Raw genomic sequence first — 70151 nt, forward strand, 5'->3', positions numbered from 1 at the left:
TCACTCAGAGGGCAGTCAGTCAGTCAGTGTGGGACTTTAAGCCCCGTACAACTTTAGGCATTGTAGTACTTTAACAATTGTAGGACTTTAGACCTCGTACCGGTTTAGGACTCGTATGATTTTAGGCCTCGTATGACTTAAGGCCTCGTATGACTTTAGGCCTTGCAGGACCTCAGGCCTTTGAAGAACTTTGTAGTACAAGTTATTTTATGCCACTCGGCATTATAATATGCGGCCTAGTGTCATAATTACACATCTAGAGCCTAATAAAGTAGTTTACACTCGATGTCATAAATAACTACTTAATCGACGTAAAACATCACTCTAAGCGAAAAATTGTTCAACGTTGTGCCTCAAAAATGCACCAATTTTTTTACAAGCTAGTACATAAACTTCGAAACGTACCTCCGCTCATATTTTACATGTTACATGTTTTAAAGACTGTAGAACAAATTTCTGCTGAGAACTATTTCTGCGTCGAAATGGTTGAAATATATAGAACGTGTTTGTGGTTATTTGTACTAAAGAGCGAATACTCTCTGTCTTGCAGTATTTACGTTCACATGGGTGTGAACTCTTTTGATTCGTACAAAGTACCGAGCTGTAATGTTTACCCTTGCCTTTGTAACATTTGGAACATTTGAATCTTGGAAATAGTTTTCTTTCGATTTAAAAACCGAATAAACAGAAAGTCTTTTAGGTCACATTTTAAAAGTATTTCTATGCAACTCTGTGACGGAACTGAACTGTTACACGCAGGTTTAGAATGTAAAAAAAATCTTTTTCGCACTAGTGTACTAATAGAGACTCTCAGATATTCAGACCGGAGTAGTACTAACGATAGAATATTGCATTTGATATAATGTGGGAGTTTCGTCGAAATAATACAACTGCAGCAAACCACTGTGGGGGGCCACTATTCACACCCTGAAAAGACTGATGTGAATGAAAATTTCTGCGGACAACTAAAAACCATGTTGACAATGCACATCTAGTGCAATAATATATCTTCATACAATTCTAGTTGCATAAATAACTGTTGTCGCGGCGGCGGTTGTTGCGGCGTCGTCGCACGGGTCTCAGTCATTTCCCGCTTATTTGTCATCCCACCCGAATAATCAAATCATTTTATTAGAATACACTCGCTGCTTCTTCTCACGTTGATGTGAGCTTTGGAAGCTTTGTTGTGTTTATCATAACATCTCTTTACTGCGTTTGCATAGGTTTGTTTTGTTGTTTATTTGTTGAGAGATGGATCAACAACGACACATCACGATAAAGGTAATGTATATCCTGCAGAACGGAAAAGATATTGCCTCATGCGTCAATAAAATCAGCTACATCGGAAATTGTCTTTGTAATTTTCAATTGCTTTGTTCTTGAGATCCATAAGCTCAGCCAATCGTACCTTCTACATTTAATTAAAATGCATTTTTTGCTGAAATTATGTTCAGCAAGTACTTGGAATTATTAAAATTCATTGTGCAGAGAATCTTTTGTTAATTAAACGATTTTTGAAAAATAGCCGAAGGCAGCGAGAAATATTGAAAGATGAAAAATGTTGGGTATATTCATAGTCCGATTGAAACAAGAAAAGGTATAAAAAACAATATAAAAAAACGCTTTATTTACCTCCCTCCCCCTACAAATTACTTCGACGTCGACGTGTATCTTCCGCAGAATCAAATATTCGTGCAACATTCTTAAGGCCATGTCGAACCCGTTTCGTCAAATATGAATCAACGTGACCCACAATCGTAACGAAATGCATTAACCGTTGCATGGACTTACTCAAACGTTCTGCGCGTTCCGCTTCAGTTTCGTGTGGAAATAAATCGCCAATTTTTTTCGGCCGAATCGGACTGGGCCGAACAATGTTGGAAGCGAACGATCCCTCATCACCGACAGCACGTTTTTTATTTTTGGATTTGGTTAAAGACAACGGTAACACTTCGGTTGTTTCAATGCTTTGGAGGCTTGTTTTCCCAGTTAATTCGAATGAGATGTCGTCAAGTTTTGGAGCAACATTTTTGTGTTTATTGTGGGTGTTCAGGATGGCAGTCTTTACCGGAAACTGTGGTGGTTTCACTTCAATTACGATAGGTGCTTCGGTGGAAGTCTTCTTTTTGGGTCGCACCACCGGAGTCACTATTTTTGGAACAGATGTCATTTCCATGCCTAATTGGTCGGGTGTGGATTGTGGCACTGTTTCTTCTATTAACACTGTTCGATTCTTTAATATTTTTAACACGACCGTTGGAGTGCCGTTTTCTGCGGAAACTTCTGTGGATGTAATTGGTAGAAGTTCTACATCCTCCAAACCTATTCGATGTGTACTTGCATTTGTATCGGTAGGATCTTCGACTGAATCAGGCAGCATATCTTCCAGTTCCGGTGTCAGAGTTGGAATTAAATTCTGTGATGTTGTTGGATTGGATAGGAGTTCTTCGGCATCAGCGTATGTTGAATCAGTAACAATAGCTTCTGTTGTGATAGGCAATCTCGTGTGACTGGACTTACTCTCTGGGATAGTTTCCATCGATTTTGTTTCTAAATCAACCGGACGAGGATTAATCACTCCTTCGCTTTTATTGGGATCAGGAACGTTACCGACTTTAGGTATTTCTATCAACTCAAATGGACTTTTCTTTTCCATCGAAATCGTGTTTAGTTGCTGTTTATGCGGTTTTGCAATAACCTGAATGTTATTGAAATCGTGATCCAGCACATTTTGAGTAGTTTTCGTAAAGTCAATACTTCCATCATCTTCTAACGAAAAAACTTCCACATTTATGTTTCCATTGCCATTACCATTTTGAATCAATTCCCGACCGTAAATACCATCGCTACCATTCTCTTTTATTGGAGCATTGCCACTTTTATCGATTGTATCAATGACATATTTTATATTATTACGTTGGTCTTGCCTTGATAGCTTTTCCAAGACATTATGCGGTGCCATGACAATTTTCACCAGTGAATTTTCAATAATTGGTTTTTTGGAGACAATTTTGTACGCTTTCATGCTTTGCAGATTGTTGTTTGTTTGGATGTGATTATTCATTGCCGGATTAATGGTTTTCTTCAATAAGAACGTTTCGTACTGCGGTGGTGGTGTTGGTTGTGGTTGGGTGGTCGCTAATTGGAAATTATGGTTCGTTAAAATCGGCTTAATTCTTTTAAATTAATTAATTGAATGATTGATCGCTTGATATAAGACTTACGAAATGTATTGATGTTGTCCTCGAAGCTAATGTCGTCGATGTCCAAATTAGCTGAAAATTTATTTTACATAAATTTGCTCAACTGAAGAAGATGTAATGACAGATAAATCGTACTTTAGATTAGTGGAATTTTAGACCGTTTTAATTAGACATTTAAATTGCGCAATTCTTTAAGATGAAGAAAAATCCTTGAGAACGTGAAGACATTGAATTTAAAAATTGCTTTCGGTGCTCTCGTTAATTTGAAAAATCGTACTCTTACAGACAATTTATTTACACTATTTGAAATTGTTCATAAGAAGCCTAATCGTAGGTACAGCATCAAGTACCTACATCGCTTCCATTAATCCTTATCCTAATACCAAACATCTTAAAGGATTTGGTTTGGTATTGTTGTATTGCTGGCTGAGGTTGATGGAAACTATGTGAAGTCTTCAAAGCGAGTAAAAACGACAGTCTTTGTTTTACGTTGCCGACGTTTCGACCTGTATCCAGGTTATCTTCAGAGCCTTTATTTTGGTCAAAGAAGACAATGAACTTTAGACACATGGAAGTATTTTGTTTACAAAATAAAGGCCCTGAAGATCACCTGTATAAAGGTCGAAACGTCGGCAACGTAAAACAAAGATTTTCGTTTTTACTGGCTTTGAATTCCTCAGCGATACTAGACTTTACATAATTGTGCAAACGAACCCTGGATTAACTTAAGGACAGATTACGATTTCTTATATACCAATGTAAACATCTTGCGATAGTAATCACCTTAACCTGACCTTAAGAGCAATCTACATATGGCTAAATTGCTGCCTACATTTGGGCGCAAAGTTATTACTATTTTGATGAAAATGATGGACCCGCATCTTTTTCTGAAAAGGTACAAACATCGTTTGGTGTTAAAATGTGTTAGCTATAAGTAAAAAATTGAAATGGTAATGGAGATGTAACTAGATCAGAGAAAACTCGATATTTCACGAAAATTTTCACATATTTTCACATATCTCCATTACAATTTCAATTTTTTACTTATAGCTAACAGATTTTAACTCCAACCGATGTTCGTACTTTTTCAGAAAAGGCTGCGAGACCAAAATAATCATCAAAACAATAACAATTTTGCGCCCAAATGTAGGCAACAATTTACGCATGTGTAGACTGCTCTTAAGAAACTTTTGTTGTAGACTCCTAGAGTTGCAAGTGTTATCAATTCTAGTAATTATCACACCAGTTTTCATGTTAAGATTCCGACGAGGGAGCTGAAGGAAAGAACTAAAAATGGCATTTTAGTTTTTGTTTTATCTCGAGTATATCTACGAATTTGGTTACGATTTCCATAAATGTTATACCATTTATGCGGTTCTGACTACTGTGACCGGATATATGAGGAAGTAATGTTGAGTGTAGGAAAATAGAAAAGGTTTCGCATGAAATTTCACAACTTTTGGTAGGAGTTTGGGATTTTTTCACTTTTTCAAAAAGTGTCAAGATATGTGAACTGATTTAAACATTCGATAGCTTGTTGGAATGGTATTGACGAGCTCTGAAAACTGGGCCAAAAAAATGCATGTCGCATTAACTAGGATAGCCCTACTGAATATCTCAGCCGTTACATTACGAAGAAAGTCTAAATTCATGTCACATTAAGACCTTTAAACCGAATGGAGAATGCAATTGAAAAATAAATATTTTGTTGGAGGGTCTGGCTTGTTTTATAAGTCGAACATTCGAACTATTGACTTGTCGGTCAGACCTTCATTCGACTTTGGTCCTTGTAAGGCTCAAGGGCAAAAATTGTAGAGATTTTGTAGTCCTTCGACCAGAAAACGCGTCATTACCGTCTTGCTCAAAACCGATTTTCGCATTTTCTGATCACAAACAACAAAGTACAGTACTGTCTTGTTGGAACATTTTTTGTTGAAGCGTGTGGGTTGGATGCATTCCACGCCTCCGGTTCGAAATACAACCTCACCAAACCCCTCAACAAAATAGGTCGGTATACACTAATGTTACAAATTACTTACCAATTTGAACTGCTGTTGCACCATCAATTTCCATTTTAAAGTCGTCGTTGTCAATAGCGAAAGGATCATCACTATCCAATTCGTAAGCGTTTCTCGACTGCAAAACAAACTGAAACGGAGATTATTGAATCGTTAAGCACACAATTCGAAAAAAAAAAATTGAAACAAAAAAATTCTGTTGAAATAGTAACCATAAAAAACATTGTTAAAACTATCGTGGTAATGGCAATTATGAACGCTAATGTGGGAATAAGTCGATAAAATGTTTTCGATTTCATCGGTTGCAATTTGTAATGAGCCATTTTTGGTCAATTTATTTGGAAAACGTGAGTGCAAATTCGAATCACACACAAAAAGAAAATTATTTCCGATAAAACCGAAAATTCACTGTATATACCAACTAACCAAAATTAATGTGGTTAAATGAATCAATTCCATTTTCGATATCGTGCCTGTGAAGCTGAGAGTATAATACTGAAATGTTTGCATTTAATTACACTGGTTCGTTGCATTTCCCCAATGTTGTTTTCGTAAATAAAATGCAATTGTGCTGAGTTTCATCTTTTTTATAGCGTTGCTGAAATTCGATTCTTTCGTGTTTTGGTTCCAGAGTTGAAATAACAAAAAATTTGTAGTTTTGTAAAGTTTTGGCTACAGTATTTGTGTTTAGCGAAGCTGGTTTGCCCTCTTGTTATTGTTGATGTTTAGTTAGAAAAACGTTTGCAGAAAATCTGTTTGGTTCAGTTACGATATTGTATGAAAATCGCGATGAAAGATGTTTGTGTTGAAAAATTCAAACAAATTTAATATTCTTCAAACTTTTTTTTTGTTTTTGTTATTGCTATGCTGAATAAACTTCTTAGTTTTTGTATTAAAGTTTAATTGAAGACCTAGAGCATTTCCTAGAACTGTTAAATGTGTTGCGGGGTTTTAAAACGGAAACTAAAAACTTTTTCAGAAGAAGAATGTACTTTTTTTGCCTAGGGCAGGATACAGTAAGACGAAATATATATTACACACCTGTCACGAAGAAGTCGAGGCTTGCCGAGACTGATAGTGACAAGTGTGTAATCTATTTTATCACATAAGCGAAAACGAGACAACAACATCGAACTAAAGTGTAATTTTTGAATTATTCTTCTAGTTAAGTAATTTTGACATCCGAACACCGCGCGAATATGATAAAAAATTTTGCATGCTATCAATGCGTCGAGAGCAGTATTTTTCGTAATTCAAGTACTTCTTTCAACGTCCTCAGCGTGTAACAGCCATTCAGCCGACTTTTCATTTTTATTCCGGGTTAAATAATGGATTTTACATGCTGAGTATGTCGAAAAGTATGGTGCGTGTAGGATGTAAAATCCATGTTACGTAACTCGGCATAAAAATGAAAGTCACGTTTTTCTGCGAGTGACGGATAAACTTGAAAATTCTCTGTCAAGAGCAGACCCAATATGGTAATATGCAGGCTGTGCTCTTTGCCAGTCGACTGTCCCTTTTCAATTTTTTATTGTTTAGACTTTAGAGCACAGCACTGCTTTATCCTAGCCAAATTTGGAGGCTTTAGTTATGAGAGCTACCGCTTTGGATTGTATGTTTCTGCAACTGCGCTGCAAAAACTGAACTGTTTCATGCGCGATTTGGGTGGCGATCGAAGGGTCTTTTTTTCTCTGGTTTTCTATGTTTTACTTTTCACCACTAGTGGTGAAATGGATTTACTTTTCACCACTCCTTCTGAATATCTGACCAAATTTCGAACCACCGACACCAAAACCCAATGCTTATTGAGCAACGCACCTCTAACCATTCGGCTATTGAGATATATAATCGCAGTGAACCAATTTTTGAAGCGTACATAAATGCAGTCTACAGAAAACGTTGTATGCAACACGTTGAGAAAGTGGTAGTTTTTGTCACACGATGTGGTTAAATCACATCTAGTGAAAAAAAAAACTAACCACTTTTCGCAACTAGTTGCATAAATAACTATTTCACTCATACAATGGAAAACAAGTCATCTGTCTTGACAAAAGAAACGCAAAACCTACTGTGATTTCATCAGCCTCCGAATATTTTCTATGTCCATGCTAGGAGGAGTGCTTTGTTTTGAACAATTTTTCACTTAATCGCCAGGTGCGCCTTGAGCCCTGGTCAGCATCTAAAAATCCTTCAAATCAAAAAAAGTCGTCAGAAAACTAAAAAACGCTCACAAAACCCTTAGAAAATCATTGGAAACCTCAAATGCTTTTTGAAAATTTACAGAACTTTGCCACTCGTTTTCGTGTGTTTATTGACCTCGGCTCCGCCTCAGATTAACTAACTTCACACGACCACTAGATTTTTGTATTTTTTATAAATTTTTGTCTAAATGACCATACATTTGTGTATAGTGAGATTCAGCACGTTCAGCACTTAGGGTTACATTTTTTATGATTTCTATTGTAAATCTGATTCAAGAGAAATACATTTAAATACGAGTGCATGCGATTCTTTCACAGTACGCGTGTGAACATTTCAAACACGATTCAAACATTGAAATATATTGCAAGGATAGGTAACTTTCGCTATCAAACAATTGTTGCGGTTTCATTTTCCTGAAAATGATACAATTTTTTGCTGATATTTTTAAATATTTTCGCAGGTGTATTATTTACCTGTTTACCATCGCAGCCAAAAATTCACTACATAAATCTATTACATGTCAAATTTTCCGCATTATATCAAAATTTTAACGAATATAAATTACCATAAAATTTGACGAGCCTTCAATTGAAAATGCAAAAGAGCTTAAATTGTAACTAAAATTGGCAATGGTATTATATATGGCTTGTTATTACACAATAATGTGGATTTGTTTTTAAAGGGAATTTAAAATAAAAAAAAAATTGAAAGCGAATAACGTTTTTAAGTACATTTTTTCGTGGTGGTGTTGCGTGGGAATATTGGAAAATAATAATTTTTCTTTTCTCATTATTCTTTATGCAAATCTTTTGAGGTTGTTGGACATAATTTATGCCAACGGACGAAAAATTTCAATAATTTTCGCTTTTGTCAATATTACTTAGGATATTGGTATTATCGAAAATAATTAGGTATAGAGATGTTTGTAGCAAGAAAATTGCAAATCGACAAATATTTTAATTAGAATGTTACATCGGATTCTTGTTGATAAGTAAGTGTCCTCATTTGAAAATAAAACAATGAAGTGACAGAGCAAAGCACCTAGCAGGGTAATAGAAAAACATAGCTAACGCCGACCCGTACGAAACACCTATTCGTATAAAAAGCCTTTAATGTGAAACTCTTTATTTCTCTTACTTCATAGTCTTCTCTAGTGAAAAGATATTCGCCCATTAAAATCACTTACGTTATCCACTCTTTGCCTTGTTATCATCAACAAATAAATTGCCGGAGGCAATATAGACAGCCCCGTACGAAGTCAACTTTCATAAATTACTATTTTAACAGCTATATACCGCTATATTTACCTATATTTTCCTATAAATAAACATTTCACAGATGAATTTGCTATTATATAGCTCTATATGCCTGTATATAGCTCAATATAGCTGTATATAGGTATATATAGATGTCCATATATAGAATGCCCGAAACACCCCACACACATAACCAATTACTTCTATGTTAACAGAAACTCTCTATGTACCATTTTTCCCAAGATATATCACTTTTAATAAAATCCAATATGGCCGCCGACAGCCATTTTGTTAGGAGACAGAAAATAGTACCGACGCTTTACATTCGTTAATACCTTTCAAACAAAAAAAATTCATGAAATTCGGTCAAAGTTTACTCGAGATATTGACAAAATACTTCACGTTCACTGTACGGCCGAGTAGCCGGATAAGAGCTCACTCCAAGAGACCTAGCTCACGCTCAGGTGAACCTAATTTCATAAACTTTTTTTCCCTGATTGGTACGGTCAATACCTATCTATTAAAGCGAAATTAGTCAAAATCGGTTCAAATTTAACCGACCTACAAGCAAAAACGGCTTGCTGCCCTGGGCCTGGTTCACACCAAGGGGTCTAACTCACGAGTCGGTCATCCGATTTCTATAAACTTTTTTTTGTCGATCGGTATTGTAAATACCTTTTATTTGACGTATCACTTACAAGTTTAACGTTTAAATGTCCGGAGATATCTTCGAAAAACCGTAAAGCACTTATTGGGCCACAGCTCGGGAGGGGTCGATCCAAAATCACTCATCTTCGAACTTAGCCTGTCTTTTGACATTACCAAACGGGGAAAAAAAAGAATTTTCAAACTCGGATGCGTTTTACTCAAGTTATCGTGCAGACGGACAGACGGACAGATGGACATTTTTTTTCACTGATTTGGCATCTCTAGACAACCACAATAGGTTTCCCCTTACTCAGGGAGTCCAATTCGACGTGTTACAAACGTTATCGTAAACCCATAAGACCCCAGTACTTCGTACGGGTCTAGAAATAAAGTAGTACTTTAATCGAAGTATGCGAATATTTCCATACCTTTTTTTTCTTAATGTCATTGCAAAATTACCATTAAGGCTGCAAATGGTATTATTGGTATCAAAATACTACTATATTTGACGTGTAAAAACCTCTACTACCCCGCTAGGTGCTTTGGACAGAGCCATTTATAAGCTTTTGATCGTCAGACTAGGAGGAATACATATTGACTTCTTTAATTCAAATGAACTAGCTGGTCGCAATGCTTACACCCATTTATGATTCATTCCGAAGAATAATCGATTATGAAAAGCCCTTGATATAATCAATCGATTAAAAAACACTTTATCTGCCTATAACAATACCGCCTCTCACGATTTCTTTTATTGGGTCATAGACAAGCAACTGCAACTTTACCCATCGACACATAGGTCAATTGTCAATGTTACAAAGTCGAACGCAAATTTCATAGTATTTTACTATACGTGCGAGAGAGTATTGGTGTGAATGTAATGGCGATAAATAACAAGGAATAAACATCACATAAAGGGGCTTGTCGTTTGCACCAACACACTATCGCGTGTATAGTAATAGTATATTACTATACAAGGGAAGGAATTTGACATTTCGCATCCAGATGAGTAAAAGTGTCCGAGGGCTTTAGCCCGAGGTACTTTTACTCAACGTGATACGAATTCGAATATCAAATTATTACGTTTTCCTTTACGAAGGAGGGAAAGTCCATTTTCCCTCCCTAGTAAAGGAAAGTATCATACAGACAGCTACATGAAGTATATAACTCGAAAAGTACTAGTTCTCGGGCAAGCACTCGTGTACGTAAATGTTTCGTTATACACTTCATGTAGCTTTAACATACTATTGCATAACAAGGGATAGGGATAGAGAGGTGACCTCTCCTCAGAGGTCAATAAATACACGAAAACGAGACTTATCCTGAGATGTGTAATGAATTTCACATGGTAAGGGCGTCGAAAGAAGTACTTAAGAAAATGGAACCATTAAAGTAGAAATACGTGTTGTTCAGTACATCGACAATTTACGTTCTCAACGTGTATCAAATCGGAATATTTTAACTTTGTTAACTTTGTTGCATAAATTTATTGAACGTTTAGATAGGACAGATAAAATTATAAGACGGAAATCAATAGTTTCTATAGAAACTGTGTTGTACAGTGCTATGTGCAAAGCTTTGTATAATACAAGTACACTTAACTTGTAAATTGATAGATGTTTTCGAGTACTTGCCGTAAAACTTTGGTTGTTGCATAGTCTTCTATCTAATTAATTTCTTTCAATTCAATTACAACCTATACCACCTTTACGGTTTTACAGTTACTCGCGTCAACGCATGATCAATGTAAAATTGCAACAGTTGCAGTTTCAGGAAAATTTATTGTTTAAATACAAATGAATTTCATTCGGAGGACTCGTTTAGATGTAAGTTTCACGACTTTTAACAGATGATGTTCGTTGCATAGGTGAATAAGACAGTAAAGTTTCGATATCTCTGTAAGGATCTTTACGTTTTCTATTTTCTATGACATCATGTTAAAAATATCGAATGTCCTATTTGAAGTGCGTTGATGACATGCTTATTAGATCGAAATGGGTTCAAAGTCATGCACAATTTTCCACTTCAACACATAATCTAATTTTTATTTTCCATAAAATGCTAAATTCTCTCAATCTTCGAACAACATGAAGCAGCAATTTTTCTTAAAACAAATCCAGATAAAAATGCAGCTGAAAACTTTAGCGATGCAATTTATCAAAAGCTCTCTTTGTCAATGCAGACTTTGCATTTGCATAATACTATGCTCGTTTCATCATCATCGAACACTGATGATATTTTGCCTAGATATTTTGCTGTGTTTTCGTAAATATCGGATTATATTTCAATTCATTGTTATCTTCTTTGGATTCAAGATTCTTTTGTTGGTGAAGTTCACAAGTACTGCTTTCTCATCGTTGAGTTTTATCCGGCATTTCTTCGTCCAATTTTCGACTTAGTCACTGGATCTTTGGATCGTAGGTTCTTCGTCGGTGGCGAGAACTGTATTCACCAGACGTCTCAATAAAATTTTTGGAAAGAAGTGCATAATCTTATATTATCATGCTCGCTCCAAGTTGTGCCATCGCATTTATTTATCAGGTAAATTTTACCTAGAAGGATAAATCGATAATTTGATTTGAAAAGTAAATCCATAAAAATTTACGAAAACGCTCAAAAAACCATTAGAAAATCATTGAAAAACCTCAAATTCTTTTTTGAAAATTTACAAAACTCTACCCATCGTTTTCGTGTGTTCACTGACCTCCACTAGATTAACTAACGTCACACTACCTCTAACTTTTTATCAATTGTTGTGTAAATGACCATTCTTCTATTACATGTCAAATTTGCCGCATTATATCAAAATTTTAACGAATATAAATTACCATAAAATTTCAATAATTTTCGTTTTCGTCAATATTACTTAGGATATTGGGATTATCGAAAGTAACTAGGTTTCATACGTTTCATACAAAAAAATCACCACGCCATACAAATTCAATTTTGGTGAATTTGTTTGTATGGAAAAGGTGTGTTCCCGCGTATCTAATAAAATAGTGATCTGCGTGACCTCCGCAAAGTATACAGCCTTGAATCATTATCGGATAATGGCCTGTCAAAAAATGGCGACCATTGTGAATGCATAGGAACGAATGAAATTTCTATTATTTTGTAATTATCACTGCAATAATGGAGTTAAACCAATATTTTGTTATGGAAATTCGGTGATCCAATACCCTCTCTAGCAACCTTACTACATTTATTAAGGTGGTAAAAATGCAACGTAGCCTTTGCATTTTACATCTAAAATTAGAAATTAGTCAACAGTTTGTGACTCAATAAGGAATAAGGTGGTATTTTGACAGCGTCAAAACGGAGTTTGTTTGCTAGAGAGGGTATTGGTAGATCGGATTCTAAGTAGCAAATGACATTGAGCTGCAATTTTTAGATCCGAGATAAACGAAGCTATATCCGATATTAGTGGGTAAAAATTATTCACTTTTACGAGTCGGTATACACAATAAACATCTGCAACTGGAAATCTATCAATTTCATTGAGAATATATTTATTCCTTGGACATTCCAATTTGACATCTTTTGATGACAGAGTGGAAGGGAAGAACTTTCATTTAGTTTTCGGCACACCCACTCAAGTAGTAAATTATTTTCTAATTGAAATTTTATCAATAAGAGGTACAATGATAATGAATCAGAAACGAGCGATAGGTAGTTTAAATCGACGAACACTCTAATTTCATGCGAAATTGCATTTTTACCAAGTTCCCACAGCTTCCAGTGTAATTTCAAGATCACTGACTTTTATGGGCAACGACCTATATTGCTAATCGTCCAAAATCCAGTTACAGTGGAAGTGTGACGCAAGTCCCTTGATCCACTTGCAAATGATCTGATATCGGTGACGCTTACACCTTCGACACACAAACAGAAATGATAGGTCCAAATATCTGTTTCCTAATTCTTCGATTTGTGTCGTTATAAAATTTGTGAATCAGAGGATCGCAATCTACGAATGACCTATGATCCACATAGTTGTCTGCGTGACCGCTAAAGGTTGGACATTCACATCATTTGTGTGATAAATTTATATTTATTTATTTATCGTATGGTGTGAACAACAGACAAAATCTTTGAAAACATTAAAATTGAAACCGACGTGAAAAACACAACATATGAATCCATCGCAATTACTAACGTAACAATTTATCATCGAATCCAACCACACCATGTCCGGGATGTCCGTTAGGAGTTCAGCAACTATGATGAGTTAAATGATCGTAGAAGCAATCGACAAACGTCAAATTTATGGTAAAATTTCGATTCGCTGGAAAATAAAACTGCATTCTATCAACCCGGGATGTCCATTCGGAGTTCAGCAGCAAATGATGAGTGCGTTGTACCATCCAATCGAAACAAGTGACCATATGCATGCCAAATTTCGTTCGTCGTGACGTATTGTTGCAGTTTCAAGCCCTAAGGCAAAATTTTGCTCCACTGGTTGTGGATTTCTGTTGTTTTGCCGGGATGTCCTTTCGGGAATTCGGCAACCAGATGATGTTATTGACTTAGGCTATGCCTAAACGATGGGCTCTTGGAGCTAACATCTCCCATCCTTTGAATACATTTTCCGTAGAAGTTTTTGGACTGTCAATTTGTTTGCATTTTGTTGGTTGAGGTTATGTTTCTCTGTCCAGATTTCGATCGCGATGAAATTGGCGAATTCGGCACCGCAGTATGAAACTCCATTGAATCGAGAAACTCGTAGCACTAATTTATACTTTACAGCAAAATTGTGCACTTAAAACCGAATTTTACATACGATTTTAAGTAGTTTTATACAGCAACAAAAAACTATGACAGCCGGACTTTAACGTAAACGTCATGATAAATTTATATGAGGGATTCTTTTGAAAAACGGCGTACTGAAATCGGGCGTGTTTTCTAGTGGAACTTTTTATATGTGCCTAGAAAGGACTTCGACCCGAGAACCCAAATCCACTTTCAAAAAAATTCTTCGAAGCTTTTGTTACTGGTGAAAGTTGATCAAAAACCGAAAACTTGCACTTTTCTTACCAAAATTTCTCCGGATACACGAGCCGTACAGGGTCGTGTGGGGTGTCATTAGAAAGGTAATCACATGTACTATTGAGCCGAATAGAGACTTATTGGGTTTAAAATTCATCGACACTGAAACATGTGCAGTTGAAGTTTTCAACCGAAAACTTGCACTTTTCTTACCAATATTTCTACAGTTACACGAGCCGTACATGGTGGTGTGGGGTATCATTTGAAAGGTAATTTTATGTGCTTTTGGGCCAAATAGGGTCTTATGGGGGTTTGAAAGCATCTACGATGAAATATGAGAAGTTGAAATGTTTAGGTGCCCATATTTCATCGCATATGCATCCAAACCCCATTTGGCCTAAAATCACATAAAATTACCTTTCAAATGATACCTCACACCACCATGTACGGCTCGTGTAACTAGAGAAATATTGGTAAGAAAAGTGCAAGATTTCTGTTGAAAACTTCAACTGCACATATTTCAGTGTGGATTAATTTTAAAACCAATGAGTCTCTATTTGGCTCAACAGTATATGTGATTATCTTTCTAATGACACCCCACACGACCATGTACGGCTCGTGTACCCGGAGAAATTTTGGTAAGAAAAGTGCAAGTTTTCGGTTTTTGATCACCTTTCACCAGTCACAAAAGCTTCGAAGAATTTTTTTGAGAGTGGTTTTGGCTTCTAGGGTCGAAGTCCTTTCTAGGCACATATAAAAAAGTCCACTGGAAAATGCGTCCGATTTCGGTAGGCTGTTTTTCAAAAGAATCCCTCACATATGAATAGTAATTACACCTCCCATTATCTATCGTATTTTGTAATGTCTTTTTAAACGGATTAAATGACACTCGATGTGATCGCAATACGGAATATAAAATTGCAGTTAATTTTGCCAGGTTCTCATTTAATTGGCCAATTATAATTTATTTGACTGCTCAATGTTTGGAGCTACCATAAATTTCCTGTTACAAACCAAATTTTACGTTAGTTTGTTAACAGTTTGCTTTGGAGTTAGTGGGAAAACTTCGCCAAAAAAGTAGTCATGAAGAAGCTTATACTGTACACACTTGTTATTATGGCACTCAGACATGTCTCTGCAAATAAAGTAAGTCATAGCACCGCTCCTAGCATTAACATAAAACATATTTTGAGGTTGATGAAATGACAGTAGGCCTTTTGTAAAGATAATTACTTTTTTTCGTTGTATGAGTAAAAACATTTATAATACAAACAACCTTAAGCGGCAGCTGCTACCACTACTACCGTAATTTGCATAATAAACATAGTGAAAATTTTAAGCAAATTCGTTTGTTTAAATTTTTCACTAAGTTTCTTGTGCAAATTACGGTAGACTAAAACCTTCAAATTTGACGCTTGTTAATTCAGTTAAAGCTTTGAAATCAATATTCCAGGTTCCATGTCTCGTGAATCTGTCTAATCATTAATTCATTGTATTATTCGACTAATTTATTTGTAGTCCCTCATGTCAATAGTTCTTCAAAGATGTACCAGCTACTGCAATCCGGAATACTGTAAAGTATTGACAGTATGCCGTCCATTAAATCGAACATCGAAACTTGCTTCTATCGACATTTATTTGCATCCCGGTGTAACATTGAAAGCTCCAATTTATGTAGGTGTTCATCAAAATGCATCCCACTGTTAATATTCCAAAAAGACATACTATAGATAGGGATCACTGCATTCAAAAAATTTACAACAGTTTATCGGCCGCACATGATAAAATTGAAGACAGAACTCTGCGAACAACTTTCGTTTAGAACTCATCCTATTTTCGGTTTAACAAAACTCAGTTCGGAATTTGGTAATATGTTGGAACCATGTCCAATAAGCGTATGTGTGCTTTCATACATTTTTCTTTTCTTTTTCTTTTTTTTTTGTTTCTAATGCGCACATGATTTAATTCAGGGACACCGTTACACGAAACAACGAATAACGAATAGCAATGACCATGACTCTACGCAACTTCGGCTTGTTCCAGCTGGGGAATGGAGATTAGATACAACTGTAACGCTGAAAAGAAATGGTTCCGAAGTTGTTCTAGTATCTTTGTCAGATTATTATGAAATTAAAGCATTAACAGCTGAAGAGTTTTAGCTGATGACCTTTTAAAGTTCAAGACATAAACGATTTTTTTTACTTCACATTTCTGAGAGTGTAATACTGTCGCCATTTTCATACAAAATAGTTTTCTATTTGGCAGCTGTCGACTGTGAGCAGTTTTGCTTGAAGTGCGTGGCGTGGGCTAATTTGGCACACGGTACTAAAACAACGCACTTACTACATACGTAAAAGGTGAAGTCGCACACGATTTTTCGATACCCAAAATGTTGTAAAAGGAGTTATTAAGTCGATGACATGGCTAAAAAGCATTTACAGCAATAAACTTGCGTGTGCGAAATCACCTTTTACGTAGTTTAAAAGTGCGTTCTTTTGGCACCGTGTGCCAGATTCCCCGATACCGTTCATAAACCAAGTCCGCATTTTTCGTTGGCTTCTTTTAGATAATCCCACCCTCAAACTGTACCCCCTTACTGGAATGACAAATTAAAAAAAAAAATCGGACGTCATCTATGAACAATCACTTTCCTTTTTCCACGAAAAAAAGGTTCGTGTCGGTGCTCGGTGTAGGTATCAAAATATCAAACAAGCAATTTGCACAGACGAAATCACTGTAAAAACAGCATTGTCCCTTTTATAACCGGAACTGCTTTATATTGAATTGAACAATCCTTTTTTACATGCATGCAATATAGTCTATGGAGACTGACATTTTTAGCGAACATCACCGGAGGCTAGATTTGAATATTTAATTGAAATTTCAAACAATAGGAAAATAGGTCATCGATTTGTATTGTGTGCAATTGCATTGACATATTTTATTATTATAGATGCCTTTAAGTTTTCTCAGACATTTTCCTGGATTTTCACTGATTTTCTTGAAGAGTCTTCCTTATTCAAAATTATTTATTTGTAAATGCCTGTTAGCTTAGCCTAATCGGGTCTTATAAGCAAAATTGTTGAAGTAATAGATTTTGTATTTTAAGTTTTAGAATACACATAGCGAAGAAGTAGATAATAGACTCAATAATTCCCTTGACTGAAAGTCAGGGTCTTACACCAGAAAATACCGAAAAATGTGGGTAACAAAAAGGTTCACTGTGATTGATGTTTTCAAATACGTGGAATTAAAATCCCGAGGCTAAGTTCGAAGATGGGCTATGTAGGACTAAGGATCTAGAAGGTATCCGAGAAAAACGGGATTTATACTGTTGATCATAGCCTCAATTAAAAAAGATTACTTTGATGAAATTTGATTTTCTTTGGTAACCCACGTAAATCATAAAAGTTTGTTTTCGACATGCATGAAACTAGTAGGAAGAATAATTTCATCATTCGATGCCCATCTTCTAACGTGTAAACATCTCTTGCTAACAACTTGATAGTTGACTATCAAATTTGATAGTTGACTAACAACTTGATAGTTGACTATCAAATCTGATAGTTGACCAACAACTTGATAGTTGACTATCAAATTTGATAGTTGACTAACAACTTGATAGTTGACTATCAAATCTGATAGTTGACTAACAACTTGATAGTTGACTATCAAATTTGATAGTTGACTATCAAATTTGATAGTTGACTATCAAATCTGATAGTTGACTAACAACTTGATAGTTGACTATCAAATTTGATAGATGACTAATAACTTGATAGTTGACTATCAAATTTGATAGTTGTATCAAATTTGATAGTTGACTATCAAGTTGTTTGTCATTTATCAAGTAGGCAGTTTTTTACTCCCTTTACAACCACGTCTTACGCCAGCAAAATGCCTGTTATCAAATTAGCACACTTTTATTAAAAAGTGTAAGAAATTTTAATACAAAAGTTAAATTTTTGCAGGAGATAAAAGATGAAGAAATGAAGAAATATAAGATGAATTATTTCAACTAATTTTTGAAGTTTTTTTTAAATACATGGAATTAAATGAATCAAAGAGAATATTGTAAAAATTTTACGAGTGTGAAGTTTGCGGCCAGAGCGAAGCGAGGGCCGTAATTCACACGAGTCGTGACATTTTATTCACGATTGAAGGTTTTGTGAATGGGAAATCGAGGGATTATTTTTCCTCGGTCTACCAATAAATTTCTCCTTTTACAAATATTTTTAATCCCTTTACCATTATAGAGTGGTACCAATTTACCGAAAATATTGGTAAACTGAGTTATTTTTAACGATGAACCAAAAACTAATTAAGTTCATTTATTACCATGTCACCAAGTGAAGGTATATTAAGTACCGGGGAACTTCCTTTTTTACGCAAAAGTGTAAGAGAAGAACATCTATCGCATCGTTCCACATTCACAAAACAAGCTTCGCATCTACTCTGATGTAACAAAAAGGCAATCAAACAGAATAATAGACAGCTCATACGAGTGGGAAGTTTACGGCCAGAGCGAAGCGAGGGTCGTAATCTACACGAGTCATATTTTATTTATGATTTGTGGTTGATTGAAAATCTTGAAAATTGAAAATTGAGAGCACAAAAAGTGGTCAAAAATAATTCCACCTTACCCTCGAGGGTTTCCAAGAAAAAAAATTTGACAAATTTAACTGTCATTAATATAGTAAATATATTATGTATTAAATGTGACAAGTTTTCATGAATACGTCAAAAATACATTTAGAAAAGTGTCAGTCAAGGGACCTGACCCGCCCAAAAGGTGGGACCTAGTTGTGATGTGCTTGCCGTTTGTCATTTACATCGATTTACATTGTTGAGAAAACTTTCTAGTTGCCATTGACTTTTAATTTTTCTAACTAGAAAATAGAAACGAATCGCTTTTGGCTTTTTCTCATATTTTTAACGATTCTTTTTGTAAAATATCAAATTAATTACCTACACAGCCTGTGAAACCAACGTAAAACGTTCAACAATGTATACAAGAGGCCCATCCATTGCTAACATTTTTCAGGTAAATAGTTTTCTTGCGTTTCTTAAATTGAAAGTGCAAATTGAAACCTTGATTCGATTCGGGCTTACAGAAGGCTGTCCTGCTGAAGGACACAAAATGTAACAAAATTATTCAGCGACAATTATGTTCCGAATCGTTGATAAAATTCTCCAAAATCGATAAATTGATGCCAATGAAACGATACTACAGTGGAGGTAATCGATCGATGTTTTTTTTCGTTTAACTGATTTCATTTCGATTGGAATCCATGTCAATTTCTATAGCATCAAATAACCGCAATCCGAATCAGAAGAGCCGAAGTATACAGGGCGTCGGTTACATCAGAAAAGCTCTTCCGAAATATCCTAGAGAAATGGCCCAACAACCATTGTCAATGAACGAACAGATGGCACCGTCCTACATTCAACATAAAGGAGTGATCGCTTCTGATAATCTTGGTACGCCACTAAATGGACAGTATGTCAATGAAAATCCACTGAGCATCAGCGGGAAGATAACAATTGTCCTGGACAAAAACGAAATTTGCGGTTGCTCCGCTCCGAACGAAAATGTTCAGATTTTTGTTACTACTTCACCTGAAACAACGCAAACGATACGACAGGCGGACATATCAAAAATTTGCGAGGCGAAGTGCAATTGTTGCCCACAATGTCAGGAGGTGAAAAATTTTGGAACTCGAAATATGGTCGCACAAAGGTCCATTGTAGCACCATTTCAACAGCCGAGCAGCGTGTCGAATTTTTCAAATCAGTATCCCAAAAGTCATCAAAGTGTAAATGGCTCAGCTTTGCCAAGATATGTGCCGAATCCATATGCAAGGTTCAACATATTGGATGAGAGACGATCATTAAATCTAAAGAAAAGCCACAGTATGAGTGACTTTCCTGCAATGAGAAAATTGATCGTACCTAGCAATGAGACACAACCGCAAGCACGTCAGTTACATCGTCCACCAGCTAGCCGTACGCATTCCCTAAGTGGAGCGAATAACTTTGGCAGATTCAACAACAGTCATCCGCCATCCTTTCAACGACTAGTGGGTCCGAACCCAATACAAATGCAAAGAAGTTATTCATTTCATGGTCAGCGTTACCAACATGCGACTCCGAAATCGAATCATTTACCTATCCAGCAAACTAACGAGACTGACATCGTATTTCCAAGACCTAACGAGCATATGAGGTCCCATCGAGCCGATTTCCCCAAAAAGGACCAACACACGAAAAGAATGGATGAACTGAAAAAGCTGGCACGGAAATACAGTTCTTTTCATCACCAAGATATACCATCGGTTCAACCAGAAAATGTTCCTATGAATCCACCTGATGCAAAACAAAATAAGCAACCGAGAGATAAAGTGGAAATCGGTAGTGGTGGTCCGAAGACGGAGAAACCAGTTCCAAAGTCCCGATTTATAGTTGAAAGAGTTATAAGACCTGCATCATTTTCTTCGGTCGGTCGTGTTATCAGCAACGGTACTGGTAATATCGCGAGTGCACTCAATCAGATTGCAATAGGCCAGAAAATAAAGTCACTTCATGGGCCAACTACCGCAAAATCTTCAAGTGGTGCACTCATCAGTAAACCTAATCTCGTCAATCTGCGCCAAGAAATTGTCACCAAGAATAGATTTCCAGCTGAAAGAGAGGGCGCACCGCGAATGCTCACTTTTAAAAATCAAAACAAATTTGATGGAGCGCGACGTTCAGATAATGTTTCAAAAATTGTCGGTCGATTTGGATTAAGACAAAGAGTTATTTCACCGGGTACAGGTCCGATGATCCATGACACTCAAGCCAAAAATAAATTTCCATTGCAACCACTCTCGATTCCTCCGAAACAAAGGAGTACAGAATCAATCAACCTGAAACAGTTCTCAGTTAGAAGACAACCGCAACTGGTGGTGCAGAAGAACAGATCAAAGATGCGACCGTCGTTCAATCTGAATTATCAAATTAGGAAACAGCATCCTCAAAACGTTTCGCATCAACAAAAATCGAATAGAAAAATTCATCGCAGGCAGCTTGCGCCGATGAGAACCAATCATATGAGCCGTATGGGTCAAACGAAACAGCCACCGAAATTTATCCTTAGACGGTCTGCACCGATGAGTGCTAATCATATGAACCGAATGGGGCAAAGGAAACAGCCACCCGTATTTCGCATGAGAAAGTGTCTACCTGTTATGGCTGCAAGAGGACGAAAAAATCGTCAGCCAGATAGACGTACGTTTATTCCAACTCTACAAAAGGGAAGCTTGCAGACGAATGTCAACTCCAAACAAAATCGGCCAAAGAAAGGAGATGCAAAATCGGTAACCAATTTCTGGAGCACAACAAGACCATCGTACACATCAATGATCCCAGTTCGTAGTAGAATTTCACCAGAAAATGCTGCATTCAACGCCATTTCCAATACGGAAGTCAAACGACAACGAAAGCCAGTGGAACCTCAGCGGCCAAGATATAATCCAGCGAGACGAGTGAAGAGAGACGAACTTCAGAAATCCTTACCCGTTGACGTTGCGAAGAAGACAAATCAAATTGAGACAAATGTGGATAAACCCAGATCGGTGGAGACTGCCGTGCAGCCGTATCAACGACGCATGAATCCACTTCGATTGCAGCAAATGCCAACGAAAACAGACGAACAGAAACCGATTCCTTCCAAGGTAAAGCTACAACTGTAAACATTCAAGCAAAACAAATTCTGTTTTCTTTATATTTCAGAGTCTGGAGATGGCATCCCCGTCAGCAGACAAATCCAGTCTCAAGGGCGAAAATCCGGCCGTTTTGTTCTATGCCCCAGGAAAACTACAGTTGGTAAAGTACTCAAAGGCAATTTTTCTACAAAAATACTAAAGAGCTGCATGATTCTTAGGTCGATGTTCCAATGCCTCGTCTCATAGATGAAACAGGTACAGTTTAGCGGATTTCTACCAATGAATGCCTTCCCAACCACATTCCCCAAACTAACCCGTCTAATGCTCCTACAATTCCAATTCGCAGGAGTCATTGTCAAAATGTTGTACGTACACTTGACGGATACTGACGCTCAAATACTCTCAGCTGAACAAAATGGTCCTTACAAATTGAGCCAACCAACCATTGCGGGTAAATCTGGTTCCGGTGTAATCGTTGATGTGGGGCAAAAAGTCGATAATGTCAAAATCGGCGACAAGGTATCGGTGAAAGGACATTCGTGCGGAAAATGTTCAGCTTGCCAGAGCGACAATGCCGTGATATGCGAACGTGTTCCAATGATTGAAAAATTGGGAATTTTAAAACGATTCCATGCGTTGCCTGCTAAATTCGTTACAAAGTTACCCGATTCCGTTCATCCGATCGATGGAGCAATGATTGATGAGTTGTCGTCGGCTATCCGGGCGTGTAAGAAATCAACCGTTACTGCTGGTGACAATGTGTTGGTTTTAGGTGGTAAATCACTTGGTTTATGGACTGCCCTAGCAGCAAAGAGAATGGGTGCTACGAACGTTTGTTTAGCTGGTAAAGCGTTTGCGACGATTCAATGGATGAAAGTTTAACTGGCAAACATTTTTTTAGACGCCCGACCATTGGTGTTGGATCAAGCTAAAAAGCTTGGCATTGAGCGAGTGTTTCTTATCGATGCAGAATCACCGATACCGAATATCGTCAACAGCGTTACTAAGCACATGGAGGGAGAAAATCCTCGGATTGTTTTCGACTGCACCGGATCTTCGCTCACAAATTCCATTGCAATTAATGTAGGTCCCGAAAGTCGTTTGACTCCGGTAGAATTTCATCGGTTTGTATTTGCAGACATCAGCGGTTGGTGGAAAAGTTGTTTTCATGAGAAATGCGATATCGAATCAACCGATGTTTCTGGCCAATGCTGTTGATCGTGGCGTTGATATATTGTCGTCTCAACACGGAAACAATGAGTAAACTTCTTGTGGAAATTACCTTTATGGTCCATGGAAATATTCTCCATTAATTTTGCAGATCCGAACGAGCGGCCATTCAGTTCCTTTCCAGTGGTAAAGTGCAATTAAAAGGCATCGATTCATCTTTCTTTGAAATAACAAACGTACGCGAAGCATTTGGCTTATTAAACTCGGGAACAACAGCGAATATATTCATTCAACCGAGTCGACTGAACGATGAAAGCGAAGGAAAGAAATAGAGGAACGTTACTTGTGTGTTAAAATATATTCAAAATTGCTTGTATAACTTTGCTGGAATATATGGCAAGTGTTTTAAAAATTGACGGCGCTCGCTTTTTCGATTCGATTTCCATATATTTAGCCATTCCAGTGAAAGAATATATCGCGATGCAGACACGCATATCTCGGGCGGAAAGGGTAAACTAAACCGATCCAAGTTTCTATCCCATTTATTTGGTCACGTATGAGATTAACAATCATTTTTCATGCTTCGATAATATTAAGCACAGAAAATGTTTTCCATTCACGTATTTATGTTCAGCTTTACATCCACACATTTTCCATAGAATACTTCGCTACATGTGTCATGACTTTTTCGTTCGACGAGTTATGATGATCATTTCAGTATATTCATTGTACTGTAAACTTAAACGACAAACATCATCTCATCCACCCATCTCAACAAGTATGGCCAATATCTCAGTTATTTACATGTTGTGCAAGTTACTTTCAAAAGAGTAACATTGAACTGTTTGACCTACGTATACGACCGTTTAAGCATGTCCCCGGGACATTGTCCAACGAACACTTCATGCATCATTTAACACATATTTAAAAAGCATAAGAAGGGATCAGTACGATGTTCAGCTTGTTGTCTGTCTATAAAAGTAAAATATTTACCATATATACCATCAAAAGTGTTTACAGCACTGTTCGAAGTCCCATACGAAGTCGAATTTGTCAGCTGTCCGCCACTATATACCATTACGCTATGTAACTACAAGACTTGTCGTACAGGCTTCGTTCATGGCTATGCCTTCATATATGGCTATGTCTTCATATATGGCTATGCCTTCATATATGGCTATGCCTTCATATATGGCTAAGCCTTCATATATGGCTATGCCTTCGAATATGGCTATGCCTTCATATATGGCTATGCCTTCATATATGGCTATGCCTTCATATATGGCTAAGCCTTCATATATGGCTATGCCTTCGAATATGGCTATGCCTTCATATATGGCTATGCCTTCATATATGGCTATGCCTTCGAATATGGCTATGCCTTCATATATGGCTATGCCTTCATATATGGCTATGCCTTCATATATGGCTATGCCTTCATATATGGCTATGCCTTCATATATGGCTATGCCTTCATATATGGCTATGCCTTCATATATGGCTATGCAATCATATATGGCTATGCAATCATATATGGCTATGCCTTCATATATGGCTATGCAATCATATATGGCTATGCCTTCATATATGGCTATGCCTTCATATATGGCTATGCCTTCATATATGGCTATGCCTTCATATATGGCTATGCCTTCATATATGGCTATGCCTTCATATATGGCTATGCCTTCATATATGGCTATGCCTTCATATATGGCTATTCCTTCATATATGGCTATTCCTTCATATATGGCTATTCCTTCATATATGGCTATTCCTTCATATATGGCTATGCCTTCATATCCGCGGTCTTACCATTCTCCTAACAATTCAAATAAAGAGTATCCTGACTCCGTGTCTGTCAGTGACTGTATCCGATTCCGTGACCGGATTTTTATAATTTTTTGTGACTTTCATTGTCTACTACTCTAGGTTGCAAAGTTCTGTAAAAATATGCGGAAAACCTTGACCAGAGTCTCAAAATAGCACTTATCATCTTTAAACTAAGACTTCCAATTATCATTAAAACGGAACTAATCGGTTGCGTTTTAGTGCTGGCATTTCCCCTTACTCAGAGATCTTAACTCAAACTGTTATAAATGTCGCGTCGCATTAAGCTCATAATACCATACTATACTTCGTACGGATCTAAAAACGGATCCGGTGTGTTGGATTTCCATATTCCCTACCTGCAACAGTGTACAGAAAAATATTTCAATTTTATTCAACATTTATGCCGATTGTTAGTATATTTTCCGTTTCCCAGTTGCGTTACTATGCAGTCTCAAATGCAAATCCTACTGAATAATGCAACAGGAATACCAATGAGTGCCATTCAACAAGCATATAATGTGTATGCCATCAGCGATTATGAGAATATTAATGGTTGGATAATTCAAAGTATATGAGGGACCGTATTTTATCATTCATAAGAACAATTTCGCTTGTAGAAGTTAATACACATCCAATTAAAACTGCGACGACATAAGTTTTGATTAAAATAATGCCAGAGCGTCGATTTTTCATTTAAAAGACAAAAACTTTTCGAGGGCAATGATTCCTTTGCGGTGCACATTTCAGCTAGTTGAGTGATAAAGGGAATTTGAATTTGAATTCATCTAAATTTTAATTGAATAGATCCGTGATATATAACAAACAAAAGTTGTCGAAGAGATGTATCCATGCTTTCTCAACGAATCAAAGGGTTGATCAACGCACTTCAAGCATGAGGGCACTAAAACTTGACAGTGTGTCACACAACTAGGAAATAAATACTGTAAGAAAACCATTTCACCAACGCACTTCAAGCAAAAGTGCTATTTATGTCAGCTGCGAAATAGAGTACTTTTTGTATGAAATTTTATCCTCACTCTTTTTACAGTGTAAAATTTTGTATTGACACTGTCAAGTTTCAGTACCCTATTTAGAGTACCACTTTTGCTTGAAGTGCGTTGATTTCATATAAAATAGTACTCTACTTATTTGGCAGTTGTCTACTATGATTACATTTGCTTGAAGTGCGTTGGGTTGATGTTTTTTTTTAACTTTATTTCTGGTTGAATTTGACTGTAAGAAATGGAAACAGAAATACTATAAGACAGGACAGAGAATGGTTTAACAAATGTTTGTATGCTTGAAAAAACAAAATCGATGATGTCAACAGTCGGTGAAAAATTGTCTAGACAAATTATCAACATTCAATAAAATGGTTTTATTGTAGCATTGGAAATTTTCTAATGAAAGTATGGTTAAGTAAATGCACCCATCGACCCTCAACCACTTCAGTCATAACTAATGATTTTTAAATTACGAAAAAGGCAAGGGTTCAATCGAAGAGTATAATTTTCTAATATATTATACACTGTTGTCGTTGCGGTTCATCCATAAATAACTTCCACCTTGAGAGGGGGTGGCCAAATGTGTCGGATTAGATCATGTTAGACATTGGAAAATCTTGGACTATGCTGGGAGCCGTTATACAAATCTGGAAATAAAAGCTGAACGTCATAGATGAACAGTCCCCTTGTTGCTCCTTTTATATCGCAGACGAAACGTGATGACTCGTTATCTAACAGGGAAAAGGCAAAATTGTTGAGAAGACTATATGAGATTTTTTTGTCACGTTAATCCATGCACGTGTGCAATTGTGTATACTGTGTTACATATTTTATCAATTGTTGTGTAAGGTAAGGTGTCCATTCGAATGAAAAACTATTGTGTCAAAGTAAGAAAGTTTCCCTGAAAGTTAATCGAAAATTGTGAGTTCTTAGATAAACAAAATTGGTTCATTGGCTTTAAGAAAGAGTGACACTAATCGCATAGTTTCTGAGGAAATGTGTGCAGTAGAACTGCTAAACGTTTGAACTTCGCCAAGAAAAAATGAGGAAACGCCAGAAAGTAAAAGCAATTTCTTTTTGGCGTGTGTGTAACTTTGGCGATTCAAAAAAAAGTATAAATTTTTTTCATGGCGCCATTATCGTTTACACGTCGAATTTACCGACATTTTGTCAAGGTTCTGAATGAAAAGGTTAGGACAACTCTGAGTTGATCACGAAGGCGGTGTCACACAGCTTTCGACAATTTAGACACATTTGGTTGAACACACTCATTATTCGAAGTGTTAACTTGATAAAAATATTTTTTTTTTAAGTTTTCTTTCCATACAATTTGTAATGAGTGTGTTTACCAGAATTTGTCTATTTGTCAACATTTGTGTGTCACCCGCTTTCGTGGGTTCTTTCAGAACCTTCGACATTTCACACAATATGTAATGAGTGTGTTTAACAATACCTCTGTCTAAATTGTCAATATTTCTGTTTCACCGCCTTTGTGATCAACTCAGAAGTGTCTCAACCTCTTCTTTCAGAACCTTGATCACAGTTATCATTCAAACAAATACTGTCACGAAACATGACACTTGAAACTAAAACGGGTACGGCAAATGAAACTAATATCTAATATCTAATAACTAATACCGAAAACGACATCTTTGCAACACGGTGCGGTTGAATGAATTTTAACTGATTATTTCGATGCACTTTTGATATTTTTGGATATTATTAGTCAGCTCGGAGCCCTGAACAAGGTTCCACAAAAATTTTTGATTTTCATCCGTACCGTCGGTGACAGTGGTGCATAGCCCATCCTGTCGACAGAGAGAGTGGTACAAAACTGGTTATGGCTGCAATCGGTAGTGCCTGAAATTTCGTCGTGGAAGGACAAATTTCACTTATTCACGCAACATGTCGGCACTGTTGACATGAGTCATTGTAAGTGTGGTGTCGATGGACAGCTGAGACTTCCAGCATTTCAGAATTACCCATTTTAATAACAAAAAATTTGAAAGAGTGGGTTTCAGGTGCCTCTGAAACTTGCAAATTTTACCAAATATGAGGGAAAAACTTTGAGCTACTGTCGGCCTCTGCGTAGACTGTCTCCAAAAATAATTTTTTGGTCATTGGTAGAGGAGATGTTGCTTCCACGCCTGTATGACTGTTTGAAAATCACGTTTTTTAAAATTTAGCGTGTCTTTGCCGGCTTCCCTTGCACTAATGGTAAAATTTTTTTGTACAATTGTTATTAGAATTTCAGGCACTACCGATTGCAACCATAACCAGTTTTCCACCACTCTCTCTGTAGACAGGATGGGCTATGCCAATCAAAAATTTTTGTGGAACCTTGTTCAGGGCTCCAACCTGACTAATAATATCCAAAAATATCAAAAGTGCATCGAAATAATCAGTTAAAATTCATTCAACCGCACCGTGGCAATCAACATTATTCAATAACAAGCAACCATAAATAATGCCAGAGTACTCGACAGTGCTATGATAATGCACCAATTGATCTCTCATCTAACGAATTACTTAGTTTGTGCAAAGACACTCTTTACAATTCAAAACTAACAATATCAAGTAGTTAGTCAACGCACTTCAAGCAAAAGTGAGGCAAAACTGCTATTCATGACAGCTGCTGCCAAATAGAGTACGATTTTGTATGAAATTTTATCCCCACTCTTTTAACAGTGTAAAATTTTGTATGGAGCACACTGTCAAGTTTCAGTACCCTATTTAGAGTACCACTTTTGCTTGAAGTGCGTTGAGTTCGTGGATTGCCCACGTATTCTACAACACACTTTAAAGTTTGCGTAAGAGATGAAAAATGCGTTCTTTGACTGATTGAAATCCGCGTCTTGTGCTTTCCAATCCCATAGCAAGACCGCGTTGAATACGCGAAAAATTCTTAGATAACAAGAAATAGAATATTTCCATGAAAAATACCATGACGCTTACACCCCAGCCATATAGAACAAATATGGGGAAATCAGACGTTTCCTCTATAGAGAGTTGATCGGGGTCAGATAGATAGTGAAAAACTACTTCTTCTCTAAGTAATTTGTCTCGGTCCACTACGTCGTCTGTAAATGGTGCAGCAGCGGTAAATCGTGTCCATCGCTCAATCAATCCGGCACAATGAAGCCGACTAATGATATCATTTATACGATCAGGAAATGAAAAAGCATCGTTCACGCGATATGAATAAAAAATTTCGTCGAGGTACACATTAGAAATGTGAAAGCCTCTAACACCAAGCTTTTCTTCGGTTTCCTCTTTTTCTTTCCAAAAATTTTCCGACTCAGAAAATATGCCGGAAAAATATCCGAGAACAAAGTTGCCATATGTCTGTCTGGTTGATGCTTCTTTACGTCCTTTGTAAATAGTCAGGTTTCGAAACATATTTTGCAGAGCTTCCGATTCTGGATAAATTATCAAGTTACTCTTGTAAATATCCTCCAATGTGTTGATTTGAGGCTGCATGACTGGTTGAATGAGATAGCTTTGCAAAATGGACATAAAGCCATTGACAAACAGAAATCCAGCGAAGGTTAGTGGTACGAGAAGACAAATTTCCGAAAGGGACCGCAACTGATATGTTATAAATCCGTTCTCGTTCATCAGGAGATACAAAATGTCTGATCCGCTTTTGAACAAGCTGATGTCTTTTCCGTTCTTGTATCGTATCAACGTCAATAGGACGATAGTCAAAGCAATAGTGAAGATAATGTAAATGAATACATTGGTGGACGTGAATAATTGTAGATAAGCCAAAAACACAGGGTATGGTTTTGATTTCGGCACTATTATCACTGTTTTGTCCTTGAAAACGGGATAAATAACGACATTTGTTACTGTTATTGCTCGTACGTTGTTGGTATCGAAATCAACTTTAGAACTTTCCAGAAAGTTATTATGCCACTCCTCGTCGTTAATACAAGCGAAAGACTTATAAGGAACCTCCCTGTACGAGGCATTCATGGCTTTAAATAAGGTTCGCACCAACGGGTCATAATGCATACGCCCACCATATGTTACATTCAGCTTATACCGGTGAAAGTTGCTATTTTGACTAAGAAAAAGTTTGTCATAATCACTGTCAGTAACATTCAGAACACGGAACGTTCCGAAAGGATTGAACGAAAACAGATTCAAAACGTTCACAGACTTGAACGATTCACCGTAACAAGCAACAAATATGCTGATGATTCTACAATCAAAAAACCACTGGAACAATTCCAGTAGATCGTCATTCGAAATTAAGTCGTCAAAAAATAGTCCGATTTTCATGTTGAGCTTCAATCGTTGAATGTCCTTTACTCGGTCCAGCAAGTTGATGAACTCTTTTCGCATTATTTTTGGTCTGAATTTTCCGATACCGACGATCGTGAATGGATTTGTGCTTCGTATTTGTTGTACATTTTTCCATCGGGTGGAATTATTCTTATGCACAAATACACTTTTTGGTATTAATGGGACCTGGCTTCCTACATTTATGAAACGGTTGATGTCTGCAGATGAATCCATTAATATCAGGTTGTGGTCGAAGTTGAAGCGTTCGTTCAATGTGTTAATAACAGCACTTTCCTGATATTCACTAGCAGAAATGCTTGCCAACAAATTTAGGACTATTGATACAGCCATCATTATTCTTTACGAGTCAAACACAGTTTACAGCTGCACTCATAGCTATCTAGTAATATCTGAAAAATGACAATTGAGTGATTCTCTATCTATGTAATGTGCAGTTAATTATTAACATCCAGCAATGTTCACTGAACACTAATCAACTATTGAGCCTTGATGTGTCGATTTTATTTAATGGATTTGTAAATATATTTAGTAACAATTACCTATCAATCAATGAATTACAACTTCAATGTCATTAGCAAACACGAAAGTATTCGGAGAACAGGCCGCCCATATTCTAGGACTATATGTATATCACCCAGAAACCACTTACAGTGGAAGTGTGACGCAAGTCCTTTTAAACTCTAACAAAAGAACTGATATCGGTGGGGTCGACGCTAACAGCAAAAAGAAATGTGTCACAAATGGTAGATTATTAGGATAGGGTAAAGAGCTGATTCAAAAAATTGTTTATTAAAAATAAGTTAATATTTCATTGCAAGGAAGGTGCGTCGAAAGTAGCAGATGATTCGGATTTATGAATGTATTTTTTCCAGGAAATATTTTCTGTATTCTGTATTCATTCACTTTACAGTCACTTCCTCAACATCTGCCACTTGTGTCGCACCTTTCTTATAATGAAATAAGATTATGAAAAATTACGAATTATCACATTTTTGTTTTATGGGGGATCTGTTATTCGCCTAGTCGGTTGGCCTGTAGAGGCGCCACCATTTTTTTATAGTTCAATGAAGTGCCACAGCAGTGAAGTTTGTTCATGAAAAAATAATTCAGTAACATCAGTCTTTTAATGAAGAGAAGTACTAAATTGTAATAGATTTTACCCTCAGTTTCTAAACTCCATTCTTCGATTATATTACTACTCCCACAGATTTTGACAGCTGTTATATAGAGTGTTATGATGAAAGAGAAAGAAATATTTTGACAAGTACCCAAGACACAACTTATAATAGACTGGTCTTTGGTCCTCTCGCTCTCAACGTAACATGTTGAAAGAGAAAGCAATATTTTGACAAGTACCCCAAGGCAAGTTATAATAAACTAGTCTTCGGTTCTCTCGCTCTGATCATAACAGTCTATTGAATGCAATTTTTGAATTTCAGTCGAAATTTTTGTCGCAAATGTATAACGACCAGTTTACTGGGATAAAAACCAAAAAACCATTCAATATCAAGACTGTCAAATCTGTGGAACTAGAAACTATGTAGAATCTGTTGAAAACGAAAATGTGATAATTCGTTAATTTTGTTAAGTGTAGTAACTTATTTTTAATAAACATTGTGATGCCTTTCTTTTTGCTGTAAGCGTCACCCCCACCATTATCAGTTCTTTTGTAAGAGGATATAGGGACTTGAAAATTTCAGCCAAATCCACCGAGTTATAAAAAGTTTCACCATAACAAAGTTACTGGCCATTTAGAGACGTATAATGTCAAAATTGACAGAATTCTTTTGTTCTAATATCAATTTTGACACTATTCGTCGCCCATACGTCGCTCTCTAAATGGCCAGTTACAGTTAGTAAAATTCATCAATTCCTTGCTAACGGAACAATTTATTTAAAAAAATTTATTGTGTACGGATTTGCGTCACTAACGCAGGGCCATGATGAAACGTTTAATGCAATATTGCTTACTAGCACCGTCTTTATTTCTAATGATAAAATGCACACGTTTAGTAGTTTGAATGTGAATTGTCAAACAAAACTTTGAAATATTATATTGGATTAGACCGCTCTTTTATGTGCCATATCAAAGCACATATACCACTAAACGCGTGGACTGTATATAAGTGCCCGGAAATTTCGAACAATATTACGTAAATAATGTGTGCCGAGCGAGCACGATGTACGTATAATGTTTAGTAGTGTTCGTTAATTGTAGACCTTGAATACCCCCAATCTTCCAATTCCAATGTTTTATTTGTTCATACACAACTAATTTCTAAGTGACTTGCGCTACTACACCGTTCAACAAACATATCCACGCGTTTAGTGGTATGCTGCATAGCGCTGCATAAAAAATGGTCGAATCCGATGTTTTGAATTTTTGCATGGGAATTGACGTTCAAACGTTTATATCTCCGTCGATTTTAAAGAATAAGAGCCAGATCTTGCTAGGGCCCAACTTTTATGGAGTTGTATCGATTGGCATACTCATTTGTGTGAAATACTTAGACACAAATTTTGGCTCAACACAAACGATACAACTCCATAAAAGTTGGAAACCTACAATTATGAAAAATTAGGAAATATCACATTTTTGTTTTACAGTTAGAGGCAGTGAATTTTCAGCATGAATTTGCTTAAAACTGTTTATATTTGTTTATACGGTTGAAGCTGCTACACGCACGCGCGTGGTAGTGGCAAAACCCTATTAAGACTTATAAACAGTTGTGATGGTTTGTGTGGATCACTGAATCACTGGATCAGCTGAAAACCAGCTGAAGGAAATTTATGCTGAAAATTCACTGCCTCTAACTGTATGTAGGATCTGATATTTCTAGTCCCACAGATTCTGACAGCTGTTATATTGAATAAAATTTGTGAATTTTTTCCCAGTCGAAATTTTTGTCGCATATGTACGTACCAGTTTACTGGGATAAAAACCAAAAAACCATTCAATATCAAGACTGTCAAACTTGTAGATCTAGAAATTATGTGGAATCTTTTGAAAACGAAAATGTGATAATTCGTTAATTTTGTTAAATGTAGCAAAATCTGTGTCTTATTCTTAAATATCAACGGAGACATCAACGTTTAAATATAATTGCCATACAAATGGCAATGAATGAAAATGACAAAATATGGCGATAACAGTGTTTTTATTCGCATCCGGTCCAACCATTGAATGGCTTCGACCTTGTTTTAATTACATTTTTCATAGAACCTGCATATTTATTTAATTTGTTTCCAAATTGTATACGGTGGGCTTGAACAAAACTTAAATAGTGTCGCGATACCACCTCTGATTTTTTTATATTCTTATTGAGGGACTCTTGTACTATAAGGAACCACATTCAGTTCGCGGATCCACTTATGGCCGTGCAGGACCGAACCGACGAGTCAATTTGAATACACATTGTTATCGAAACGGATAGAGTGACTAATTCTAAGCTAATTCGTGTGAAAATGGCTTCTCTCGACGACCTGGCCACAGCCAGCTAAAGTCGAAATTTCGACATTTTTAAATCGTGATATGTCCAAGATGAAGAAACTCTTTGAATGGCGATATTGGTAGAGGATTCCATGCTGGCTGTGGCTACGTGGTCAGGTTGTCGATGGAAGCCATTTTAATACGAATTAGCTTAGAATTAGTCACTCTATCCGTTAATATGGTGTTGAGGAATTTCGCGCCGCGTCATTTACAATAACCCACAAAGTGACATTTTCCTTATACAAAATGTGTCATTTTGTCAATTATTGTGAATGACGTGGCGCGAAATTCCTAACAGCCATCCGCGAACTGAATGTGGTTCCTTATAGTTAGGGATGGGAGGCGTTCAAAATTATCGATAATATCAATCGAAAGAAATTATCGATAATCGATTAATCATATCGTTATCGATAATTTAATAATTATCGATAATTATCAAAATATCGAAATTCGATAATTATCGAAATATCGATATTTTGATATTTATCTGAAAATTCATGATAATATACCGATATATCGGAATATATCGATAAATATCGGATTTTCGGACCGAAATATCGATATATCGAATTATCGATATCTTGATAATTATCAAAATATCAATAATTATCGATTATCGATATTTTTTTGAAAATTTTCGATAAAAAAAGTCGATAATTATCGATAATCATTTTCATTATCGCCCATGCCCACTTATAGTACTCGAGTCCCTCAATAAGAACATGAAGAAAAAATCAGAGGTGGTCCCGCGACTCTATTTAAGTTTTGTTTAACCCCACCGTGATGTAGGCTCCAGTACGACTCAGTAAAAAAAATAAATAAGACGAATCAACACAACGCTAAATTGTAGCCTAAATTCGTGCGCAAAAATAATATATTTTCGACTATAAAACTTTCTGGAACCGTCGCTTTGGGTAAATATCATTTCTATTAGTAAAGAAACTTAAGAGGCATCGAAGCTTAGCTAAAATTGTAGCCTACATTTGCGTGTCTCGTATTTCATTTTTGAAGAAATCTTTTTATGAGAATCCTTTCGGAAAAACGGACGACCGCAATAACGACCACAAATGTGTTAGCTTTAAATAGAAATTAGTTTTGGTTGTGATCGTTTGACGGGCTTCGAGAAAAGTCAACAGTTCAACGAAATGTTCATAAACTGCTCAGTTTTCTCAGAGCTGGTCATAGTGAAGTATCGCCAAAGTCAAATCGCCAAGATTTTTTTTGCGATTCATCACATTTTCGCGTTTCTTCACTTTTTGGTGATTTTTCTTGGCAATTTACCATTTTTGGTTGATTTGTTAAATCACCAAGAAAAATCGTTAGAGTAAGAGGAACACCAAGAAAAATCAACAAAGTTTGAAGAAACGCCGTACAGACAAATTTTCCATTCTTTGGCCATTTGACTCTGGCGATTCTTCACGGGAATCTTGAAATACACCCACTAAATCAGAAGCTTGTGCCAAATCAGCAAAAGCTGAACATCTACAGCTGGTCGACAAACGCAATACCTTTGGATCGAAAACAATTCAAATGCAAGTTACATACAGTGCATACATACGTTGAGGTCATCTGTGTGCGCACATACTATGACTGTTGTAATCTCGTTGTTTAGAATGTGTTTTGACTGTATGTTATACAAGTAGAGTGTGTTTGCGGATCAGCTGGTGAAGTTCAGCTGTTACTGATTCGGCACAAGCTTCTGTTTTGGTGAGTGTAAGTAGTCGGATTCGAAAAAATGATGATGCAATTAAATTTGTCTAGGCAAGTTATAATTTTAACAGGGTGTGAATTTTCATTGGTAAAATCGATCCACCCTAATCTATAACCATAGGCAAACGATGGATTTCTTCTTCGAATTCGGTGTGTTACAAAGGGCATATCAATACTATGTGTCCCCAGTATCGCGTACGGGACTAATAATATACCGACTATACCCATAGCTGTACGTGAAACAGTATACACTCCCATTTCAGATAATATTTTATATTTAATCCCATTTAAAAACGATCCGATGGAATATTTTTTACTTTACACACAATAATACAATTTTGAAAACCCTCTTTGTCCCGTGAAAAACGATGTAATCATTGCTCTTTGTGTGTGTTTCTTTTTTGTCGACACCAAACAACAAAACAGCCATTGAGCGGGTTCGTCTGAATTCATGCTGAGATATTACGTCCCATGAAAATATTTTATTTTTTTTAATGTTTCCATATATTTGATATGGTGATTGGTTACATGGCGAGGCGATACAGAAACCAGTTTCTTTTTTATGTCAGCGATCCCTTTTGTAAACGAAATAAGATGAACGCATTGGAATGTGACCAAACAGCTGAAGTGATTTGTATTTTATAATCAAACAACAAATACGAAGTTAATGTAACTGACACCCATACAACTTACAACTTCAGATCAGCCACCAGCTTTGTATTTTGGTGGTTGCTTCTTCTAACTATCTATTCCTTCAACTATCCCTTCAACATCTACAATTCTAGACTTAACCTAAAATGCTTAAAGTAGTCCGTTAATCCAATTACGAAAATAGGCAACTCTTGTGAAAACGCCAGGACTGTTTGGTCTAGCACAACCATCACCCCATGATACCACACCGATCAACAGATTTCCGCTATTAAGTGGCCCGCCTGAGTCACCTGAATAGTCAAATTTCATAGTTTTCTTGCGCATAAAATAGTTCTAATTATACACGCATACCTTGACAAGCATCGCGTCCACCTTCTGCGAAACCTGCGCATAGCATACTCGGAGTAACACTCTCTCCGTACATTGAGTTACAGTTCGCATTCGACAAAACAGGAAGACCCACGTATTGCAGCGTTGTAATTCCTGGACACTTTTCGCATAAGGCACCCCAACCCGCAACGTTGGCAACAATGCCGTCTGTGACGACAGCACCTTGCATTGGTAATGGAATGACGGCCACAGTAGTGCCAGTGGTCAGGCGAGATGCAATAACCATAACTGAAATATCGTTTTCAAGGGTCGTTGGATTGTACAAGTGATGATTAGTGAAGTCTGTAACGGCTACAAGTTCGCCACCAACTTGACTATCTGTCGATCCAGCCCGTATCGACAACAAATTTGGCGTTATACTGATAGTACAATGTGCAGCCGTCAGTATTCGGTTTGTTGTGATAATGCTACCGCCACATCGATGCGCACCGTAATATTGCATCGACACAATCCATGGAAAGTGGTCAATTGTAGTCGGGTCTCCATTGACCACTCTGCTTTGTGCAATTTGAATCATTCCTCCAACTGCATCGATTTCTTGATTTGTATCGTCCTTCTCTAAGTCCAAGTTGCTGGGATCCCCAGTATCATTTTCATCGTTCTCAATGTCAGCATCAATGGGAGCACCTGCCTCATCACCATCATTGTCTGTGTCCAAATTAACGGGACCAGCTGTGAATAATCAGCGATTAGTGATTCACTGTATGTCGTCATTGAGGTAATTTGAAAAATAAGATACCAAAAGCGCCAGCTAATACGATTGCAAGTACTACAATTATTGACTTCATCATTAATACTGATAGGTTTGTGGTTTCCAATAAGTCAATAATATTGTTATCTAGCGGACTACTGATAATAATTTATTGTCAAAATATGATATCGAGGGAGCGTATAAAAATTACAAATGTTTGCATTGGTTTAAGGCTAATTATACCTCATCAACTAGTCTTCTTTTATGTTGCTAATGTTTCGATCTGCGCCCAAATCATCATCAGGGCCTTTATATCAGTTAAAAAACAAACAAAACAATTTTTAAACAAATTACCCGAAAAGACGGATTCTCAAAAGAACCTCGTCAAGCTTCTAGTTCCATTGTCGTCGAGATTAACGTTAAGAAACAAACGTACATTATATACGTACCATTAGATTCAAGTGATTTAGGCTGCATTGTTTGATAAGGTGATTCTTATTCGGCCACATTACACTGCCGTAATTTGCATAAGAGACTTAGTTAAAAAACCGTCCAGGTAACTCAATCGGTAGAGCGATGGACTCACGCCCTATATGTCACGGGTTCGACTCCCGTGTCAGACATAGTTCATAGGGTTTTTCCTAATCGTAAATGATTAGTTATCACTAGCCAGCTCTATCGACCGTAATAGGTCTCTAAGAAAACACAAAAACGAGCCATCAGAACAGTCGGAGCGTTTGCTGCGACTGAGCCCCGTACAAACCCGTATATCTATTGCGTACGTGACCCTTGTGCGTCTGTCACCCTACTTTGACCGTAGGCCTATGCGCCGGTTAAAGTAGTTAAAGTAAAATTATTATGTAATGTGTACATCTTAGAAATTGCGCATAGCGCAATTACGAAGCCCCGTACGACGTTCCTTTCAAATAAAACAAAACTTTCAAATAGCCCTAAAATTTTAATTTATTGAGTATAAATACACATAGGCCTAGTATCGGCCTCAGTCCGAGGATCCAAATTTAATTTTTTTTCAACAACATTCTATTCGGTATTTGATTACCTTCCAAATGAAACAAAAATTACGAAAAACGGATGAAATTTACTCGAGTTGTGTGTAAAATACGCATAGGGCCCTAGTAACGGCCTTAGTCCAAGGACCCAAATTTAATTTTTTTTTCAACAACATTCTATTCGGTGTTCGATTATCTTTCAAATGAAACAAAAATTACGAAAAACGGATGAAATTTACTCGAGTTGTATGTAAAATACACATAGGGCCCTAGTAGCGGCCTTAGTCCGAGGACCCAAATTTAATTTTTTTTCAACAACATTCTATTCGGCCTTTGATTACCTTCCAAATGACACAAAAATTACGAAAAACGAATGAAATTTACTCGAGTTCAATGTAAAATACTCATAGGGCCCTAATAGTGGCCTTAGTCCAAGGACCCAAATTTAATTTTTTTTCAACAACTTTCTATTCGGCGTTCGATTACCTTCCAAATGACACAAAAATTACGAAAAACGAATGAAATTTACTCGAGTTCTATGTAAAATACACATAGGGCCCTAGTAGCGGCCTTAGGCCAAGGACCCAAATTTAATTTTTTTTCAACAACGTTCTATTCGGCATTCGATTACCTTCCAAATCAAACAAAAATTACGAAAAACGAATGAAATTTGCTCGAGTTATATGTAAAATACACATAGGGCCCTAGTAGCGGCCTTAGTCCGAGGACCCAAATTTAATTTTTTTTCAACAACATTCTATTCGGCCTTTGATTACCTTCCGAATGAAACAAAAATTACGAAAAACGGATGAAATTTGCTCGAGTTATATGTAAAATACACATAGGGCCCTAGTAGCGGCCTTAGTCCAAGGACCCAAATTTAATTTTTTTTCAACAACATTCTATTCGGTGTTCGATTATCTTTCAAATGAAACAAAAATTACGAAAAACATATGAAATTTACTCTAAGGCCCTAACTCACGGTCCACTCACCCGATTTTAAAAAACTTTTTTTTCCTGGATTGGTATTGACAATACCTATCATTTGCCGTGTCATTTACATTTCCATCGTTTATTTTGCCATAAATATCACCAAAAGACCTTAAATCACTTAGGTGGCCCTAACTCACGAAGGGCCGACCCGAATATGCTGATCTTCGAACTTAGCCTCACTATTTTGACTATCTTTCAGGGAAAAAAAAAATTTTGAAATCGGATTTGATTTACTCAAGATATCGACGTGACGGACAGACGGACAGACGGACAGACGGCCCAAATTTTTATTGCGGATTCGTCATCTATGAACATAGGCAAACACTTTGCCCTTACCGTCTGCTTCGAATTCCATCAATTACACACGGCATCGTAATCCTATAAGCCCCTTCGTACTTCGTACGGGGCTAAAAATGCTGAACACAGTTATTGTACGTCTTGCGTAAGTCACAATAGTGATCCTGAAATGTCAACTACTAGTGACACCTATGTTCTAATAGATGAATCATACGATTTATAATTAACAATTGTAAAATCTCTCGAAAATATAGGTAATGCACAACAGGCCCATTGGCGGCCTAGGTGCTTGGAAAGCATCAGCTTTCCTGCCCATTTTATCCTATCCTATCCTAGTTAAAATTTTAAACGAAAGAATAGCGAACTAACAATCATGTCGTTTTACAGGTCATACAACTTACTGGAACGGCATCTACGAGTCCCAATTCTACAATTATTGTTGTTATTAATAAATGGGATTTATTCATTTTTTTCACAAACAAAAAATTTGCAATTTTGGACATAGAAAAGAGCACTCCTGCGAGTATTTTTAACACGTTATCTGCATTTTTTTTGAAAAGTTGTATTTATTATCATTCCAATTAAAGTGCCGAGTGGAATACAATTTTGGATTCTCCACAGGATTACCTGTTCAGACATACCTCACACGACGTTTTATGTCATGATTTGTCGATTTTATCTGCAGATAATGTTGCAATTCTTTATCGAACAGTCTTAGTCTAGAACACTGACAGAGCCACTTTGCCCGAGTGAAGACATAGATCATCAATGCTCTTATCAATACCCTCTCGTTTGTTTTGAGCATAATCGTTATCAATCGACATCATCGGATGAAATTGGAAATAATAGGAATAACAGGAGATATTAAATTCAACCTAGAAAAACACAGACCAGAAAATACTTTCAAGTGACTGGGTTTCTCTGGACTGAACTAATATTAAGCCGAAGTGTGTTTTCCAGCGCCATCAGACTTTCATCAAATTAGCGAAAATTCGTGTTCTTAAATCGACCTTTTCTCTTATGGCTGCAAAACGAAACAAAGAGTTGCCTTTTATTAGTAACAGAATTTTTTTGTTCAATTTAGTCTCATTTTTTATGCACCATTTAAGATGATGGAAGAAAATTATAAATGTCTTTATGTTGTTCATCTCCATAATGACATGGTAATTGAGAAATTGACTTGGACAGTCACGACAGGCTATTTTACATTTAATTGACTTTAACAGATCGATTCTAATTAAGAAATCCATAATATTTCCCTTGTTTAATCTTGATCAAAAATAGGGAGAAATGCAATTTTAACAACTTAAGTCTCGTCATGTTTACGTACCTATAGGATGCGCTAGAGGGTAGCAACCTAACTACATTAATTAAGGAGGTTAAGAGTCAACAGTACATTACTCTACAAACAAAGAAATGAAGTTGTAATTTGACAACGTCAAAATGAAGTTTGTTTGCTGGAGAGGGTATCGGATGCGCTAAATGTCGATATACATACAGTCAACGCTTTGCGTTGATACAAAGGTTAATTACGACGTATTATTTATTTATTTATTTATTTATTTATTAAATAGGGCGTATGACTAGTTACTCAGTCATACTGCACTTAGGCCGCCTGTGGGCCCATTGTGCTCACCCTTTTGGAAAAATAAATTTATAAAAAGTTGGTGCCGACGTGCACTGCATACGTATTTAGAGCGGAAACTTTCCATACTACAGGTATGTAGTTAAGAATATCCCTTCAGTGCACTATTTTGATGTTACCGTATGTTAATGGTGATGTTACCCAAGCAATTATACCTACAAATGTACAAATGCTCGGCATTGGCACCTGTAGTGGGTGTGTAGTAGTAATTACACAAACAAACGATTACGTGGAACGCTTACAAGCGAATATTCCTTCTGGAACTCCAATTGCCATTAACAAAGCTCGACTTGTTCTCTTTTACATAGCTCGACTAGAAATTCGTCGTGTAACAAATCCCGACAAGGCCTGATATGTTCAATTTCTACTTAGCTCGACTAGAGCCGTGAATTTTGTCGTGAGACAGGGCCCGACAGGGACGTTTGTTACACAAAATCCGACTAGGGTTTCGTTGCATAGCTCGACTAGAACTATTTTTTGTCGTGAGACAAAGCCCGACTTGGGCACGATGTAATTAATCGCTATAGCTCGATTAGAACCACTTTTATACAAAAGCAAACGAACATGATACATGAATACTTGTATAAAATCACAGTAAAAAAATAGACAAGCACAGGAAAACAAATCTAAATGGACTAATTATATTGTTGAATTACAATTATTGAATTACAAATTCACAAAATCAAAATTTTGTAGCGCAATGCAAGACGAAAACGCATTTTAGAGAGCGACGTAAAAACACGTCCGTTCTCCATGCCGTCTCTACTCGATGAGTAGACGTATTACACTCTCGGAATTTTGAAAACCGACACATTTTCTGTTTCTGTGTTTTACTTGAGTTTTAGATTTCTCCATATAAATTCCGTGAGTGTACTCCACTCTTTGTTAAGGGTATGCTTTAAAAAATTGCAACTTAAAAGCCTCAGAACGACCTCCGCTATCAACATTTTTTAGCGGGCGTAAACGGATTTGTTCTACAGTTTTTCCGGCTCTATCCATCCCCAAACGTTTATGTTGTCCTTTAACATAACCCGGCGGTTCGCTCATGGTAATTTTTAAAAATATGTAAAATCTTGGACGGATCAGTCTACTAACTGAAACTACGATTTTTTCTTGAAACTAGAGTTTTCAGTCCTAAAAATTGTGAAGCAACGGACCGTTAATCTGCCCTTAACTAAATCGAAATGGATCAATGAATTTCTTATGTTTTATTTGTACAAAATTCTCTTAGAATAAACATTTCACTACAACGTCACTTTTTCCATCTCGCTCTCAACAGTAACCACTTCCTCTGGCTTCTTCCTTTTCAGACTAAAATGGAAATTCTTAGCTATTGCGAAACAAGACAAAAATACAAATCGAGGAACTTACCACTGCAGAACTTTTTTGACTACAATGAATACAACCATCGGTACTGGAGTCAATATTGAAACTGCAATTGGTATAATCATTGCGATGTCTGCTGTTGGTGGTTCAAGAGAAAACGTTAATAGGAACAACGTCAACGCTGTGTTCTGAACACCGATTTCTATGGATATTGCTATGCAATCCTCTATCGGTTGTCGGAATATTGCAGCCGCGGCTAGTCCCAAAATGTTGCCAAGAAGTGGAAGACCGAGGCCGGCACCGAATATCTAATATAAGTTAATATCTGAACTTAGTGAACGGAGTCAAATGTGTGTACGTTTTTAGGATTTACCTCCCACCCAAACAATGGCATCATATAGCTGTTCGTAAAGATTCCAAGAACAACAATTATGATTAGGAAGAGCAACGAAAGCTTTTCCATATATTTAACCAGAAATTTGGCTAATTTGGGCAGAAATCGTTGAATCAGCAGACCAATGGCTAAGGGAACCAGAAGGCTAATGGCAATCAATGTTACTTGTGTATACGGCACACCCAGATTTGCTCGATCGAAAATACTTCTACCAAGTAAATATAGCCATAAAGGAATGGTGCCAAAACATGCCAGAGTCGAGATCGTTGTCATCGAAATGGATAAATTTATGTTGCCTCCGCATAGAAGCGTCCAGATGTTGCTAGCTCCTCCAGCTGGACTAATACCAGTTAAAAAAAGCCCTAAAGCAAGTCCTGGATCATTCGGAAATAGAGCTAATCCCAGACCATATGCGATCAGAGGTACTAATGCCAATTGACAGACGGTTCCTATTGCCGGTCCAATAGGCCTTCTAAAAATGTCCTTCATCGACTTTAGATCGATCGCTGCACCAAAGTTGATAAATAAGATTGCCAACAGCAGAACTACAATCACAGCGAATAATGTGTCAAGCAGTCGCTCTGGCCTCGAAACAATTACATCTAGAACTTCATTTGACCGTTCTAGCTCAATACCATCTCTCCTTTCCACAAACACGTGCACCGTGCCTATTATCACAATGTTAAACTTTGGAAGTTTGGGTTGATTGTAACACTTACCTAAGAAGACACCTTTGACCCGAAAATGTGTTTCCCATTGACCACTTTCGCCGGCCACATTACGAAATAAGATTTCATCTGGATTATCAACTACAGCCACCTGCTCGTTTTCACTTTTTATCACAAAATATCTGTTGATAGTGTCGCTTGTTTCAGCTGGGAGATTTGATAGAATGAGATGAACGTCTGCGATCTCATCAATTACAATTATCGTTTTGTTGGGATCAAAACGGGCCTCCCAATCCGTACACAAAGACGGCACAATACCGGCCGAAAAAAGCAATAGGACCGCAACTGCACTCCCTAACGACTTCATTCTATTGCCAGTGTGAGCGTCAATGGAGATCTAAACATAAAATTCATAAATAAACCTGACTTTGAGTGTAACAGATAAGATTGTCATTTTATCTTATTCCTTGTGGAGTTTAGTCACCATCAGTGCATAAGATAATCGATCATGATTTCGTTAAGCCAACCGTTTATTTATAATGTGCAATAAGATTGCGTGTAAGTCGCTTTCAAACACTGGCACGCTAAGCAATTACAGATGTATAATAAGCGAAAACATTTTTTGAATTGTAGAGTCAATGAATCGTACGGGCAGGTGCCGTGCTAAAAAAAAATCAAAATAGCATTCCTATCAGCACTTGCTTGAAGTGCCGTTGATAACGATTTTCCATTACATCGACACAATAGACGTAACTACCGTTTTTAGACACGTCTCGTACATTGACATACTCATTGCATTTGTGTGATAATTCTTTATTGAATATTGAATTGAATCACTCTATATATTGACCCACATGTCATTCATAACGATCACGTTTACGAAATGATTATTACGATGAAATTGGAAAATTATCTGGATCAGGTTTCCGTATGATTACATAGATGGGGTCTTTGTTCCGCAAATAAACAGGGAAACTATCTCACTCGCAATAATTTTCTGCCAAAGAAATCATCGGAAGACAATTTCCCAGGCTTGATAACCCAATTCAAAATGTGAAGCAACAGCACAAATAAAAATGAAATGAAAAAGTATAAAGTTTAGAGGCTTATTCCACATGGAATTGAAAAGTTTAGCCCAACTCAATGTAAATTGAAGTGAATAAATAAGTGGGTAAATCTGAAATAACAAAATCCACAGCGAATGGAAATAAATTTAAACTTTTTGTTCTTGAACACCTACCTCTATTTATACCAAGCACTCATCCATTACCCATTTTACCGCAAAAGTTTTTCAGCGTTCTTTTTATTGCATTAGCCGTTTGTGGCGTACGATTCGTGTCAATTGCGAATTTTTAATAGAAAAATAATATTTAATCAAGTCGGTCTACTCTACAGACGAACGAGTATATACCGATAATGGGATTCAATTGGTTGTGACTTTATTTTGAGCCATCAACACACAACAGTACGACTACTAGAAGTCTGCCTTTCTTTTTTTATTATTATTCTGAAATGGGGAGTATCGACAAATATCCTCCCTAAAATGTAAACAAATAATATACACTTTGCTCACTGCATTCCCTGAAAATGGGCCATTACTTCATTGAATGTAGCATTTTCCCCTCTGCGAAAATAATCCACTTGTGGACTATTTTCGGTTCGTTTTTTTTTTTATTTTACTGTGTGGAAAACAACTTTTGCATGAAGCAGAGATAGTAAACTTAAACATCGCCTTCGGCTCGGCTGAACAAACTCTACAATTGTCGAAAAAAAAATAGTTATAGAAGTTGTTGCTCAAATACACTTGAAAGTATGATTTGATCAAAAAATTGTTACATCATGTAATGAATTACTTTCGCAGCATCAAATCATTTGATTCAAATGTAATCTATTATCCCTGGAGGCTATGTTCTTGAGGAACAGTTTCCATTCAGGGGTCGTTTATAAATTACGTAACGTAAAAATCAGGATAATTAAAGGAAAGATATGGATCGTCACGCAAGCTTCTCACTCAACCCTATTACGTTACGTAATTTATGAACGATATGTTGATCCCGAGTCGGGATTTCCGACGCAAAAAAGAATCACGAAAATGCAGAGAAAAAATTAGTCGGGTTTTTGTTTTGTTTGAATGATTTTCTAAGCCACATAACGACGATCTAGAGATACTATAGGAAAATTGATGGTTTCATCAGAAACTCCATGGTTAAAAATATGAGTCTAAGGCTTGATTTTCACTTACCAAAAAAATACTATATGTAAGAGACAAAATTGTTTTTTTTTTGCTTTGTTTACTTGGCAGCTCGCTCTATCACGGCTCTCTTACGGAGTACTTTTTGTTGAGTGGAGACCATACTTAAATAGTTCGAAATTAGGCATGTTCGATGATCCATTTGGTATTAATAAAATATCGATTATTTCCTTTGTGTCGATTATTGATATTTTCAAAAGGCAGTGAAATTTCAGCTTTTTTGCTGCAGCTGTTTTTCAGCTGATCCATATCCAATCAAAACTGCTTATACTTGTTTATACTGTATCAATCAAGTGTTTTATCGATAATCTATATATTATCTATATATCTATCGATGAACATTGACTGATAATTCCATTCCCAGTCGATTGTCAGGGTCTCAATTGAGTTCCAAACAAAAAAAATTTATATTTTTTATCGATGGAGAACCTAATTATAAGACACTTGGTCTCGTATCATATGCCAAAAAAAGTTAAAACTTTTTTTATAAATCATTTTGAAAGTCACTGAAAACACGAAAATTCGAATGGAAATACAAAAATTTTTGATGACATACTGTATTTCTATTCGAATTTTCGTGTTTTTAGTGACTTTCAAAATGATTTATAAAAAAAGTTTTAACTTTTTTTGGCATATGATACGAGACAAAGTGTCTTATAAATAGGTTCTCCATCGATAAAAAATAAAAAAAAAATTGTTTGTAACTCAATTCTGTTGACTTTTATGATGACCATAAGACTACCTGTTTCGAAGAGTCTCTATGAGATTTTCATTTTTACCAGGGCTCACAAAAATCTCTACCAAAATTTGAAATTCACTCTTCAATTACTAAAATTAAATCCACTAATAAAACTTACAGTAAATTCCTCAGCACCTGATTCAGAAGATTCCATCCATTTCCTGAAATTCCATACAGTTCCAAAAATTCCAGAAATACCACAAATTTCATTTTACACTTCATTCGGGCTAAAATTCACAAAATTGATTAAAATCTTCCGTCCACCACAGATGACATGTTTTCTAATTTGGAAGTTGTTGTGGTTTGTAATTGATTCCACAAGGAATTGAACAAATGAAAATATAGATTTTTATTTTTGAAATTTCAGCGGAAACCCTCAGAGGATGGTAGACTTTCAGGAGAATTCACGCCGTAAGTGTGCCTAAAATTTGAATTTTAAGTGAACGATTCGATGAAAAAGTGAACCGAAAAGTACATTTCAACGCTTCATTGTATGAAAATGACGGTACGTTAGAAAGACCTCCGCACTTTCCATTTTGAATTTCGACCGCACTTACGGTGTGAATTCATTAATGTAGCCATCTTCATATATTTTTGTGACTAGTGTTGTTGCACCTGCTAAATTTGTATGGAATCGAATAGACCGTGTGCGATTTTGAGACAAAAATTTCATATTTCAGTAAAAAGAAGATTTACCATGAAAATCATTGAAAAAAATATTTTTTTTTTTTGAGAAATTATTGAAAAATATTGTTGCCATCCCACTTATTAGAATCTTAGTAATGAATCTAATTAGAATGAATTAGAATGGTTCGGATATCCTTTTAGTCTCATTCAAATTACAGCTTTTAAAGTGAGATATAAAATCAAGCAGACATTTTTCAGATATTCTGTTTACACTTTTGCTCTGCAGAACAATAATCTACATCAATTAAAAATAAATTATTTATACTTCACACGGTCTATTCACCTCACCACAGATGCAATTTCACGCAAACGAATTAAATATGTGTGCAACATAACGAAACTAAAATAACCTGAAAGTAGGGATCCGTCAACGCACTCCAGGAACAGGCACGAGAACAGAATTAAATAAGACACCTCCACGACGCAGTAGTCTAGAATTCTCATATAAATTCATTTTTTTAGGTTGGTATAGGTCACTGCGTTACGGACGTTCCATACAAAATAATAGGCCAAATGACCGTTAAAAAAATCTGTTCTTGTGCCTGTTATTGTAGTGCGTTGGATCCTTGAATTACTAAAATAAAAAATCTAGATTTGCATTTGTTAATCAAATACGTGGAATCATTTACAAACATCATCAGAGCCAATTTTTAGGAATTTAATTCTTAAAAATTTCTAAATTTCTGAATTTACGAATTTTATGGAGTTTGTAAGACTTAAGTTAACAGTTTTCTGACAAAAGCGAAAATATTATTCTTCCAGAATTGGCTATGGAATTTTGCTATGATTTTTTATTGAGAATGTCAGTGTTTACCGAACTATACCGGCTCTGTCTGGAAACTTCTCATACGCTTTTAGTCCTAGGTACGAATATTATGTTACATACCAAGGATCAAAACGGTGTGTTTTCGACCCAGGTGGTGAAAACGTCCGAGGATGAAACGGAACGGAGTCCGAGGACAGTTTTCACCACCGTGGTCGAAAACAACACCGTTTTCATCCAAGGTATGTAATGTATACTATTTTTCATCCTGGAGTAGCAAAGTCACATTCCGAACAAAACATAACAACAAAACTGAACAACACATTGTAGCAGTGCAAAAGCAAGTATAAACATATATGAATGAGAGAGTAAATTGATGTGTTTTGTCTATTTCAGTTGTCCGTTGCTCGTGCCTCGACAGAAAATGGATTTTTTCAGCACACGTCCCAAAAATCGACATTTCCTGTCTTGGTACGAAAAATGCTATTGCGAAATTCGTAGAGAGCATTTTTTTGTGATTCATTTTACGTATACATTTTTAACGTTGCTCCTATTAATCCGGGTGGTGTTACGTGTTAAAATAGAATTTGTGTAATCACGAGTAGGTCATAGTTCAAAATCCAATTAAAAAAAAAGTTAAAATGGCCAACCAGATAATAATTTCTTTTGAACTTCAGCACCACGAAATATGGAAATTGTTAATGCAAAAGTTATTACTCAGTGAATGTAGACAGCTATAGACAACGCACTGCTACTAGCATGAACACTACTTTGACAAACGTCGAATTTGGAGGCTTTTGTGATGAGAGCTACCGCTTAAGATTGATTGTATTGTGTGTTTGAACTCACACAACTAAAACAAGTCACCTATCTTCACGAAAGAAACGCAGTGCCTACTGTGACTTCATCAGCCTCCAAATATTTCTTATGTTCATGCTAGGAGCAGTGCGTTGCTATAGATAATAACGCAATCAGTTATGAATAATAATTAACTTCTAAAAAGAGGAAAAATTTTAATATTTAAAGTGCGCTCAAGTCATAATATTTTGTAGATTATGAAGTGCTGTAACATTACGTAATTGAGAGATTAACGTTTTTCTATTTAATTGAAATCACTATTCAACTATTGACTTCGATTAATTATTCATCAATTTTATTATCACTCATAACTTTTATGAATAATAAATGTAAATGATACAATGAACGTGTCGTTTTTACAAGAGAAATTACACTTGATATGCAGATATGATACAGTAAAATTGTTCATCGAATTGTGATATGGTTCTTTTCGTCAACCTAAGCGGAAAGGACTTTTTTTATGAAAAAGGAGTTGATGCACCTTAAGATGAGATAAGATGATAATTAGTTAGATTAAATATTATGGGGTGATTAAATTACATTACACTGTGTGATTTGGCAACCTTCGTTACGAGGGCAGTACTTTTATTTTGAATAAATGTTCTCTTCTTCTTGTTTAAATTTGCTCGATTCTTTTCCGAACCATATCCAAATATTGCCCGGATGAAAATAGACGAGACGCTAGAACATTTAGAAAATGTTCATTAAAAAACAAAGAATTTTTTTCACATTTTTGAGATCATCGACAATGCACTGTCAACAGGTGTGTGTTCGGCCTTCTAATTGAGTGATGTCGAAGTCAGCTTCGGTGCTTGACAGTGTCAGTAGGCCTCACTTACAATTATTGATAAATTACTTCCCATGAGACATGAAGTCTGAAATTCATCCGAACCATTTTCGATAACATAATACTTAGACTAGATGTGGAATTGTCACACCAGGCCGCACTCCGAGTGCCTATTAAATACTAAGCACGTTGCACCGAGTTTCATGCAACGTGACGATTTTGCACAATATGATGCTCATTTTCACCCGGGGGAGTCATATTAAGATGAAGTATTGTACCGGAAATGTATGCACTTGCTTATTCCGCATAATATTGACATCACACTGTATTGAGTACAGAGAATCATAAGAAATATATTTCAAAAATGGCTCTACTTTCCACCTGATCTAAATATTCATAAGAGTTCGAAAAGTCGTTCCTTTTTTACCAAGATACGTAGCAAACCACAGGCCTAACATCGAATTAATTACATTCGTTTGTTCCAATATAAAGTTAACGAGAAATGTCTACAGTATTGCCAATCGATGTTGAATGGAATTTGTCGTTGTATCTACATGGCGTGACAAGTTACCAGGAATATCCTCTTTTACCTTTAATTGATGAGATTAATTTAATTAAACCACACAAATTGTGTACGTTTCAGTGTATGTTTCACATAAAAAATGCAAATGTATCTACAGTATTTTACCGTTGATTTGCTATCGAAAAGTTATCAGTGGTTAAAGGTGTCCAATGGTAATTAACAGTTCCAAGAAGTGAATATTAGGGTTTCCATTTACCAAAATTAATCTTTTTCTTCTTTCAATTGGAAACAATACTTTTTAAACATGTTTCCGCACTGACTTGTTATCCGGTACCTTTGGTACACGTAATTGATACCAAGAATGTATTATCGATCTTCGATCGGATTTTGTAATCATAAATGTTAAGGGGAGCATAAGTGAAACTCCAGTTCTCCTTCACATTCTTATTTATTCGATGCAGGGTCACTTTTTGGTAAATTTGTTCTCCGAATTTAACAGAGATTTGCTGAAGTTTACAGATTTACCGAATGGATTTTTCGGTACATTCAGTAAGTTTTCAGCATCAGCAATGTCGTTGACAAACGACGATGGAAGTTTTTCCATATACAACATGCAAGACAATAGGGGTAAACCATTATGGTTCGTAAAGTTCGTAAGAATGGTAATTTCGTGAACTTTTGACATTTCTTCCAAATATTTTTTGTCAAAAGTCTACGAAATCGCTATTCTTACTAACTTTACGTCGTAAAGTTTACGAACCATAAAGGATGATAGAATCGACCAAATTTAAGTCGACCAATTTTTGGTTGACACTTCACCGTAATGTTTTCTGTAAATTTCAGTAAAAATTCGGTAAATAAATTTACCAACAATATTCGAGGCGAAGACGAGGGCCACATACACACACAAACTGAACTCATAATTTTTCTAACTACCTCCCTATTATACTCGTGGGACGTCGTTTTTCTGAAATTCTAATTTCAAATGGACAACATGTAAATTATCTCAACTTTCATTCACAAAAACACAATTTCCCAGCACTGACATCAACAACGTAAAATCGTTTTCCATTTTGTGTTTTAACTGGACCGAATAACTTAAAAAAACATAGCTAACGCCGACCCGTACGAAACACCTATTCGTATCAAAAGCCTTTAATGTGAAACTCTTCATTTCTCTTACTTCATTTTCTTCTCTGCTGAAAAACTATTCTTCCTTTTAAATCACTTACATTATCCACTCTTTGCCTTGTTATCATATACAATTAAATTGCCGGAGGCAATATAGACAGCCCCGTACGAAGTCAAATTTCATAAATTCCTATTTAAACAGCTATATACCGCTATATTTACCTATATTTCACTGTAAATAAACATTTCACAGAGAAATATGCTATTATATAGCTCTATATGCCTCAATATAGCTGTATATAGGTATATATAGATGTCCATATATGGAATCCCTGAAACCCCACACACATAACAAATTATTTCCATGTTAACAGAAACTCTCTAAGTATCATTTTTCCCAAGATATTTCTATTTTACTAAAATCCAATATGGCCGCCGGCAGCCATTTTGTTAGGAGACCGGAAATAGTACCGACGCTTTAAATTCGTTAATACCTTTCAAACAAAAAAAAATCATGAAATTCGGTCAAAATTTACTCGAGATATTGTCAAAATACACCACGTTCACTGTACTTCCGAGTAGCCAGATAAGAGCTCACTCCAAGAGACCTAGCTCACGCTCCGGAGAACATAATTTCATAAAAAAAAATTTCCCTGATTGGTACGGTCAATACCTATCTAATAAAGCTAAAACAGACGAAATATGTTCTAATGTGGCCGACCTACAAGCAAAAACTGCTTGCCGCCCTGTGCCTGTTCCACACCAAGGGGTCTAACTCACGAGTCGGTCATCCGATTTCCATAAACTTTTTTTTGGTCGATCGGTATTGTAAATACCTTTTATTTGACGTATCACTTACAAGTTTAACGTTTAAATGTCCGGAGATATCTTCGAAAAACCGTAAAGCACTTATTGGGCCACAGCTCGGGAGGGGTCGATCCAAAATCACTCATCTTCGAACTTAGCCTGTCTTTTGACATTACCAAACGGGAAAAAAAAGAATTTTCAAAATCGGATGCGTTTTACTCAAGTTATCGTGCAGACAGACGGACAGACGGACAGACGGACAGACGGACAGACGGACAGACGACAAACGGACATTTTTTTTTTCGCGGATTTGGCATCTCTAGACAACCACAATAGGTTTCCCCTTACTCAGGGAGTCCAATTCGACGTGTTACAAACGTATGCGTAAACCTATAAGACCCCAGTACTTCGTACGGGTCTAATTAAATAGAAATATGAAACCTTGACCCGAAGAATGCAATTGAACTAAAAGAAATCCGGCCAAAGTCATATGAATAACTAACAATAAACTACACATTGATATCAGAATAGAGAAAGTGTACTGGTTGACCAGTGGCTATTACTGGTGTGATCTATGTTACAAATTTGTTTATTGTGTTTAGTATTCTAGAACTCAAATCGACTTCAGAGCTGCTACGTTTTATGTATGTTGTTAGGTCGTTAAATGTCTGACCACATTATCTTTGCTTCCTAATGCATATAGATGAGTGCTCGAATGAGCCACAATAAATTACAAGTAAAAATGTGAAACACTTTAACTGTGTCAGTCCAAACGATGAATTATTTAGATACATTTCTACTGTCCTTATGAGGTTCCTTTCTAAAAAAATAATCTGAACATTAAAAATTGGAAACGACGATACGACAACTTCCACTTCTCTTTTCTATTTATTCCATTTCATAGACAGCAATTAAAATTCCTCTCTAAAAACGAAAACCTAGAACCGAAAATTTTTTACGAGAATATAACATTGCTTATCAGGATATTACGTGTGTGTGTATATATATAGGCCAAGGGATATTGTGCCGATGAATCAGTAACTGGTTGCATTCGGTTGCGTTAACATCGTGTGTATGTGGAAAAATTAAATTAAATAATTTAAATCAAACATTATTGTTATACTGTGCTCTCTGTGCTGTGATCAAAATGTCGAAAATAATAATTTTCATTGGATTCCTGTGTACACTTCAGGTGATTTTAATTGAAATAGTTTCTGTATTCGAATAACTTGTGTGAATACAAGATTTAAGTCCTTCAGGCAGTAGTTAGAAAACCGAAAGAGGTGAAACAGTAGTTTGCGTACTCTAAGTGCCCTCTCAATTATTTGGAACTTTTACAAACATTTTAAGTGCAGAAACATAGCAATTAGAGTTAAAATTTAAATTGAATTAGTGTTTCTCGCTGTGGGTGGACAGAGTTGCTATTTTGTGATTGGACCTTTTTCCGTTTGATTGAATTTGATTGAAAGAGTACAAGATTTCGAAGATTTCCGTTTAAAGTAACCAGCAACAAAACCGAGTTCTGTCTTTCCCGTGACGAGATCCGAATTTTACAATGACAATTGTAAGCAACTAACTCGTCCCTATGTTTTTTTTTTTTGTTGAAAAGTAAAGTTATCTGCGGCAGGTTATCATCTGCTGTCATTTCAATTTCAAGAATAAACGACAATCCGTAACAAGCCTGCAAAAAGAAGGGTGAAAAACGAACTAAACGATTTAAAATCAATCGCTTGAAAATATTTAGAACAAATGAAGTAATAGATTCGATAGTAAAACAGGTTAAAATGCGTGTTGTCTGTGAAAGCTTTAACTACGTAATCAGAGTTAAATAATTTTAAATCTTTTTTGATTTTGACCACTAAATTTATGCGTAAATTTCTGTATCGATTTTGGAAAATATTTTATCTTTTGTCAGTTGTAATGAATCCTCTGTCTAGACGTACATGTATATATAATGACTAACGTTCTTCTGACGAAAATATTATCGTTTGGTTTGTGTACGGTTTTGTATCCAAAGTGAACAGGGAAAATTTTAACCCAAATTTTAGCTTACCAATGTTAATGAAGCCGATACTTTGGCAATTCAATTCAAAATTAAACATGGAAAACTACTCTGAAGCACCACTGTACCAAAAATCAACATATCCTTATTGTGTAATTGCAGATTACATTGGATGTTGCGAAAGTAGTTCATTACCATGAGGGAAAAATTTTGTTATTAAAGCAAACTCAGCGGTGTGTTTTTCGGTAACTGCATTTTCAACAAGGGTCTTTATATCTGAGCCGACTGCGAGGTATACAACTACACTTGTCAAAAAACAGTTACCGAAGCAAGTTAAATTACGTAGCAGCATCCAATGAATTCTGATTTATTGCTTTCCCCTTGTGAAAGTTGAGTATAATAAAGGAATTCACGTGAAAAGAACCGAAAAAATTCTTCAAAAACTTTGTACTCGGATCACTTTCGCAAGGGGGCAAACTGCTATGTAATGGTCAACTTTCACATGGGGCAGGCAATAAAAGAATTTTGTATAAACGAAGGTTTTGGCTGAATATCATTTGAATAAATTCTTTCATTTTTTATATTTTTATGCAAGCCGAGAAATGAAATGGAGGAATTCCGAAAATGTGCTGCTGCTGCACCGCACCAGAATTTTTTAATTAAAAAAAATTATTCAATTTCAGTTGGCATCATGCCACGTTATTCGCGAAGCTCCAGCTGATGACGCAACAACACTCACTTTGAAGGATTTAACAACGAAAGCAGAAACAGCCTACGACAATTTGCATGAAGGTATATTGAAATTCGCCAACGTTAACTCGGACGCCGAATTGACCAGTTTGGTTCGCAATCAGACTGAGCAATATGCTGATAAATTGAAGACATTTGCCGGTCAATTCACTGATGAGGTAAGGAAAAGATTTTCTTTTAACAAGGATTTTAAGTGAATCAAGGACATATTTGCAGTTCAAAACCAACTCGGAGAAATTTGACGGAGCTTTCAAATCATTCGTTGACAGTTTCACCGCAACGGCCAATAAACTGAAGGAAGAAAATCCACAATTGGCATCGTTCCAGGTAAAGAGATACTCGCGTGAATTGATTTCCGTTTGGAAATTAAAGTTTTTCATTTATTTCTCAGGAAAATTTGGAGAAAGGCTTCAAGAACATCTTGGACGAATCCGAAAAATTGACCACAAAGATTAAGGAGGACGGACAGGTTATTCCGGAAAATGCCGAAAAGATTCTGAAGCAAGTTTACGAAGACACATGGGCAACAATCCAAACTGTTTCGCAGCAAATCAGCACTGCGGGTAAAAAAGACTGAATTTGTGGAGTATTGAAATGTTCCATGTTTGGTACTGCTAATTGAAAAACGTTAAATAAACGAAAAGTGAAATTGAAAGAATTATTTATCTCCGAACCATTATGAGTTAAGCAGTCTTGATGTACAAAGAGACCAATGCAGCGACGCTGTTTAATATAGGTAATCCTTCATATCTCCCTATTAGTACCCCTGACTAGAAGCTTCTATGAGAATGCAGGGTAGCAGGGTAGCAACGCGAAGGAGACCTAATTCAAATTTTTATTTTGCTCTTCTGTCAAGTTTGACAGTATAACAAAAGAAAATTTTGAATTAGGTCTCTTTGGAGTAGCTATGGGTAGTAAGTTGTTTATAACTAAAATTCAAATACAATTTTCGTATAATTGTGGTCGCACTGGATCCATCGGATAATATTAAGACGACAGAGCGTATAAATAGAACGCCAACCAGTAATTTTCATGCAAATTTATTGAAATAAAAAAAAATGAATTCAAAAAGCCTGAATAATTATTCTTTGCAAGAATATTCACAATTGTAATGATTGAAACTTTGGTACACGTTAGCAAATTAAATTCGAGAACACAATCTGTTGCCAACTCCAATTCAGTCCGACATTTCGAAATCCGAGTCGTCCAGTTCAATGATCTGTGAACAATTCACTTTAATATCAGACATTGTCCTAATTCTGAATTCTAACTTACATCATGCGATTCATTAATCATTTCCGATATTCCAGTCAAGTCTTCCAAGTATTTGTTTGAACCGAAGACGTCCAGAAGAAATTCGTTACCTCTAACTGCGTATTCGCTCAGTACTTTCTATTAAACAAATCGATAGACAATCAAACCCCCAAAAAAGAAATTAACGGAAACACAACACACCTCAGAGCATGCAACACACTGCGTAAATTTTTCGGTGGCTGGCAATATTTGAGTATAAGTGCTCATCATTCCCCGAATGGAATGTGGAATGATTCCCAAAAGTCCTTCTGGAATGGATTTACTGTCAGTTGAATTTGCTACACTGAAGTAAGCCGGTGCCTGTGCTCCTTGTTTATGTTGTTGTAGTGAAATCAGCAACTCTACAGCTAAACTGCCGGCTATATTTGATACCCCTGGTCGGGTAACGGTACATTGCATGTCAAGAGTTCGATCCTTCATTGACTGAAAATAAATTTTTAATTAGTTCCACTCTGATGATGTCTCATAATGGATATTCCAAAAATGGTTTGATTGGACACATTTCTAAGTGTTATTATCAAATATAAATCTCTGACCGACATTGCAGCCTATTTTGTATGGGCAAAACCTTTTGAAAGTGTAGATTATAGGAAATGTACTCCAAGAACATGCAAAATGGCAAAAGTACAGAATTTAAATATGAGCCTTTACTCACGACGACGCTGTAGAAGATCCAAAAATTCAGTTTTTTATGTTGGTATAAGCCACCGTATTACGGACGTTCGACGAGTTTCAGAGATATCACAACAGATGGCGTTGCTTCCGCCGGCGAGACGGGATGCCATCTATTATCAACTCTCTGATGAGTTTGTTCCATCGTACGGTAAAACCGACTTTTGACAAGCCGAAAACGAACGATAACATCCACAGAGCCATAAACTCATTTTGCGAACGTTTTTGGTTATGTCTCTATGGATGACGTTTTGACAGCTGAAATAACCTTGGAACAGACCTGTATTTGTTTAGAAGAGGCCAAATGACAGTTAATAAAATCTGTTCCTTTGCCTTTTCTTGGAGTGCGTTGTTAAAGGTCATCGAAGGCTTTACACGTACGACAAAAGCTTGACACAAAAATTGCTGGGAACTCTAGGTCCTTCATCTGTTACATATGGAAAGCATATGACCAGTATTATTGTCGGGTCTATTACTTCCATCGATCAAAGTATCTTTAATCTGTTGATTTCAAATCTTGTACTTCATAATTTTTGTAACATGCATTTTACTATATAAATGACCATTACCCAGAGCTTGTCATTATCTTTGTTGGTGTTATCGATAACAGATGAACAGCCTTATGTGACAAGTTCAGTCATAATCAGTTTATAAATAAGCAGCCTAAGGATACCCCAGTGAAAATTCTCTACGTTGCAGACGGATACCCATCATCATGTCTTTCAAATACAAGAAAATTGAAGCATCTCCATGATGTTTTGTGGTTTGCTATTTTCACTCGGGTGAATTGTAACAGGAGCGAACAAAAGTTTTTATTTGTTATTAATTTTGAGGGTTTTTTTCTTGTCTCGGGCTAATAAAAAGAAAAGAGATCAACACAGCATTCTTTTAATAACGCCGTGAGAATTGCGGATCGAGCCGAAGGTGAAGTAGCCAAAAAATAATTTGCTAAAAACGCGAGCTAAAGTTAACTTTGTTTCACGGCGCCAAAACGTTACACACAAAAATGTTGGTATCACAATAATCCCATTAAACACCACCAACTGCGATGCACATTGTGGTGTTTAATGGGATTATTGTGTGACTTTCACCATTTACTTTTGTGTCGACATTTAGATACAAGTTAGCGAATTATCTTATCAAGCCCTGCAGTATCTTAAAATTTATTTTGATAAGATAATGTGTTCGAGGAACGTTGGTTTCGATTGTAACAGAACGAATTTTAGTTAACGTTTTGTACGTCACGTTTTTTGTGTGTGTTTAAAAGCGTTGACATTAGTTGGTGAGCGAAACAATTTCGCTAAAAAATTCAGCGACAACTCGGGGTTTACCTTCTTAAAATTTAAGACTTAAATCAAATGAATTAAATGGAAAACAACAATCAGGTTTCTTCAATGAACAAGTCGAGGTTCATGCTATAATCGATTTAAAAAAATTAATAAATTGGCGACCCACACTGAATGGCAAAGAACCGAAACACAATTTTATTGGAATTAGTTGACGCTAAGCTTTTGTAAAGCAATGAGTAACAACAAAATGACATAATTTGATCATAGACTGAACAGAAACTTGGACACAATCAAAACCGCTGGCTGACAAAATAGTGAAATGATATCCCAATTCATTGGCAACGTTTTTGGTCCAGTGGAGCCAGCTCAACTATTCGTAGTTGCTGGAAAAACGATAGCCGGAGCGTCACGGTATTTAAAAGGACTATCATTCACAACTGAATTTAATCACCCGGCTCATTCGACAGTTTAGACATCAATTTGAAGAGTGGAAAGAGTGAAAATGCTCATATAGCATTACACTTGTCGTGTCGATTCTACGAGGACGTAATTGTACGCAACTCATGGACCCCGAGCGGATGGGACGGTGAAGAGCGAGAACAGAATTTGAATGAATTTACGATTCCGAATCCGGTTGTAGCAGGTAATTGATCCTCAGGCGTTTCCAGACATCACAAATTTATTAAAGCCAGACCGGACTTTCAGGTGACAACTTCAAAATCTATATCTTCGTTGGAGAAACTCAATTCCATATTGCGATCAATGATCAGCCATATTGCGTGTATAACTATCGCATGTCGAATCAGTTGATTCGTACGATTGAAGTGACCAGAGATATCCTTTCGGTTAATCAAATAGATCATCGAGCTGCTTATCCACAGCCGATACCACCCATCCAACAGGATCTTAGGACTGTTACATTCAGTAATGATGCACCACGACGATTTTCGCCAGGTTTGGCCAGATTAACAACGGAAAAATCTTGTTACTAAATTCCTGTCTAACGATTTTATAGGTCACGTGATTGTCATAACTGGCATACCGACAGGAAATCCCCGAGGCACATTTGTGTTATATTTTACAGAAGGCGCTACAAAACGGCACACGTTACACTTCAATCCCAGATTTGAGCCAAATTTTGTGGTTATCCGAAATGCTATGAATGAAAACTTGAGGTTAGTGACAAAAGGCTATGGTGAGCGAAGCGAGTATTCCTTGAACTTCCTAAGTAACTTTTAGCTTCGGCCTGGAAGAGCGGTACGGAAACTTTCCATTTCATGTCGATGAACAATTCAAACTGGCCATCGGAATAACGGATACTGGATTTAAATTTGCCATAAACGGCGAGTTCTTCGCCCGATTTGGCTATCGTACCGATAATCCGCTGCCGTTAATGAATGGGTTTAAAATATCGACGGGAAATGGTATGCATTTGGCAATAACGGAAGTGGATCATGTCATTACGGACACTATAGATTGTGATGATATTGTTACTATGTCGCATCCGGACAACGACATTGATTGAATGCGATACGATTTTTTTGTTGTTGCATTAAATACATTTCTGTAGAAAAATTGTTTTTTTTGGACACTTTCTGTCTTTAGTCTCATAATTGGGACAAAAAAAAAAGGAAATTTATCTTCCTCACTCACCAAAGCGAGAAAACACCTTAAATCAAACAACGAATCTGTACCAAACTATTCCCTTACCAACAGGACTCACATTAAGTAAGATAGAATTAGACAGACGCTGTTTCGACATCAGGCTTCAGTGGCGGTCTAAGGCTGCAGATTTTTTTTTTACATTGATCGTCGATACATTGATATTAGAGGTGAATGGACTATGAGTGGGTCGGTTGTGATTGTGGGTCATTCGGTCGAATTTCCAAAAATGAATTTCGGATTGGAACATATTCGAAGTAACTTCACCGGTTTCGCTTCCAAAATACATAAAAGTTCGGGTCGAGTTCATTAGGGTTTTGAAGCTGATAGTTTTCTCTTACAAAAAGGCCTTTCTAGGTGGGGAATTGTCATTTTTACAAAGAATTGTACTGGATACAATAATGTAGCAAAATCTTAATTGGCAATTGGCTATCAGCAGCTATCGGTCTCATTGATCGAGTAGATAAGAAATTAGAAATTAATGTCCCAAGGATTTTTAAAATCAAGCTCGACTGTTACCACAAAGGGTGGCAGCACCAGTCTACGCACCAGTAGTTCCGACACACATTGTTCTTTCATTCATAAATTATCATTTATAAATAGGCGTATGACCTGGATATAATCGGCAGAAATATGGAAGTTGTTAAAGAAAACTTTGTGGCCTTGGAGAGGAAAGGTTCCGACCTCGGGCTAAAGGTGAATGACACAAAAACGGAATACATGATCATCACCCATTCGAACCGACCGCGCGAGCAGAATGTACAAATAAACGCTCACACTTTCAAGGTGGTGAACGAATTCGTGTACCTGGGATCTCAGCTAAATACCGACAACAGCATCATGGACGAAATCAAACGGCGAATTAGGAAACAGAAGCTATTATAGTCTGTTGAACATCCTCAGGTCCAAGTCAGTTAGCAGAGTTTCTAAGTGCACATTGTACAGATCGGTAATAAGACCGGTTGTAACATACGGCTCGGAGTCGTGGTGCATGACACAAAGAGAAGAACAGACGTTACTCACATTTGAAAGGAAAGTCCTGCGTACAATATTCGGACCGATTCTGGATCCGAATCAAAACAGATGGCGCAGACGATTCAACTTTGAGCTAAAACAGCTTTATGGAGAGCCAGACATAGTCAGGATCATCAAACTGAATAGACTTCGGTGGCTCGGTCATGTGGAACGGATGGAGGAAAATCGTATTCCGAAGAAAATATTGAAAACCAAACATGAAGGACAGAGGAATGCAGGTCGACCAAAGGCCAGATGGTTCGATGCAGTCCTTTCAAATCTTCAAACAATCGGTGTCACTCGTTGGGAATCGTTAGCCGCGAATAGGTCCGGTTGGAGAAGCATGTTGGAGAAGGCCAAGACCCTTAATGGGTTGTAGTGCCGGTAAAGTAAGTAAGTAAGTAAATAGGCGTACGACTACTGACTATTGGTACATTTCCGGAGACTGGTGCCACCACCTACACATCTGATCCACGCGCATAAGTTTACTCTATCAAAATCTGGCATCTCTTTTGCACTAAGTTCTTTGCAGACATTGTTGCTCCTCCCTCTCTCTGTTCATATCTGTCTACAATAACATCTGAGTTACAACATTGAAATCATGAAACAAGTCGACCGCCAACCAACATTTATGAGCGAATGAAGATTAATTCAACATTTTTTATCGGCATGCTGATAAGATAAACTTCATGGAAAATAATTACTTTGGCATTTCGTTGCATTTTATGACAGAACAAACTAAAAATTCACTGCAAAGCACAGCACCGATTCAAGAATGAAAACTGAATTTGTTGGTAATATTGCGTTTGTGGTTGAAACGGGCCATATTTTTGTTATTAGTGGACAGACATTGACTGGAGCGGAAAGGTATTGAAAAATTGAAACATAAATCAGAAACACTGACTCATTTGCCGAGATGGTTCATCGAACAGATTGGACATCGACTTAAAAAGTGGAAAACATGACGACGCCCCAATACCCTTGCAACTTTCAGTACGGTTCACAGAGAACGCAATCGTTCGCAACACATACCGTGGGAATAATGAATGGTTCAGTGAAGAGCGCGATGAAAACCGTGACGAAAATGCGAACCCGAATCCGTTAGTGGCAGGTTGTGTAACAATTGTGCTTTGTCTTTAATGGTATAACCGTTTCACCGCTCAACGACAGGCGAACGATTCCAGGTGTACATTTTTGTTGGCGAAAACAATTACTACATTTCGGTGAATAAGGAACCGTTTTGTAAGTACAGCATTAGGGCGCCCATAGAAGACATCAGAACGATTTCGGTAACAGGTGACTTGGAATGGATTAATCAAGTGGATCATCGGTAAATTACTACTCGTTCATTCTGCCGAAACATTCCGAATCATAAATCGTTTATTCCACAACAGGTCATCGTATCCCTATCCCCATCCACTGGCACAGAAAGACGAAAAGGACGTTGCATTTAGTAATGATGTTCCCAGCAATTTCCAGGCAGGTAAGAGTGTAAAATCATTGTTAGTCCCATGAAATTGACTGGTCATTCATAAGGTCACGTAATCGTCGCCACTGCCATTCCCTACGGTAATATAAAGGGTGGCTTTGTGTTCGCATTCCGCGACGGAGCCACAGACAAACAAGTGCTACATTTCAATGCCAGATTCCGTCCCGAATTCACTGTCGTCCGAAATGCAATGAATGATAAAAATGAGTAAGTCGACTAGGAATACAGTAATACTGCCGGACAAGCCATATATTCATCAAGCAATCTTTGTCGCACAGTTTTGAAACCCGACACGAAGAGCGCTCGGGTGGCTTTCCATTCAAAATGGAGGAACAATTCAAATTGGCTATCGCGTTCACACCGAAGGAGTTTATGTTCGCCGTGAACGGCGTCTATTTCAATTCGTTTCAGTACCGAACGAATCGATTGCTGGATAAGATCAGCGGACTCAAAATCTTCACCTACAATGGCTTCAATTTGGAGATAACGTCAATCGATCACGTTTACATCGGCCATCCGGCGTGTAAAGGTTTCGAACAGTACTCGCATCCGGACATAATGATATTTTAAAATGTGAGGCTCAAGGGCTCAATGTGACGAAATAGATCGAAGAAAATTATACTCACGTCACCGGGAGCTGTAATGTCATTGCAAAAATAGCAACCTAACTGGTTGCCGGGGATGCATTTTAAACCATCAATAGTTTCTGCAGTCGAATGTTCGTCGTCTTTGCTTCTCGTTCCATGTCGCATGACCAAGTAACTGTCGAATCCTAGCGCCGCATTAATCACGATCTGAACGAACAACCAAAAAAAAAAATTAGCTTCGAATTGACATCAGTTGCAAGAGTGAGTGTATCGACCTTGTTATAAGCTGCGCCCAACAATGTCGGCAACCATCGACTTTCGCGTGAGTCTGTCAGTAGAAATATTACGTCATGGCTCTGGACTAGCTCCTCCAATTTCTTTATCGTGGCCAACGTTTCCTCCATTATTGCTTCGCCGATTGTATGTCCAGGCATCGGGATGTGTAAATTGTATCCACTTGGTTGCTGAATGAGAACATTTCTTTCTACATACAGCAACGGAGATGAGAGGAGAGACAATGACTTACCACTCCAGGACTAATTTCTTTTAAACGAGCTGCTGCCGTTTTTGCTTTTTCTTTTCCACCGTTCAGAGCGTCTTCATACGTGAATAGACTCTGTCGTACTGGATTGGAACGAGACACTTTCCCGTAATCGACGAACGTAATTACATCAACACCCCAAGCCTGAAACAAAGCGGTTTGTCATTTCGAGGTGAGGATTTGTGAGGATGATTCATCCGTACCAATAAATTCCTTGAAACGGAACATCCCAGTGTCCCGGCTCCCATCAACAGGCACTTTGTCGATGCAATCGTTTCTAAATTCAAATCGGGCAGAAGTCGCCATTTCATCAGCTTCAAATTTAATTGAACGGATGATCGGGCCAGTCTGTAACAGCGAATCGTTTAACTTATTTGGTTCCGCATTGCCGGAATAAATACTCGTTTACTTCTCCGGATCCATCGACGCTGCCATGTCAACTGTTTTCGGTAAAATTTTTCCGACATTATCGCGTTCGTAACCGATCCAGGTCAGATTTTCTAAGTCAATGTCATCCGTGGACAGTGTAACGTTGAACAACAAACTTTTTTCGATACCAATCGCTTGTTGGAAACGAACCAAAAATATTTGAACTTTTTTCCCGCGCAGGTGGGGACTGTAAGGCAGAGATAGAGTCTCTTGAAGTAATCAGGCTTCGCTTGTCGCCGCATCTTAAAACTTACCACAAGTGAACCAATGCGACCACGAAAAGTCTCAACGGCCATGCAGCAGTCGGAGACGAAGTCGAGTCGGAACAACAAAAGTAAATCGATTTTAGATCGACGTCCTTGAAGTTGCTTTCTTTATCGTTGTGTTTGATGTAATCAGTCAGTTGTTTTGTCGAGAAACCATTGCCATTCCGCTCCAGAATGAAAAACGATTTCTGAATTTGACCGGCAATGTTTCGGTACAGTCCCGTGATTTCTTTTAGATTCTCATTGCTGAAGTGGTGTTTTATGTCGGTGATTGCATTTGGGTCGGTGATGGTAGCAACAGTTTGACTTACGCTCGGGTAAGCGAGGTAGTAGTAAAATTTGTACTTTTTTATGTCCTTGAAGGGAAGGGGACAGTGAAATCGATTACGGTATTTCTATCGAATCCAACAAAGCAAACAACTTACTGCGAATGACAACACGAAAAACCGTGCAAACAAACTGGGATTTTCGATGCAAGTCCCGTCTATGATTGAATCCCATATTTTACGGCCTTCATCTTTCATCAAAGCCAGTTTGTCACAATTTTTGAAGTCTTCAATTGTGTTCTTATTGTGCAACACACCGTGCGAAACAAAAAATCCAGCAGCTTCACATGGATTCCTATACGCAACGAGTACATTATATTGACTGCACAGATTACACTTTCGTAGAAAGTTTTTATCTAAACAATAAATCGCTTCGTCCAGAATTTAGAACAGACGATCGACTTACTCATTAAATGAGGCGGAGTCAACATTGTTAAAACATGATTGCGAACAGTTGAAGTTTGTGTATTGACCTGTAAGTAAAGAGCTGAATTAGAGCCAAATAAATTCAATTGAACAGAGAAACAGTTGGTGAAAGTGTCTGATAAATTTTGTCGTTTTTTCTTTCAATTTTACTAGATAGACTGACCGTAAATTCGTTTTTCAGCATCACTTAGACGATCAACATCTAACTTTATTTCGGCTAATTTGTACCAAAACGTTGGATTTATTGCTGTTGTAAACGGTACGAACGTTAATAAATTATCAGCCATCGTTCAAACGAGTTTTTGCTCAAGACACACAAAGAAAAATGATCAAAAATTCCGATAAGTTAATATTTGCAGTATTTTTGACAAACGTTTCTTTTTGTTTTTGTTTTGATTTGCATAAAGCAGTGCTGTCAGCAATCTTTATAGTTTTAAATTGTAGCGTTACTTGACTGTACAGTGTTCACAGAAATTGATCTCTTGAGTTGGTGAAACTAAGGTAAATATAGCGTGTAGGCGAAGTCATATATAACTGAATCAGATGTGCACGAAAGGTCGACACAGACGCCATGACCTCCTTTCGTTAAAAACAAAAAATGACCATCTGTTTTGATACAGCGAAAACATAATGTGAAATACAAGCAAATCATAGTCAACCTTGGGTGAAACTAATGCCAGGAGTAAACTAAAAACCAAACGAACTAACATAACAATGAGTCTAAGAGCAGTGTTCCATTACTTACGGAAAATTTAAGGCATAGCTGCATTCAGTTGTTGGCAAAGTGACGTTGGCATTTGAAACCATGTCTGGGTGATTGTCCTGATTATTCGACGACATGAATATCGACGACTTTATGAAAAATCAGCAAGTTCCAGAAGAAACGATGAAAGGAATTTTCCTTTCACAAAATGTTGAAAAAGACGACTTTCTGAAGAAGCGGTGATTAATCTGTGTTTTTTAGAAAGTCGTCGATACTCATGTCGTCGAATAATCAGGACAATGTCTGTTCACTGAGAGTCAAAACCAGGTAAATTTAACAGATCTATGGGTCAGCCAAAAATTCATTATTCTTATTTTGATGAGGGACCCACAGATTAGTTCAAATTAACTTGTCAGAAATCGCTCTTCGCGAAGATTATTACTTATTTACATATCGTCTGCAACATAGCTTAAAGGCGTTCTACAATTTTTTGGACCCATTGGTTGGATTTTGATAAACTTTTTTTTCCTGAAGCTGCCAACATTTGTGAGACTTTGAGCCCTGTATAAAGTCAATGCAACCAATGGTTATATGCGAAATTACATGAAATTAACCGTCCCAAATAAGTTGTAAACTACATAACCAATTTAAAAATGCTCAATGCACTCAACATTCTCATAAGCAGAATTTTGAGGTTTTTGTTAAAAAAGCTAGTTCTTTTTCCTCATCTGCATCTGAAATGTCTAACAAAATCAAACTAAGCACATAACATTTGCCAGAAAAACAAAGTTAAAACAAACGCCTTAACAGAGTGAAAACTTGTCCCAATCTTGCCCAATCTGTTATCACGTGGACAAACGATCATAGCTAGGCTATCGGCCAGAGAATTGTTTCAGCCGCAGAATTCATTGGGGTAAACATCAAGGTAAATATAGTGTGGAGGTAATGTCATTCAGTCGCGCGACCTAGCACATAAGTTCGATGCCAGTGACATCTTTTTCTAAAATGGTTGACTACGATTTACTTGTATTTCACAAAAATATTTTCACTATCTCACAACAGATGGCCCGACTTTCTATTCCATTTTTTGCTTTCAACGAAGGGATGAGATGGCGTTTGTATCAAACTTTCGTGCCACCGCACATCTGATTCGATTACATAAGGCATTACCTTCTCACTATATTTACCCAAGGTGCTGTGAACGGCATAGTGAACGGACGTGTTTATGTGTCGCTCTCTGAAAGTCTTTCTTTTGTGGTTCTTTGTGTAAATAATTTGTGTTTTTCTCTAAGTTTGGGCTGCTTTTTGATACTTTCGATGTTTCTTGGCTAATTATGTGTGGTCAAATAGTGAAATAATTTAAAATTTATTGACAAAATCAAAATCGTTTGCTCGTGAACCACTTTTTCTTTGATCAATATGTACGGCTTGTACAATTCTATTGTTCTCTTTTGTTAACGGACATGTGCTTATGAACAGCGATGATTTTGTTTGGATTTACAGCGAAATTTCTGATACAATTGTTGTACAATCGTTCGAAAGAACTCTTCGCCATATGGCTCTATGTCGGGACTCTTAATGAACCTGATTCTAATGATCCACGGATCTCACTATCTAATTGTTCTTTACAGCTGTAGCGGTACTTGGACTTCTTCTGAGCAAAACTAAGTTAAAATTCATATTCATATATAAAATTCATATATATATATAAAATAGTTCGTTGAAACTGACATCTTTTTTTAAAATGGTTAACTATGATTTGCTTGTGTTTCACAAAATGTTGTGACAATTACAAAACAGATGGCCCAGGTTTCTAAGCAATTTTGTTATTTTAAAGGCAGGGAGAGATGGCGTTTATAGCAAACTTTCGTGCTACTGCACATCTGATTCGGTTGTATATGACATTACCTCCTCACTATATTTACCTTGTATTTACCTTACATTCAAAACATTAAATTCATTGCGTTCTATACGGTCTATACACTGTGCACACTGTGCCATCAATTCTCTGTCACCACTGAAGTAAAAATTTCACCAAATATGACGGCATCACTGCTTGAAAAGTCAAATAAATTCTTCTTTCAGCTGGGATTGTTTACATTCATCAAAAGCACGTTCTCCTCAATTGTCGCCTTGTTATTGAAGTTTAACTACTAAAGAGTAGAGCTCCGATCCCTAATTTGATATGGGTAAGCGTCCAGCAAAGAAACGGAAAGTTGAACTTGTCTTTGACGAAAAGAAGCGCAGGTAAGTTGAATTACGCTGAGATTGATAATTAGGGAAAATGAAGTTTGATTATTGTGTGTGTATCGTGGTGCACTACACCTGTTATAAATGAATGTTCTCTTCGCTGAGGACAAAGTATGCAAGCATCACGCTGAATGGTAAAAATTTTTTGATTCTTCTCATTCCAGAGAATACCTGTCCGGATTTAGGAAGCGTAAACAAGAGCGCCGGAAAAAGGCTAGAGACGATTTAGAATTGCAAGTGAAAGAAGAGCGAAAGAGGTTGAAGCTAGAGGTAAATATGAGCATCAATTTGCTGTTACATCCATCGTTAACAACTCAATTCTAATCGATTTATAGGCACGCGAAGACCTCAAGAACAAATTCAAACTCTCCTTCGCTCCGATCCCAGAACTAGCCGACGAGCTGAACGAAGAAGAATTCGAAACCGAGGATGTGAAAGTGAAAATCGTTGAAATCTCCACCAGCGAATTGGCGAAAAGCAACAACTGGATTGGAGAAAATCGACCCAAGTACAGTGATGACGAAGACGACGATGGAGATGAGGCGGATGGAACCGCATTGACAGAACAAATTGATGGAATTCCCGGAATGGATCTGACCGTACAGCCGAAATCATCGAAGAAACCCAAAGCGAAAGAGTCCGAAGATACCGAAAAACATTCAGTCATCGACGAGCAATCATTCAAGTCGAAGAAAAATTTGACTGGAACCGTTCACAACAAGGCTGTGAAAGCGTTGAAGAGTTCGAAGGCCTTTCAAATCAAACGGAAACTGGATCAGTTGAAAGATCGCAAGAAATCGCGATTGGAACGCGAAAAACGAAAGAAAATCCACGACCGGGAGGCAAGGAAACACAATGGGAAAGTGAGCGCGCGTAAGATAAAGAAGAAGTCCAAGGTAAAAGGCGGCCGACGTTGACAATAAAGAAAATCCTTAAATTTTATTGGAAATTAACGGAGAGTTCATTTTATTTTGATTACCATATTTCAAAGAGGTCAATAATTTAAGTTGCAATTGGTTCGAGTTCGGACGCTGGAATTTCCGGTTCTTCGTCGTTGTAAATGTTTTCGGCCATCTGCCATACCTGGAGAGAAAAATTGATTTCAGAGCAATTCGACCAGCTTGTAAAATTCGTCAGCCAATTACCTGCATGATATTATCCTCCGAAACAGAACATATTACCCACGGTTCATTTGGATTCCACGAAAAGTCGGAAATTTTAGCCGTATGCCCGCCATGAATGAACAACAGTTCCGGTGGTCCATCTTCAGCATCCTCTGAACTTTGTTCTTCACCGATCTTCGACAAGTCCCACACATGCAAACGACGATCCGTTCCGCTCGATGCCAGAATCGTTTCATTATGCGGCGACCATTGCACCTGAAAGATTTCATCTTTGTGCGACTCGAACGAGTGTAGTTTCAGTTTCAAATTCCTTAAATCCCACAGAGCAACAGTTTTGTCGGCCGATCCGGTGGCTAAAATGAATTCCGAGTACGGATTGAAGCTCAAACAGTTCACTTCGGCAGTGTGGGCGTCGACGGTATGCGATGGTTTCGACGTGTTGTTGCACCGTGTATCCCAAATCATGAGCTTTTGATCGTCAGCCACCGAACCGAACAACGATTCGTGCAATAAATGCCATGCAACATCTTCGACGACGGCTGTGTGACCGGTAAAGATATTCTTAGCATCGATAACGCGATGTTCCTTTGGTGTCGCATTTATGTCCCACAAGCAAATAGTGTGATCGTCACTGGCTGACAGCAAGTAACCATTTAGATTTGGATTCCATGAGAGGCCGTAGCCTTCTTTCTGATGACCCCGTAGCCGTAAGTCTGGATGACATTCACCGCTTGGTTCGGGCTTACTCGGGTGCTTCGTATAGTCAAATACAAGCACATCACTTGACGGAGTCTTTGTTGCAATGACGCACGGATTTTGTGGCATGTATCGGGCTCGATTCACTTCGCCCTCGTGGTTGATTTTGATTTCGATTTCAATTTTCCCGGACACAGAACCGAAACCGCCGAACTCTCCCTTCTCGTTGTCGTAATGACTCGCATCGAACTGTGCGTCTTCGTTCGGCAATTGAACACTGGCGATAAGTAGATGATTTTGCTCATCCGACGTGTGTGTACCCAGAATGAGTCGATGCACGGAAAAGTCCTTGCCTTCTGGCTTAGTGACATCGGGCAACCATTGAGCGGTAAGTGAAGGCCATTCCAATGCATGCGTCATGACGAGATCGTAAAGGAATGGCGTATTCTTCTTCCATATCTTG

General features: G+C 37.1%; 9 protein-coding genes and 1 long non-coding RNA gene across 10 annotated transcripts in view; 4 read left to right on the forward strand and 6 right to left on the reverse strand.

Annotated features, from left to right (window-relative positions):
* Positions 1-1598: 1598 nt before the first annotated feature.
* On the reverse strand, positions 1599-5757 carry LOC119075020. The gene is made up of 4 exons (XM_037181429.1): positions 5648-5757; positions 5243-5351; positions 3225-3275; positions 1599-3138 (listed from the first exon to the last, which is right to left on the reverse strand). The coding sequence occupies exons 1-4, from the start codon at positions 5729-5731 to the stop codon at positions 1643-1645; spliced, it is 1740 nt and encodes a 579-aa protein (XP_037037324.1). The 5' UTR covers positions 5732-5757; the 3' UTR covers positions 1599-1642.
* A 13410-nt stretch (positions 5758-19167) lies between these two features.
* On the forward strand, positions 19168-23605 carry LOC119074999. The gene is made up of 10 exons (XM_037181402.1): positions 19168-19357; positions 19428-19551; positions 19621-20423; positions 20484-22028; positions 22087-22179; positions 22238-22274; positions 22366-22863; positions 22921-23102; positions 23158-23279; positions 23341-23605. Exons 1-10 carry the CDS (start codon positions 19319-19321, stop codon positions 23519-23521), a joined length of 3624 nt encoding a protein of 1207 aa, XP_037037297.1. The 5' UTR covers positions 19168-19318; the 3' UTR covers positions 23522-23605.
* A 12541-nt stretch (positions 23606-36146) lies between these two features.
* On the reverse strand, positions 36147-37382 carry LOC119075019 (trypsin delta-like). The gene is made up of 3 exons (XM_037181428.1): positions 37318-37382; positions 36540-37250; positions 36147-36478 (listed from the first exon to the last, which is right to left on the reverse strand). Exons 1-3 carry the CDS (start codon positions 37367-37369, stop codon positions 36339-36341), a joined length of 903 nt encoding a protein of 300 aa, XP_037037323.1. The 5' UTR covers positions 37370-37382; the 3' UTR covers positions 36147-36338.
* Positions 37383-42405: 5023 nt separating this feature from the next.
* On the reverse strand, positions 42406-44286 carry LOC119074946 (ileal sodium/bile acid cotransporter-like). The gene is made up of 4 exons (XM_037181335.1): positions 43654-44286; positions 42914-43602; positions 42586-42848; positions 42406-42525 (listed from the first exon to the last, which is right to left on the reverse strand). The coding sequence occupies exons 1-4, from the start codon at positions 43967-43969 to the stop codon at positions 42459-42461; spliced, it is 1335 nt and encodes a 444-aa protein (XP_037037230.1). The 5' UTR covers positions 43970-44286; the 3' UTR covers positions 42406-42458.
* An 8614-nt stretch (positions 44287-52900) lies between these two features.
* On the forward strand, positions 52901-55549 carry LOC119074958. The gene is made up of 4 exons (XM_037181348.1): positions 52901-53340; positions 54834-55058; positions 55117-55227; positions 55292-55549. The coding sequence occupies exons 1-4, from the start codon at positions 53296-53298 to the stop codon at positions 55475-55477; spliced, it is 567 nt and encodes a 188-aa protein (XP_037037243.1). The 5' UTR covers positions 52901-53295; the 3' UTR covers positions 55478-55549.
* A 378-nt stretch (positions 55550-55927) lies between these two features.
* Positions 55928-65319, reverse strand: LOC119074954 (ubiquitin-like modifier-activating enzyme ATG7). The gene is made up of 12 exons (XM_037181343.1): positions 65079-65319; positions 64896-64962; positions 64589-64784; positions 64152-64519; positions 63878-64084; positions 63672-63816; positions 63454-63612; positions 63203-63391; positions 62967-63134; positions 56356-56637; positions 56176-56292; positions 55928-56119 (listed from the first exon to the last, which is right to left on the reverse strand). Exons 1-12 carry the CDS (start codon positions 65200-65202, stop codon positions 56078-56080), a joined length of 2064 nt encoding a protein of 687 aa, XP_037037238.1. The 5' UTR covers positions 65203-65319; the 3' UTR covers positions 55928-56077.
* LOC119074959 lies at positions 58324-59547 on the reverse strand. The gene is made up of 2 exons (XR_005087279.1): positions 59409-59547; positions 58324-59344 (listed from the first exon to the last, which is right to left on the reverse strand). It is a non-coding gene; the product is annotated as an uncharacterized LOC119074959 (long non-coding RNA).
* LOC119074956 (galectin-6) lies at positions 61509-62970 on the forward strand. The gene is made up of 6 exons (XM_037181345.1): positions 61509-61718; positions 61784-61962; positions 62022-62181; positions 62246-62334; positions 62388-62547; positions 62619-62970. Exons 1-6 carry the CDS (start codon positions 61627-61629, stop codon positions 62908-62910), a joined length of 972 nt encoding a protein of 323 aa, XP_037037240.1. The 5' UTR covers positions 61509-61626; the 3' UTR covers positions 62911-62970.
* Positions 65320-67694: 2375 nt separating the features above from the next.
* Positions 67695-68825, forward strand: LOC119074957 (ribosomal RNA-processing protein 17). The gene is made up of 3 exons (XM_037181347.1): positions 67695-67865; positions 68033-68138; positions 68204-68825. The coding sequence occupies exons 1-3, from the start codon at positions 67804-67806 to the stop codon at positions 68783-68785; spliced, it is 750 nt and encodes a 249-aa protein (XP_037037242.1). The 5' UTR covers positions 67695-67803; the 3' UTR covers positions 68786-68825.
* Positions 68801-70151, reverse strand: part of LOC119074955 (chromatin assembly factor 1 p55 subunit) — a 1857-nt gene continuing 506 nt past the window's right edge. Inside the window, exons 2-3 of the mRNA XM_037181344.1 lie at positions 69014-70151; positions 68801-68951 (exon numbers count right to left, since the gene is read on the reverse strand). The exon at positions 69014-70151 is cut by the window's right edge and continues 49 nt beyond it. Of these exons, the coding sequence (XP_037037239.1) occupies positions 68871-68951; positions 69014-70151 (1219 nt within the window). The 3' untranslated portion in view covers positions 68801-68870. The remainder of the gene's footprint in view (positions 68952-69013) is intronic.

The sequence above is a fragment of the Bradysia coprophila genome, unplaced genomic scaffold (genome assembly GCF_014529535.1).
Source record: "Bradysia coprophila strain Holo2 unplaced genomic scaffold, BU_Bcop_v1 contig_151, whole genome shotgun sequence".
Taxonomy (NCBI): domain Eukaryota; kingdom Metazoa; phylum Arthropoda; class Insecta; order Diptera; family Sciaridae; genus Bradysia; species Bradysia coprophila.

Bases quoted from the DNA above. Each gene is read 5' to 3' on its own strand.
- LOC119075020 (XM_037181429.1), bottom strand. From the start codon at position 5,731: ATGCAAACATTTCAGTATTATACTCTCAGCTTCACAGGCACGATATCG. The intron at 5,352-5,647 runs GTTAGTTGGTAT...TCTCCGTTTCAG, and splicing joins ATTTAACCACATTAATTTTG to TTTGTTTTGCAGTCGAGAAA. The intron at 3,276-5,242 runs GTAAGTAATTTG...ATAAATTTTCAG, and splicing joins TGCAACAGCAGTTCAAATTG to CTAATTTGGACATCGACGAC.
- LOC119074999 (XM_037181402.1), top strand. From the start codon at position 19,319: ATGTATACAAGAGGCCCATCCATTGCTAACATTTTTCAG. The intron at 23,103-23,157 runs GTAGGTCCCGAA...TTGTATTTGCAG, and splicing joins CAAATTCCATTGCAATTAAT to ACATCAGCGGTTGGTGGAAA. The intron at 23,280-23,340 runs GTAAACTTCTTG...TTAATTTTGCAG, and splicing joins TCTCAACACGGAAACAATGA to ATCCGAACGAGCGGCCATTC.
- LOC119075019 (XM_037181428.1), bottom strand. From the start codon at position 37,369: ATGATGAAGTCAATAATTGTAGTACTTGCAATCGTATTAGCTGGCGCT. The intron at 37,251-37,317 runs GTATCTTATTTT...GATTATTCACAG, and splicing joins CGTATTAGCTGGCGCTTTTG to CTGGTCCCGTTAATTTGGAC. The intron at 36,479-36,539 runs GTATGCGTGTAT...TTGACTATTCAG, and splicing joins TGGACGCGATGCTTGTCAAG to GTGACTCAGGCGGGCCACTT.
- LOC119074946 (XM_037181335.1), bottom strand. From the start codon at position 43,969: ATGAAGTCGTTAGGGAGTGCAGTTGCGGTCCTATTGCTTTTTTCGGCC. The intron at 43,603-43,653 runs GTAAGTGTTACA...TTGTGATAATAG, and splicing joins GGTCAAAGGTGTCTTCTTAG to GCACGGTGCACGTGTTTGTG. The intron at 42,849-42,913 runs GTAAATCCTAAA...AACTTATATTAG, and splicing joins TGCCATTGTTTGGGTGGGAG to ATATTCGGTGCCGGCCTCGG.
- LOC119074958 (XM_037181348.1), top strand. From the start codon at position 53,296: ATGTCGAAAATAATAATTTTCATTGGATTCCTGTGTACACTTCAG. The intron at 53,341-54,833 runs GTGATTTTAATT...ATTCAATTTCAG, and splicing joins GATTCCTGTGTACACTTCAG to TTGGCATCATGCCACGTTAT. The intron at 55,228-55,291 runs GTAAAGAGATAC...TTTATTTCTCAG, and splicing joins CACAATTGGCATCGTTCCAG to GAAAATTTGGAGAAAGGCTT.
- LOC119074956 (XM_037181345.1), top strand. From the start codon at position 61,627: ATGAAAACTGAATTTGTTGGTAATATTGCGTTTGTGGTTGAAACGGGC. The intron at 61,719-61,783 runs GTATTGAAAAAT...TTCATCGAACAG, and splicing joins ACATTGACTGGAGCGGAAAG to ATTGGACATCGACTTAAAAA. The intron at 61,963-62,021 runs GTTGTGTAACAA...GCTCAACGACAG, and splicing joins CCCGAATCCGTTAGTGGCAG to GCGAACGATTCCAGGTGTAC.
- LOC119074954 (XM_037181343.1), bottom strand. From the start codon at position 65,202: ATGGCTGATAATTTATTAACGTTCGTACCGTTTACAACAGCAATAAAT. The intron at 64,520-64,588 runs GTAAGTTGTTTG...CTTCCCTTCAAG, and splicing joins TTTTCGTGTTGTCATTCGCA to GACATAAAAAAGTACAAATT. The intron at 64,085-64,151 runs GTAAGTTTTAAG...TCTGCCTTACAG, and splicing joins GTCGCATTGGTTCACTTGTG to TCCCCACCTGCGCGGGAAAA.
- LOC119074957 (XM_037181347.1), top strand. From the start codon at position 67,804: ATGGGTAAGCGTCCAGCAAAGAAACGGAAAGTTGAACTTGTCTTTGAC. The intron at 67,866-68,032 runs GTAAGTTGAATT...TTCTCATTCCAG, and splicing joins TTTGACGAAAAGAAGCGCAG to AGAATACCTGTCCGGATTTA. The intron at 68,139-68,203 runs GTAAATATGAGC...ATCGATTTATAG, and splicing joins GAAAGAGGTTGAAGCTAGAG to GCACGCGAAGACCTCAAGAA.